Source organism: Tiliqua scincoides, chromosome 14 (assembly GCF_035046505.1).
Source record: "Tiliqua scincoides isolate rTilSci1 chromosome 14, rTilSci1.hap2, whole genome shotgun sequence".
NCBI classification, from domain to species: domain Eukaryota; kingdom Metazoa; phylum Chordata; class Lepidosauria; order Squamata; family Scincidae; genus Tiliqua; species Tiliqua scincoides.
This window is the reverse complement of record NC_089834.1, coordinates 13,995,458-14,051,760: the sequence shown is the minus strand read 5'-3', so window position 1 is coordinate 14,051,760 and position 56,303 is coordinate 13,995,458. Positions and strand designations below refer to the sequence as shown.

Here is a 56,303-nt window from a genome sequence, read left to right as displayed (position 1 = left end):
GCCTCTCTGTCCTATAAGAGAAAAACATGCTTTTCATAACATGATCATGGCATTTGGTTGCCCTAAGGAAGACCTTTTATCAGAATCTATTGGACTGGTTACAGCTTCTCAGGAATAACAGCATCTTCTGGCACTGAGGTGAGTGTGAGGCTCTTGCTGCACGGAAGATTCCTGTCACAAAAAATTGGTTAGTGTGTAAGGTGCCCAGGACTCCTTCTGTGGCAGCGGAATTTTGTTAAGGGATGTATCTCTTCAGGAGTATGTCTTACTAGCTCCCATCTTCAGCATCTTTTTCCTCCCTAGAGGAATCCTCACTCCTTCCATAGCCTGTTCTGCCTCCTCACTTTTCCCTCTGATTCTTTCCAGAGCACATGGGAAACGCTGACGTGATTCAGCCAGGACTCAACCCTCTCCAGCCAAACTGCACCGACACTTTTGAATTTTTTCATGGTAAGAACGCTGCAAAAAACCAAACGCTCCATTTGCCAGCGTAACAGCCTCTTTTGCTGATAGCATTTAAGCAACTGTGTACAAAAAACTGTCATATTGTTGTACAAACTGTCATATTGTCCTGTAAGAGAGAGCAAATCATAATCTGTGACTTTCTTCATCTTTGCTCAGATATTTTCTTGTCCGGCCGTCCCAGCAATTACATCACTACCATGCCTGCCACTCCTTCTGTTGGTTCTCCCATGGTAGACACCTGCAGCCCTTCTTCCCAGGTAAGAAGACCTCCTGCTCTTCAGGTGGTCTGTTGCAGCCTTTTCAGGTGCATTTTTCCACCAGGCAGCAGGGCAAACATGTGTAATTGGGGCCAAACCAGCAGTTGCAGCAGACATTTTACTTTGATCTGAATTTGTAATAAGTCTTAAGTGGAACTTGGAAAAATGTCAGGTTTCTCTTCCTCCAGAACAGTTGTCCCCCCCCCCCCCCAGAAAAACCACCCAGAAAGATTGGGTGTTCCTATTACATTCCATTGGGGGTGGCATTTTTGAATGCACTTTCGTACCGATATGATGCACAATTAAAAAGTCGGCACCTCCAGGGAAGAAGTGCCACCCCAGAGCGTTAAAAAATGGCATACGCAACCCAGTCTGAGGTGATCGTCTCTTCCACATGTGTGAACTGACTTTGCTTATGATTTTATCCCTTCCAAAGAACTTCAAGTGGCACATACAGCATCTTGCCACACCTCCTTTTTATCCTTGCGACAGCGTTGTGTGGTTGATGAGAGACGCTGATTGTCTCAAGGTCTCCCGGCGAGGTTCACGTCTCAGTGGGGCTTGAACCTGCATCTTCCCCAGTCTGTGGTTGACACCCTGTCCACTACATCAGACTGGCTCTGTGTCCCGGTCATCAGTTAAAAAAAAACGTTGGGAGAGAGTAATTTGGGGGGGGGCTGATTTGTGAGGTTTAGCAAAATCCACCACTGAATCCAACATGGGTCTGGTTTTGGGAACCTCTGTACTTTGGAGGTACTTCGGAATTCTTGGCGCCTTGTTTGCTGAACGCTTCTCCCTCTCTTTTCAGGCTTCTGACCTCTCCTTGGGTCCTTTGCCCAACTCTCTTGTCTCCATGAACTTCAGTGAAGGGCTTGTCACCCCTCCAGTTCCTCCCCCCCTCGTTCCCTCCGGAGTGGATGTCAGTGCTGACCAGTGTCTTGACCTGAGGAGTGGGGGCTCCTTCCTGCAGTCACCTGGCTTCAGTTCCGAGTCCTCTTTGAGTGGTCAGCCGCAGTTCCTGCCGCAGTTCCCAGCCCTGATGCCGCTCCTCCAGCCGGATGTTCCGTCCCTGCCTCAGCAACAGGTGCCCTTGCCTCTCAATGCTGGAATGGTGTCCCAGGCATCTGTGTTTGCTCCTCCAGAGAACTCTAAGTTTGGCCTCTGCAAATCTTCCATCATCACTCACACAGCTTCCTCCACTCCGACGCACAACGTTCCTGCCACTACTTTTAGTCATAGCCAGACCAGCCTTCTGCGCACCCAGCTGCCAGTGGGAAGCATGGCTCTCCAGAGCGCTCCAGGGCAGCCTCTACTACAGCCCAGAGCTACTACCTTTGCATCCCCCCAGGCCAGGGCCGGGACAAGGCCTAAAAAGCCACAGAAGATAGTGCCTGCTCCGAAACTGGAAACTGTGTCCTTAGTGTTGAAAAACGCCTTCATTGCCCCAGGTGAGTGTCCTTGGCAGACCTGGGCCCCACTGCCTGATCTAATGAGTACGCATTTCTCTTCTGACAAAACACTCAGCATTCCTGCATAGGTGTCGCATTTGGCTTCTAGAAGTCTCATGTGGTCTCTATGTAGCGGATATGTTTCAGGCTTGAGGTCTGAAGAGCATTTCTCCGGTTCTCAGCTAGCGAAACAAGCTTCTCTCCATAGCTGTTGAGAGCCTGAGGAATGCTCTAAACAAGCATCTCTCTATCAGTAACACGAGGCTACAGACCTGTTTCTGATATATTCCAAAGCCTAATTATTTAATGAGCTTGAAAGCCTGAGATAGGCAGAGAGAGAGAGCAAGAGAGAGAAGTTTAAGGTCAAGGCTTCGTCTCCAGGCTGGCGCAAGCTAATCAGTTGAAGCTATTCCTGTATACTTGTCATTTTCCCATGTTTCTGAAATCAGGGGAGTTAATAAAAAAATTTTCACTTCTGCATTGGAGCTGCTAAGCACAAACATGCCTGTGTTGTTCTGCACATAACACTGATATACTCTACACACTTTATGACTTCTTGGGAGTCCTTCGGCCTGTTTCCCACAACTGGAGCAAGTGGTAGTTTCACGGAACTTGCTTGATGCAGTTTTTATAAACACATTGGTGCACCTTGTGACATGGGCTTGCATGTGGTGTCACTCCGCCTGTATGCTTGGGTGGTGTTACGGTTCAAATTTAGCCATTGGTTTAATTGTGTCCCAGAATGCCTCATGTTTCGTGCTCTATGGAAATCCTGTGTGCCAAGAATAGTGAAAGCCAAGTGATAATCTAGGCTATGATATCTGTGATTTGAGGATGACCGCCTGAGCCTACGTGCCTGGGTAAGCCTGTGTTGAGGTCTTGCACAACCCCAAGCTGTGCAAGAACCAGCACCTTTTGGTGAGCTCTTCTCTCCCCTCCTTCTCTGTTTTTATTTGGCTATTATTATTATTAACAGTATTTATATACCGCTTTTCAACTAAAAGTTCACAAAGCGGTTTACAGAGAAAAATCAAATAACTCAATGGCTCCCTGTCCCAAAAGGGCTCACAATCTAAAAAGATGCAAATGAATACCAGCAGGCAGCCACTAGAACAGACAGTGCTGGGGTGAGGTGGGCCATTTACTCTCCCCCTGCTAAAAAAAAGGAGCACCCACTTGAAAAAGTGCCTCTTACCCAATTAGCAGGGGCCAATTAGCAGGAGCTAACAACATAACTTACTCTAAAACCAGCACTAATTTCTGCTTTCTATGTTTCTTTATGCTTCAAGCAAGCATTCAACTTCCTTTTTTCTTCTTCGATCTCATGGTTAAATGCTTCTTTTACACATTTTAAAAGACAATCTTATGTTTTTTTTTTTAACCTGAAATACTACTGAATGGAGGGGGGCCTTTGTGGTTGTCACACAGCCGGACAGTCAGTGCCCTGCACAGCCATTTGGGAGGGAGGCAGCTTCCTGATCATCAGTTAAGGAGCAGCCAAATCTCCATTTTGCATAGCTGACTTCTACCAAAGCACTCTTCCCCAAGGAAGAAGTTGTGCATCTGACCTAAAGGGGCAGAGTACAGAGCTGCAAGTGGGCTTGCCTCTGCAGCTGGGTTTGTCTAGACGCACCCCAAATTAGCTTGCCCTTCCACCAGCTGACAGGCATCTCTTCCTGGTGTTGTGGATTGAAATCACAGTATTCTGCACTTGCCAGAGAAAGTGCAGAGCCATCTCTCTGTGTGCTGAAAATTGTGTGCGAGCGCATTGGAAGTCTAGCAGTAAGTCACTGCTGCTATAAGGGAGAGGCTGCGTCTTGGAGGTGCAGCACTTTCTCTGCATGCACAAGTTCCCAGGTTCGGTTTCTGGCACCTCCAGGTAGGCCAAATGCTTGTGAGCTGTTTCCAGTCAGTGCCAGTGTTTCCAGATGGACCAGTGTCTGACTTGGAAGGCAGCTGCTGCCACGTTCTTATAGTTCTTTAAAAGCTAAATGAAAAGCACCAGTTTTGTCCTGTCTGAGGATGCTCTTTCTCTAAGTGTTGATTTATTTTTATTTTTATTCTTTTGCCCTGTTCTGGTTCTGGTTCTGGCTCTAACTCCCACTGTGTCTTTCAGCTGCCTTTCAGGGACAGCCCAGAGCTGTGATTGTAGCCCCAGCACCTTTGAAGAGAGATGGGATTCTGGCCCCTGGAATGTCCCAGCCCAATGTGGTGATTGCACCGTCAGGAATGGCCAGGGTAAGAAGCAAGATCTTTCTCTGGTGGGGAGAGGACTGTGGCATGTTGATGGGGATTCCCAACCCAAGACAAATGTTGTGCTTTTCCTTTCTGCGTGTTCTTAGGCACCCAGAACAACAGAATTTCACAGCGGTCTTCTGCTGAGCCCAGGCCAGCAGTCTTCAAGCCCCCAGCCGGTCGCGGCTGCAGTTCCACACCTTTTTTCTCCCAGCACGATCCAGGAAGCATCGCTGAAAGGCGAGCAGGCCTCTTCTCACACAGCCGGCTCACAGATGTCCTTGCCTTCACCGAGTAAGTTGAAGGAAACGCCACTTCTTCATGTCTTTTGGAATTGTGCTTAACTGTGACGTTTTTGTCACCCTTTTGCTGGACCAGGGGACATCCACTAAAATTGAGTGTTGGGCGGGTTAGAACAGACAAAAGAAAATATTTCTTTACTCAGCGTGTGGTCGGTCTGTGGAACTCCTTGCCACAGGATGTGGTGATGGCGTCTAGCCTAGACGCCTTTAAAAGGGGATTGGACAAGTTTCTGGAGGAAAAACCCATTACGGGGTACAAGCCATGATGTGTATGCGCAACCTCCTGATTTTAGAAATGGGTTATGTCAGAATGCCAGATGCAAGGGAGGGCACCAGGATGAGGTCTCTTGTTATCTGGTGTGCTCCCTGGGGCATTTGGTGGGCCGCTGTGAGATACAGGAAGCTGGACTAGATGGGCCTATGGCCTGATCCAGTGGGGCTGTTCTTATGTTCTTAAACTACAATTCCCAGGAGGCCTTGCAGGTCTCTTGTTATCTGGTGTGCTCCCTGGGGCATTTGGTGGGCCGCTGTGAGATACAGGAAGCTGGACTAGATGGGCCTATGGCCTGATCCAGTGGGGCTGTTCTTATGTTCACACTCCAAGCAGCTTATAGCATAGGACAGTGTCTTACAATCCAGGAGACATGATACAAGGGGAAAAGGGAATAGGGAGGGAAGGGACTCCGGTGCTGGCATTTGCAGAGATTCATAGGGCACCATATTGGTTCCAGGTTAAGTGGTGGATCTACTCTGTGACTTTGTTTCAGCTGTGAGCTCTTGTGAATGCAGGGGTGAGGCAAGTAGGCGGAACTTTAACTGTACAGTCATGCCTCGTTATCCGCGGGGTTCCATTCCTGGAACCCCTGTGGATAATGAAATCCGCAGGTGAGGCAAGCCAGACCCTCTGAATGCAACCAGAGCTGTGCTCTGGTCACACCTGAAGGATATTCTGAGGGCTGGGGAGGCCGCGTACGTGTTGAAAACCGGAAGTTGCATTTTATGCCTTTAGAAGGCATTCTTGGGGCTGTATGTGGCCTCCCTGCTCTCAGAACACTCTCCGGACGCAACTGGACTACAGCTCTGGGTCCCAGTCCAGATTATCAAATTCAGATTATTAAATTATTGGAGGGTCCAGGTCCAGATTATTAAATCTGTGAGTTCCAAATCCACAGATAAACAGGCACAACTTGTATGTGCACACGTGGTGGAAGGGGATCTAGATAAGTTGCTGATTCTTTTCTGGAGAAACTACCGTGGCATCTCGGGCTAGGAAACTTCAGTTCCAGAATTGCGTTCAGGGTTCAGCTTCATAGGGAGGCTGTTGCTTGATTGATAATTCCGTTAGCTGCAGAAAGTTTCTCTTGGACCAATTGTTTATCTGGTTTTTTTCCTTCTTTTTCAAAGGTCAGGACTGCCAGCCATCGCCCTGCCCTTCTGAACAAAGCCTCAGTCCTCAGTCTCCCCAGAACAGCTGCTCAGGAAAAGCCTCAACTGATCCTCAGATGGCCGTGTATAAGGTTTGCGTTTTGGTCCTTTCTTCATCTGGGGTCACTTTATTGACCCATCAGAACCATAGAGGCCCAGAAGAATTTACAGGGTGCAGCATGTGGATGCTTGGAATGAGGGATATTACGTCCCTCATGAGGGGTGGATGCTTGGAATGAGGGATATTACGAACATGGAGGCCTCCTGTTGCTCCTCTCTGTGTTGTCTGGCCCCTCTTCTCCCCCCCCTCCCCCGCCGTCGCCTCACTTACAACAACAGCCTGTGGTCTGGCCCTTTATTCGCTGTGCACTAAAGACGTTGTTGTTGGGAGCCGGTAAGGCCTCCTATATGGTCTGGCATTACTCTACTATGCAGGCAAAAGGCCTGCATTCTACTTCATGTTAATTCGGCCCCCCCCCGTTCCCCCACATCCTCATCTTCTGATGTTGAGGTGGAAATGACGAAGGCAACAAAAAGAGCAAGCTTTTCCTTCTTGTTTCCACAGACTCGCAGGATGAAGCATATTTCTGCAGAGCAGAAGAGAAGGTTTAACATCAAGATAGGCTTCAGTACCCTCAACAACTTGGTGTCGGTAAACTCTAAATCGGTGAGTTTTTCTCTCTGCTGCCTACACCCCAAAACAGGATTTCTCGTCCTTGCACACAGGGTGGTGAGCACTAAAGTGCAGTTTTTTCTTGTATTTGCAATCTTTTATTCTACCAGTTTTGCTAATTTCCATTTTATTCTGGTTTAGCTGCTCTTGGAGAGGAGCAAGGAGCTATGCAGGGTGTAGAAGGCGCTCCCATTGGAGTCTTGTCCAGCTGCCCTTCTGGCTTCTAACACACTTTTGCCAAGCACTTTCAAGGGTATCTTTGGAGCCAAGAGGGCTAGAAACTTAATTTTTAAAAGAAGAAAAAACAAGATTCTTAGGAAGAGGAATTCTTGCTGTACCACATTCCATGGCTCTTCTACAGTCCTGCAGAATCAGGACATGCACACATAGATAACTCTCGAGTGACTGGAGGTACTTCTTCCTCTCGTTCTGTGAGCTTTGTAGGGGCAACTGGTCACACATGCTATTCAGTTGTGTTGACTCCCATATTTTTCTGGGCCCAGTTTAAAGGTTTGGTTATATCAAAGCTCTGCGTGGTTTGGATCTGAGCTCCAAAGAGCCACTTCCTGCCATGGAAACCAGTTTGCCAGTTGAGATGATTGGCAGAGGCCCTGCTTCATATCCTTCCACCCTCGAAGGTACAGCAGGCAGGGCCTTTTTAGTCACGGTGTCCAGGCTTTAGAATTCTCCCTCCCCCAGGATTTGGTCCCCACCCTACAGATCTTCTGACTTTTGTTAACAGCCATTTTTTATTACAGCAGGTGTCTAGTCTAGATTGGCATTTTCCCTGAGTTGTGGTTGGTTTTGTTGTGTTGTTGCCACATTGGTTTTTCTGCTGCTTAGATAGCTGACTACTTACTTGTTTTCTTTTCATTTTTGTGTTGTTTGTTTTGTTGTGATGCGTTTGATTTTATGCTGTATGTCACAGGGCGTGGGGGGCGGCTCTCTAGTTGTCAAGGAGCCTAAAAGTAAGGTGATGCAGTAGTCTTCATACCTACTGGTGAGCCTGCAACACTCAGTCTGAGCCCTTCTCCCTCTTCTCCAGGGCAGCCATGCCCTCACGCTCCAGAAGGCTGTGGAATACATCGCGAAGCTACAGCAGGAACGATCCCAGATGCAAGAGGAAACCAAGCGCCTCCGGGAGGAGATTGAGGAGCTAAATGCGACTATCATGTGAGGGTTAACACCCCCAGGATCCCTTTTATGAACCATGTGGGCCACAGGGTGCCTTTCTGATGCCCTGTAAGCCCATGGCACCCTGGATGGAGGCAGAGCATCTGGCGAGGAACAAAGCTCCCAAGCAGAGTCCTGTGAGGAGAAATGAGTCTCACTTTCTGGTTAGCACGAAGAGTGTGTCAGGTGCTGTACAGGGCCCGGAAGTGTCACTGTGCCAGTGCTCAGGGTGGGGAGGAAGAAGGCAGGTTTGCTCAGTTTGGATGAGGTGGGAACACAAAGCAGCTCCCTTGGCATTGCCTTGACTGAGCAGCTGCTGTGCTTTGAGATTTTTTCATTGTGGTTGCTTCAGAACAGGAACGTGAATTTTGTCTGAGTTCCTTTTTCTTCTTCAGTTCTTGTCAGCAGCAGCTGCCTGTGACTGGTGTTCCCATCACACGGCAGAGGTTTGATCAGATGCGGAGTATGTTTGAGGAGTACGTCAAAAACAGGACTCTGCAGAATTGGAAGTTCTGGATTGTATCCTTTCTTGTGAGCGTTATGTGAATTTGGGAGGAAAAGCAGGTGGCGTTCACCTTTGTTCTGCTGGCTGTTGCATTCAGGGCTGCCTCCCTCCTCCAGCGGCTGCAGCATTTCCTACTGATGCAGCGATGAAGAGACAAGAGGTTGCTGAGGTCTGCCTGGAAGCCCTGGTTCCCTAATCCCAGAGGGTTCCTTGACTGTGTTCATTCAGCGGTGCTGGGAATGTACTCTGTAGGTGCTCAAAGATGAACAATTTATTATTATGTATTCCAAAATTTTCTTTCCTTGTGTTATCCAACACCTTCTCTTTGGTGTTTCGACAAATTCCTTTTTATATTTTAACACCTCACGGGTCTGTTGGTGATTGAACACAACCAGTGCTTGGCTCCTGGACTCCTAGCTACACACTATACTGTAGGCTTTGTGTGACTGGGAGGAAGGCTTTTGAGTATGGTCTCTCTCTACCTAGCTTTGTCCTCATGGTGGCAGTAGAGACCATAGTGTTTGATCCTGGTTAAAGGGACTGAGGGGGAAAGAGGAAAAGCATCAGCATCAGGGCTCCCTGCCCCCCTCTCACCCCATCACCACAGCTATCCAGAAATTACCCTACGAACAAATAGGGTAAGTCTAGGGTTTCTAAGTCTAGGGTTTCCTGGAAAGTCAAGAGGAATTTTTTGCATCAGTGGCAGAGACTACTCATTGGAAGCCTTGATTTTCTAAGATAGGGGAGAGATGGGAGGGGATTCTCCAAGCTTCAGTTGAAACAGCCACTCATACTACAGGAAATGAGTAATGTCGGAGGTGCTTGTAGGAAAGGAGCATTTTTTGTTGATGTTTCAAGACCTTGTTTGTAGTACATTCCACATATTGTTAAACTTGGGGAAATTGGAGGGACTGGGCACTCCAAAGCCTTGAAGGTGTGCTGTTTGCAGAGCCACCTCGAGTTGCTTTGGTGAGTTGATGCCTTTGGTGTTCTCTTACCCCAGGATGCCTCTTGACTGGCCCATTTGCAAATGCCTTGCCAGCAGGGTTGTGCTTGTCGCAGAAGGACATTACTTCTGAATGTGGGGATTCTGTTGAGCTATTGTGGCAAATAATTTATTCGATCCGTTCCTTGTGAATTTGCTTAGTGCCCCTTAAAAGCTGTCTCTAGTCACCATCATCACATCACACCCTGGAATGCACAGTGCGCTTCAGAGAGTTACAGTGCCTGACATGCCTTTTTTCGTGGGAACATGAGTGTGTTTTTAAGATCCTTAACTCGTATTGCAGTTCAGCATTATCATTAATCCCTTGTTTGAAACCTTCAACGGGATGGTGTCTACAACCAGCCTGGAGGAGCTCAACCAGACGGCGTTGTCCTGGGTAGAGCAGCATTGCTCCCTTCCCATTTTGAGACCGAGTAAGTAGAAGTTTGCTCTCGGGAGTCAGAAATGCCCATTCAGAATGTCTGTGTGGTTTCTTAAGCCTAAAAGGAGTCTAGGCCAAGACTCTGTATTCTCTGCATTTTTTAGAAATCTCAACTTAATGTAAATGTATGCAGATCGACCTTTCTTCCTTTTTGCGGCCATAATATATTCTGCTTGCTGGGTATGGAACAGCTATCTAGAGCAGGGGTGTCCAAAGTTTTTGGCAGGAGGGCCACATCATCTCTCTGACACTGCGCTGGGGGCCGGGGGAAAAAAAGAATTAATTTACTTTTGAAATTTGAATAAATTTACATAAATGAATATATGAAAGATGAACCTATATGAATGAATGAAGGTCTTGCAAAAGATCAAGGCCTATAAAAGGCCTTGTACAAAGCAAGACTGGCCTTTCCTTCACTGCCACTGCTGCATCACAGATGTAAAACAGCAAGCAGTGGAGGGAGCTCTCATCCCACAGCTCATGCAAGGCATCAGACAGTTGCTCTCACACTGAGCGCAGTTGCGTCGGGCCAGTGTAGGCTCCAACAAATCTCCGGAGGGCCAGAGGCTCATTGGAGACTGGGCGCTCCCTGAGGGCCGCATTGAGAGGCCTCGAGGGCCGCAAGTGGCCTCAGGGCCGGGTTTTGGGCACCCCTGATCTAGAGCACCAGTAGCTGACCCCAGGAAACCCTGCTTAAAACCCACTCTGCCTTTTGCGAGGCCTTGCCCACACATTTTCCAGCCTGGGTTATGTGTCACAGCAGCTATTCAGAACTTAACAGATAAGGTACACCGAGAACACTTGATAAGCAGAAAAATTTATTTTTAAAATTGATATGAGTGTTTAATAGTAAACAGTATAGTAAGTTGCCTTGGATTTTTTTTTTTTAATGGAATGGCAAAGTGCAAGTATTCTTAATAAGCAAACCTACAAGGGTGCGTAAAGCAAGCTATTATTTGCTTTTCAGCAACTGTTGTGCAGTCATATACTGCCCCTGGAACATGGACTTTCAGCTGTTGATAGACACCTCCTAAATTCTTCTCCAAATGTATCTAATCCCCTTTTGAAGCCCATGAAGCCATTGTCCATTCTCACACCTTTGTGCAGAGAATTTTGTACGTTTGTGACGCACTGTATGGAGTACTTCCTTCTGTTCTTCTCCTGCCAACTAATTTCATTGGCTGGCCCCCAAGTATAATGCCGCTTTATGTAAGAAAATACAGGGGGTGGGGGGGTGAAAGTATTTTTTTATTAGCAGGTTGGGTTCCGTTTGTTTAATATTGTCACAGGAGTTTTCGTATCAATGGAGGCGGCTTATATTTTAGCCTCCGAAGTAGGTCAGCAACATTCTGTGTAGACATGTGGTATTGGTTGGTATTGTTGTGTGTTGCATGGCATTTTTTGCAAGTACTTAACAAATCTGTTTTTTGTCATTTTGCTAATTGATTCTGAGCTTTGGTGTGCCTGGTGCAACAGGGCTTGCCCTGACCTACATATTTCCTGAGGCTTCGTTGGAGTCCTGTTGCAAGCAGATTCTACTCCTTTGGCAATCAGACTCTTAATTTTGGGTTTGTTCTTCATTTTTGCCTCTCTTCTCTCTATTCCAGTGGTGTTGAATACTCTTCGGCACTTGAGCATAACCACCTCTATTCTCTCCGACCCAGCACGGTTGCCAGAACAGGCCACCGAGGCAGTTATTAAGAACAGCAACGCAGCTGGAGAAGCCTTACCAAAGATGGCAGCATGACTTCCTTTAAGCCACAGCGAAAATCCAAGTTTCACAGGACCGAGTGACGCCCTTGTGGTTGATTCAGCTTCCAGCATGTGTGGGACCCCTTGACACTGGGCTGCACATTGTAGTGGGGGAGGGGCCAAGGGATAATCCTTTGATGCCGGACTTGGGTTCACTCCAGTGGGAAAGCCAACTCAGGTAAACAAGCAGGGTGCAAGGCCTGCGCCCAGCAATGTATTGAGATGTATGCAGCACTAATAATTTGCATATCCTGACCTCAAGCATGGAAGCTCTGAGAGAGCGGAGACACCACAAGAGGTGTAGTGTTAAAAGGGAAACACGCTTCCAGCTTCTTGAAATGTAACCTGCTTTTTATTTTGTGTTGTAGTTGGTCTCCTTCTGTGTAGTCAGGAAAAGGCCCAGTGTTATACAAAGCAGAGTTTAGACATGTGGTTTGAAGAGTGGATCTGCTTTGCCCAGCCACCGTTGAAACTGGCAGTCGGGGGGGGGGGGAGAGATCCTCAACAGTTTTGTGAGACAGCCTTGGGAGGTAGTGGGCAGGAAAGGTGCTGGTTTAAAGGAAAAGGTGAGGCATCGCATGAGGTGTCCAGAAGCCTTTAGGCATAGCAGAAGCAGCTCCTTGGATTCCGTCCAGTGACTAGAATGGGAGATGGGTTCCTAACGCAAGGAGAAGCAAGGAATTCCTCTGCGGTACAAAAGCTTGCTATAAGCATTGAGGCTGCAATTCTAGGCAGACTTACCTGGGACTAAGCCCCGTTGATCAAGGGGACTTGTTGACTTGTTTCTAAGTATGATGCCTAGGACTACACTGTGAATGAACTAGTCCTGGGCTAGCTCTTTTTATTTTTCCTTTTAATTCTGAGATGTATTTTATTAGTACAGGATCACCTTGAGATTTATAGCATTTGTCTAGCCAGTGTACTGTTTCCTTTCCCCTCCTGCTGTTGATTTCTGGTGGTTAGGTCAGGACAGCATGGCAGAGGAGTGAAGGGTGTTTTGTTTTGTTTTTAAAAACTGTGTGCACTCAGTCCTTTTCAAATAGTGATTTCTTAACTGTCAAGAAACTTTGGACTGTAGGCTTACTGAATCTCTACAGGTAACAAAACAGCCTTGTGGACAAGTCCATGAAAACAACCAGCTCATGTTGTGTAATATGAATAAATCAACCCAGAAATATGTTCTCGTCACCCATAATAGCAGCTTCTCTTTGCAATGACCCTCTGTGGGCTGGCATAATGTGCTTAGTCCTTTGACCCCTGATATAATTTTGTGTTATTTATTTCCCCTTTTAACAGTAATGGAGGTTAAGAGCAGTGCCAACATAAACCTTAAGCCCAGTTAAGTGAATTTGTGCAGTAGACAGGCAGGCTTGGGACAATTCCCAAAGCTTGATCGTAGACCCTTAATCATGTTTCAGGAATCGGAAACAGTATGCCTCCCTCGTCCTTCTATGCCTTGAATGTTCACACCACAACAATCAAGATAGCTAATAATGCAATTGTTAAGTTTATAATGGCTAAATATACAATGCAGGCATCGTACCTCTTACTTCTGAATTAGTGTTTTCCACTCCATATTGATTCAACTGGGTTTGGATGGGCAAGGTGTGCATGCATGTGAGTAGGTATTAATGTGTGTTTCAAGAGCATATTGATGTCGTAAGAGGTTGTCCTAATACTGTGAATCAATTTTGTTTCCTAACTTTAATTACCACAACTATTTGTGCACTTCATGCTTGCTTTGCTCTAATTTTAAAAGCCTGGAGTGTTGTGAACTTAACCTACGAGATGCTCAGGGGGCTGAAGAATCCAGGGTTACTCCTTCTTTCTCCTTGGAGCTCAGCAGTTTCTTGATGTTCCTCAATGGGCTGCGTTTGCAGAAGGGACCAAATTCCTTCCCTCTGCACTCGGCCTCCTTGGTTGTAGCAGGTGTTCTATGGACTTGCTCAATGGTTTGTGCTATTTTCCCTGCTCCCCCTCTGAAAATTCAACTTTCTCAGGTCTTGGGCTGATGAACTTCCTCTTTTGCCCCAGTTATGCACATAACAATGCAAACTTTGTCAAGAGAAGACGTGGTAAAGGGCAGCAAATCAGGCTGATTGAAAATCAACTAAAAATGCAGCAATAATTTTGGCTCATTCCCAACTGAGAATCAAAACCAATGTTGGGTTAGAGCTGCAGTGGTCATTGTCTTGGGCCCAGACCTTCCTTGGCCAAATAATGCCCCTAATTAGGGACTGAATGTATTTTCTGTTCTAGATCTGAACAAGAGCAGCATTTACCATCTGACTTCAGAAGTGGATTTAACCAAGAAGTATTTTTATTCTCAGTGAAATAGGCCTGAAATTTCTGCTTATGCGATCTGATCTTATACATGATAACTTAAAAGCAAGACTCACTGTGTCCTATCGGTAGACATGTTTGGAAAAGGTGTTATTTGCCTTACTCAGAAGTAAGCTCATTGTGTTCAGTAAGATTTAGGCTCTAATCCTCTTATTCACTGGAAACAAACACCTCTAGATTTTAGCCTTAGACATTTGTTTTGAATGCACTTGGAATTGGCCTGTCATGAAAAGTACTAGCTGCATTTCTAAGTCATGTAAGATATAAGTTGTTTCTGGTTTGAAAACTTTTTAAGATTCTCTGTTGGGTTGTTCAGGGCCCTTTTCACACAACCTACATAACTAGCTGCTTACAGCACCCAAGAGCACAGCTGGTTCACACATTACATTCTTGATAGAGCTAAAATAAGAGCTCCCTTCAGGGAAATGGTTTGACTTTGTATTCCATGTTTTGGTGATTTGTGAAAAAATGTCCTTGTGCTTAAGAACATTTTGTTTGACCCACAAAGTTGTTTGCTACTTACCGGTAAAAGGGTATCCACTTCTATGAACTTGTGATCCAAGATCTTGGGATACTTTGCAGCTTGAAGATGCAAGAAGAGAAAAGTTTTCATAACAAAGCAGAACTACCCAGTGCACCTCAGACACATCACATGACACGTCCTGCTCTCTAGGTCACTCAGGATCTGCAGAATTTCATTTTGGGGTGTCATACAGTGCAGCTAAACATTCAGTGAGAAAATATAACTGCCTGAAGTGAGCCTTAATCTTGCAGTATCTGAAGTACTCTCATTTGGAGGTATCCACCCTTACTCTTGTGACATTTCTTGGACCCAAGAGCGTTGTTCCTCCTGGACTCTAAAGCACACACTATTTGTCTCCTACTGGTCCCCCCAGCTCACTTTTTTTGTACAAGACACAGGCACAGGTCTGTAGCTTTTTACTTCTTTCTGATATTGAGGCTCTGGTTGTGTTCCCATCACCCGTTGCTTCACTTGTGTTCCACAGTTGGTGCTGAAGAAGGAGTTGAGTATACTCTTCCAGGAGGAGCAAACCTCTCTACTCCTGCACTGTTGGCAACTACAGTATGATCTTCCCAGGGTGCCTCTGACGGCCATAAAATAGTTGAATTCTTTAGGAAACTGGCAATTTCAGTGCAAAAACAGACCAGTTTTTATGAGGGCTCACAAGATATTATTTGGGAACGCAATTGAAGAGGGCTGTGAAGTATTATTTGGGAACGCAATTGAAGAGGGCTGTGAAGTATTATTTGGGAACGCAATTGAAGAGGGCTGTGAAGTGTACACGCACACAACATATTTGAGCCTTGTGTGTAAAAAGATAAAGTTCATTTACATAGTATTGTGAGGAATGGTGGAAGGACAACTTTTCTGTACCTTTAAATCATTTCAGTTGCATATCCGTGAAGCAAGGAAATTCCTCTTCTGCGTCCATTGTTAAAGGTATAGGAACATTGTCCTTTGCATCTAGTTTTGTGAGTACTGTACAGATCTAATGGGCCCTTGTGCCTACGGTGTGTGATGATGTTTGTTCAAATGAATCCAACCCATGCTTCCATTCTTCTTGTCTAAAACCTCCATAAGATTGTATCCACCAAGCAGAGAAAGTGGCAAGCAAGCAGGTCAGGGTTTTGAGCGGCTTTGTAAAGTTCTTTGTGTGGTACAAAAGTAGTTTCAATATGATTGTTCAGCGTGATTTGCTTTTGGGCAAAGCTTCAGTCTGAGATGCACCCTTACAACATTTTTAAAGGGGAATGAAATTGGAGTTACAAGCAATATATATGTGTGTGTTTATATAAATTTCTTCAGTCATTATTTGGGTGACATTTGCTTCCCTTGCAGCTGCGTTGATAAAAATTCTTTTATAATGGATGGATTTTATTTCATGTTTAAAATTTCAGTCAGCTTGGGCAGATAGCAATTTCAAACATGTCCTTGTTTCGGCCTTGTCTTAAGGGCTATTTTTTTTCCTCTGTTGCATGAAAACGTCTCCTGTGCTACGGTTCTGTGGCACCCTCTTGAGTTGGTCTCTTTGACAATGCAATTGCATTAAAAAAATTTTTTTTTTACCAATTACAACCAAAATAAATACTATTTTTTGGAAGAAATGCTGACCTGTATCTTGTCTGCTTTCAGTTAGAGGGGCAGAGCATTCAAAGCTTAGACCAGGACGTGCCATTTTTGAACATATGAAGCTGCGTTCTCAGGTCCTTCTCCCAAGGTGTTAAGTTTGGGCAGGGACATTATGTCTGGAGAGAATTTCCTCTTCCCCACTGGCAGAGCTAGATAGCTAAGATGCCGAAAGAAGAGGCTGTCCAACATTAGAGGAACACGCATACAGGCAGGATTCCTGCTGCAGCTGACATTCGTGTTTATTCGCGTTTGCATTGGGTTTCTCAATAAACGCAGCTTACAAGATGGTGTTGGTCCCAGGTTGCAGGGGAGTGGACAAAGCCCTGCCTACCTCCTTTGGCACTTGGGCGCTACTGCTGCAATTGGTAATGAGGGCCTTATCATAAGTGTTGGTTTTAAAACCTTTTCATATATAGTTGAGAAGACTCGATTCTGTGATCAGATGCAAAATGCACTGGGCACATCCACAAAAGGGAAACTGGGAGCAGCGCCCATGCGAGTGGGGCATAGGGGATAAATTGTGACTGGGGTCAAAAAGGGGGGCCTAGGAGCCAAAGTTGGAGGCCCAAACATTTCCTGGGATCCTATATTTTCCAATCTCACCAGAACCCATGAGAATGGGGGGGCGAGGGGGGGGAATACATCCTACCAGGAAAGGGGGTCAGGGAGCCAGAAATTTCCAGTGTCTCAGAAAATGTTGGCATATGTTGTGTGAAGACTGGCATTTGCATTTAGTGTAAACCAATGTAGTTTTACATATTCATCGAAATTATGATTGGATGGCTGCATGTATCCAATGGAGAAGGGAAGGGGTCCAAAAGAAACTCTGTAACCCCTGATAAAATTCCTCTCAGAGGCCCTGGCTAGGGAAGGCCCATTCCTGAGGCACGAGCCCAGAAATGGCCAGGTGGCTTCCTCTTCCCCCAGCAGGTGGGGCGCGCATGGGCCCCCCTTCCTTCGGCTGTGCTGAGCAGGCAGTCGGTCGGCCCTTGTTCCTTCCGCAGTCAGAACCTGACACCTGGTGACAAAAACCCACTTCCCAAAATGGGTTCCACGAGGCCACTCCTGGTTCCGGCCTTTTTTCTTGTTACCTCAACACTGTGGGGGGCGGGGGGGGAGGAAGGTGCTGACTTTCACCTGCCTTTCCCCCCTTGGTGCCTTCAAGCAGGCACACTGCTATGGAGAAAGGGGGCAGCCCTTGACCAGCTCCCCTTGCCCTCCATGAGGCGCAGGGCTGGTGCCTGGCAAATGGCCGCTCTGAGGCCTGGCCCTTGGGGGCAAACGGCAGTGCCCACTTGCCTCCCTGCTTGTTTTCCACACTTTGTACTGCCCTTTCCTCCAGGGAGCTCAGGGCTTCACGCCCCACTCTTCCACACCTTTTATCCTCTCAACAACCCTGTGAAGTTGGTTTGAACCCTGGGCTTTCCTCATGCCCTTAATGGACACGTCGCTTGGCATCTCCACAGGGTTGTGGTGAGGCAAATGGTGGCTCTGAGGCCTGGCCCTTGAGGTGCAGGCAGGGAAGGCAGTTCTCGTTTTCTCTCCTCCCTTGAGCAACTTGCCCACTTTTCCCCTTGCAAGAGGCAAGCAACGGCGCTGCCTCCGCTTTGGAACTGAAGATACGCTGAAAAGATTGAGCCACTTCGGGGTGCTGACTCGCGCCATTCAGGTGTGTGAGGGCCGTTCCTTCCAGGTACAGGGGCTTCCCCTCCCTTCTGAGCTTCTTGAATGGATGCTTCATTTAGAATAGAAATAGCTTCCCCATAGATTTGGGCAGCCTTGTCCTCCTTCGCTGAAGACTGGCTAGTCTGTTAGTCACGAATCGATTGAGGAATTTGCCGGTTAATATAGAATTATATGCTGTGCTTGTGTGGAACCTTTTTTAAAAAAAAAATTCCTCTTTCTGATAATTGTGAAAGAGCAAAGGACGCTTCTTAAGATGTTCTCTAATGGACCAACGAATTTGGAAATGGAGCAGCCAGTCACCAAGGGAGGAAGAATCACAAAATTGCCCTGGAAGACTTTCAAGACACGAATGAGCCTGCATCAACAAGTATATGATAACAAGGTAAGATGGTCCCCCTCAGCAGTACCCAGTACTAATTGTCAGTTTGGCTAGGTGATGGTGATGGTTAGGTCTGACATCTGGTTTAAGAAACTACAGTGTTTGGTCGATGAATTGATGAATACATTAAATTTGCATGAGTAAAAACAATCATTCTGAAGCAGAAAGCATGTTTTCTTTAGGTCATGGGCGCTTGTGTGGGGTACTGTCTGAGAAGAGGCATTCCCTCCTGTGTGGAAAGAAAAGGAAGAATGCCTCTTCCAAAATGGTGGCCTCCCGCTGCTGTTCTCCTAATTGCTTGTATTAAAAATAATTCTTTTTTTTTAGTTGTCTCCCAATTAATTGGGACATCTGTTTAGCCAATCACTTAACTAAAAAAAAAAAAAGCCATTTTAACTATCATTAATCCATTAATCAGTTATTAACTGATCAATTATTAACTCAGTTATTAACTGATTTGCCAGTTTTTAACTCAGTTATTAGTTAATTAATTAGTTAACTAACTAACTAACAAATTAGTTAACTAATTAATTAGTTAATCCATTAATCAGTTAAAATTGCAGACTTAATATTTTTACTATTATGACCAAGGAGTAATATTTGTTTCCACCTCAGGTTGCAAAAATCATAAAACAAAACACACACACACAAATCCTCAGGCTGTCTCCTAATCTTTTTAGGAGATGGGGGAGAGGAGTGTAAGCAAGATGATCCACAAGACATATGCCAACTCAATCCTTGAAAGAAGCCATCTTGTGACTACACCACTTTGAAAAGCATGTGAAGGTTCATGTAATCAAATGCTCTTTCTCCCTGTCCAAATGCCTTCCTTGTGGAAAGCTAGCATGTCAGGGAAAAAGTTTCTAGCCAAGCTTTGGTCCTAATGTGGTGGCGGTGCTTTCTAAAACGATAATTTCATGCACAGTCTCCATCCAGCATCCTGAAGTGGTACGGTTCCCAAAAGCCAATGCCACGTGCAATTTTTTTTTTCATATACATTTGTTCCTTTTTTACATGAACTGGTTTCATATAAATTGGCTGCCTGGTCAAAAACCCATTGGCAAATTCCTTCACTGCCCTTTAGCCTCCTTTTTATTTTTTTCTAAGTTTCTGATTTACTGCAGTCTGTTCTGATAATAAATCCCTTCAATCTTCAAGGTATCTGAGGGCAACCACAGTTTCCTCTGAAAATCAAATTGCGTCAACAATTCTTTGTAACAAACAAGAGAGTCGGAATAATCAAGTCAGCCCCCACTCTTTGCAGTCACCATGCAATGTTCCTGTGTAAAAAAAACAAACCAAAAAACCCAATTTCCCTTATATTTGTACTTAATTTTTGACCTTTCTATCCCCTCTTTGGGATCTCGTCATCACTGTGTCATCTAAAGGCAAATAGCCATTATCCCTCATTTGGAGTTTTCTCTTTCTCAGGCATCTCCTCTTGACCCAGTACCTAAAGAAACTTCAGTCAGCTGCTTAGACCCTGAAGCCCACCTGACACCTAGGACCAGGAAATTTAAAGAGACCAGGATTTGCATCCACTGGCTATAAAACCCAGGAGAGACTCCCCCCCCCCCGTTCAGTTGCCCTGCCCTAGTGTTGGAGCATCAGATGCTCAGCATGGGCTATGCCCATCCCTTGGGACTGTTGGGTTTGAGAGGACTTGGAAGCCTGGATAGTGGGAATAAAATGAGGTAAAGAATGTATCTAGTTTAACTGCATCAGGATTTGCTCCTTTTTCAGTTTGCTTGGTAATAATAATAATAATAATAATAATAATAATAATAATAATAATACAGGTATTTACCGCCTTTCATGGTCGTCAGATTTCTTCTCAGACTTTATTTCAAGGCGGTTTACACAGGCAGGCTATACTAAATCCCTATAGGTATTTTTGCAGTTGGAGAAGGTTCTGTCTTTCAAGAACTACAACATTTCAGATGGATCCTTTTATGATCTGGTGTCACATTCTGGCCTCCAGTTTCCTCCCACGCAAGCTGACAATCCTTCATATCTCACTTGAAGGGCGGCCAAAGAGCAGCAGAAAAAACTCGGCTCTGCTTGTCAGCTGCTTCAAGGTCTTGCCGTTCACGGTGCCGGTGGCCTCGAACTGGTGACCTTCAGCTGTTATCTTCAGGCAAACGGAGGCTCTACCCTCTAGACCAGACCTCCTGCCCTCCTGGTAATCTCCTTGCCCCTTAAACCTTCCCCTACACCTTTTTTCATCTTGCCAAGAGATTCATGGTTGTTTTTTTTTTCTTGCCTGCAGTTCTCTTCCCTATACTTCCAAGATCTTGTAACCCCTTTTAATAAACTACTTATATTTTTACTGATTCTTCAGCTTGGTCCAAGTTCGCTCAAGAGAATGTGGGTTTGCCATGTCTCTCAAATTGCTCTCTAGTATATTTGGATGGTGCAGTGATTTTACTGAGTTCCTATAGCTTGCCTAGTAAAAGGGGAGAGTGGAAAACAGAGGGGGCAGCATGCAAGATATTACCCACACATAATTGCTGTCAGCTTTCTGCAGCTTTACTGTTCCCAAAAGTTTTCCTTTCTTCTGAGTACCACTGAGACAGTTTATAAGGCTCCTTTCGCATATCTGCTAACCAGTCAAAATAGAAAGTGAAAACCTTCAGTACCCCCACTGTTCCTTGTCCTCCCTCCCTCTGGATTTAGAAAGGAAGAGGGCAACAGAGCAGAAGAAGTGTGGAGGAGGGTGGTGGGCTAGAATATCTGAGGAATTGCAATGGCAGTGACAGGCAGGCTGTGTGGAAAGGGGAGATGGCATCTGGCAACCTGCTTCAACCACCAGGAAGACTGGCGCTGACCCTGAAGCATAAACATAAATGCATGTTGTATCAAGAATAATAAGCCTCAATAACTTCCCAAACCATAGCTGTTTTAGCCTGTTGCTGCAAAAATAAATAAATAAATAGATCTGAGAAGTTTTATTAATAGTTTTATTTACTAAAATGTTGTTGTTGTTGTTGTTGTTATTAAACAGTATTTATATACCGCTTTTCAACTAAAAGTTCACAAAGCAGTTTACAGAGAAAAATCAAATAACTAAATGGCTCCCTGTCCCAAAAGGGCTCACAATCTAAAAAGATGCAAATGAATACCAGCAGACAGCCACTAGAACAGACAGTGCTGGGGTGAGGTGGGCCAGTTACTCTCCCCCTGCTAAAAAAAGGAGCACCCACTTGAAAAAGTGCCTCTTACCCAATTAGCAGGAGTAATTTATCTCATACTTTTACATTCTGAGAAGCCTTTGAGGTAGTTACCAACAACAGCAGCAAAAAAAGAAATTCAACCTCATCAATACAGGAGAAAAAGGCATCATTTTCAAAATTGCTGGAGAGCATCAGTGAAATGACAAGGCACCTTGACGACCCAACAGATTTACTGTGGCAAAATAATTCAGGGATTCTAGCAATATCTGATGAAGAGAGCATTATCTGCCCCCCCCCCAAAGTCTGCCACAACAAATCTGCTTGTCTTGATAAATAATAATGATGATATGATGATAAACTAAAATGCCTAGCCTTCTGGCCCTTTTGTACTGCATATCTGGATATGTAGAGCGATCTCTTGGGGCCCTCCAGTTAAGACTGCGTCTAGGATTAGATTGCATTTAGAAGGCAATAAGGCAGGAACGCTAAGTAGGCTTACTTGGGAGTATGTTCCATTGGGAATCAGTGGGACTTACTCATGAGTAAACATGTGCAGGATTGTGCTGGAGGGCTATTCAAATATCAGGAGACCACCCAATAGGATGCACAGTGAGCGAGACATTGCTAAGAGTTCAATGACAGGTGGGATTACCAATGAAACGCTGGGTAGTTGATGGCCTGCTGTGGTCTCAGGTGCTGTGGAGGGTGGGAGATAGTTTAGGGAAGCCACCGCAAATGTTTGGCTCTTTGAATGATGCACTCAGTCTAAATTTAAAATGTATCTTAGAAAGTATTTTCATTTATTATTTGTTAAAAGGTCCTGAGCCCCTCAGCCCCACATCAACAAGGCATCTTACAACTCCGAAAGTACTAAGAAGAACCGCATACAGTTAGTAATCCAAAATGTTAAATAGTTTTAAATATTTTAAGATACACAAGTTTCTTCCTGAGATGAAACAAACACACATTTGTAAAATGCTGAATTGCCTTTAAAAAAAATAAATATGTATATATATATGTATCAAAATATTAATTATAAAAATAAGTTTAATAGAATAAATATCTGTTCAAAAAGAAAACACACTAATACATTTTTGCTTTTAACAAACTATCAATTCTTAATGTTTCCACAAGCAAAGCTAAAAGCTGTAATTTGAATTTCTTGTATTTATGAGTCAGATGAAGGAACCACTTTGGGCAGAAGAGACTTCCCTGACCAGAATGCATCCCTTTCCCTTCTAGTGATGTTCACAGCTCTTAGCCTCACCTGTGGAAATGTTCTCTCCTAACATATCTCCTAATTATTATGTAGCAACCCATAATAACATGTTCAAGTGAAATAAATGTGTATGATTCAACAAAATCAGAGAGAAGTTCCTGTAAGCTGATCCATGCAAGTCTTGAAGCTTTTAAAAATGTGAAAATAAATTACATTTCTTTCAAAATAATTAGAAGGCGTTTTGAAGGGAATAATCAGATTATCAGTCTCAGACTTTGTGTGATTCTGTAGACATGCAGCCTGTTGACCAATGACAACCAGTAGTCTGGTTGCCACAGGCTCCTTCATGCTTGGATCGGAGTACTTCGGCATGTTTCTGAATAGAGTGTTGAAAGCCGCTACAAAGGCAAGGTCCGTATGCGTGTTTTGCGAGCAGCTGGGTAGTCCTTTTGGAAAGGTGGTATTGACAGTCATGTTCTTTATCATCATTAATTTTTCGTTGACTTCTGTACAATTTTTCTACAGAAGTTGAAACAAAGACATTAGTGTTGGTCTCTCATGCTGCATGATACATATCTACAAACCGCTGTTGGCCAGCACCAAGTGCAGCTCTAATACACATTTCAAATATCTCAGGTGAACTTTCCAATTATATATCAGGGAGCAAAGTGGAGGAGTCTTGAGGTATAAAATTAATGGGCATGAAACACTGAGAAACCCCACATTTCTTCAAAGGTGTTTCATCAACACAGAGCCAATGACTGGGATTCCCCACTGATGCAATCAAAAAAATGCGCAAGTAAAGCACATTCTAAACTGTGCACTGGGCATGCTAGCATGATACGGTCCTCCTACTATACTGTGAGTGGAGAAAAAGAAATATTCAGAAGTTCTGAGCATGCCTCTGAGTCATTGTGATGTGTATCTGCACTGGAAGGGACTGAATGATTCAATCTCTGCTGAGCTGGAGCAGTAACTCACACAGAGGAGTAGGGACCTCCTCTATGCCAGCCTAGTCATCGTGGTCTTCAAAATGGGCACATTTAAAACCAGATTTCTAAAGCTGTTTCAGGGGTTTAAATAAGAGAGCGCAGCATTAGAAATTGAGACTAATCTCTTTACTGTCTGAAAAAGGAAGGGAATGAGGTGAGCACCTAAATATGGAGTTTAGAGGGTTAAACGTTCCCAGATCTTATTATTAAGACACAGTTCAGCATACTTACATAGGTTTCTAAAAGCTCATTTGCATTTTTCTGAATCAATTTGAGACACGGTACTTTGTTGTCCAAGGGAGTGGTCAGTGCCACAAAGTAGCCAAGCATGAAGGCAAGCCTACAGCTTTCTGTTCGCCAAGGTAAGCAGGAAAAAAAAATGATTTAGCGTTATGACAAACTTCTCACCACATGCATGCTATTGTTTATCTTCCTTGGCAATGTGCAGCCGCACATTGTTGCAACTCCTTGGGGTGAGTTTTGGTCATGCTCAGTTCAGCTGGGAGCCTGTGTGGCCCAACAAACTTGGCTGGTAAATCGGATGAACTGAACAGGCACCAAAAAGACGCCTTGGCGTTCTCTGCGACCCACTGCCAGCGGCTCTTTGGCAAATCTGCAAAGGGTTCCCTACAGGTGGGAAGTCCTTAAAACCACTGCTCTTCTGAGAGAAATTTCAAAACCCATATTGATCATGAAACCTTTTTTTATTATTGTCACCTGTCATTACTGTCAACAATTGCTTCAGCTGAAATCAAGCCCCCGTACAAATAACAGCGTAAACTCTCTGCTTATTCTATACTCCACCCCGTCACTGTTGTTCTTGATTTAATTATCATTAAACTACACATCCTAGAATGGCACCCACCATTATGACTCAATATGACTCACATAACACCAGAACCAGGGGACATCCACTAAAATTGAGTGTTGGGCGGGTTAGGACAGACAAAAGAAAATATTTCTTTACTCAGCGTGTGGTTGGTCTGTGGAACTCCTTGCCACAGGATGTGGTGCTGGTGTCTAGCTTAGACGCCTTTAAAAGGGGATTGGACGAGTTTCTGGAGAAAAAATCCATTATGGGGTACAAGCCATGATGTGTATGCGCAACCTCCTGATTTTAGAAATGGGTTAAGTCAGAATGCCAGATGTAGGGGAGGGCACCAGGATGAGGTTATCTGGTGTGCTCCCTGGGGCATTTGGTGGGCCGCTGTGAGATACAGGAAGCTGGACTAGATGGGCCTATGGCCTGATCCAGTGGGGCTGTTCTTATGTTCTTATGACCCACTAGGAGGAAGTAGGAAATCAAAATTTAGAGTCAAATGTGTTCAGTTGCCTGTAGTGAAACTACACTGGCAGAAATCCAGCCCTTGAGTATGATTTTGTTATAATCCCTTATTACAGTGGTTCTCAAACTTTTTAGCATCAGGACCCACTTTTTAGAATGACAATCTGTCAGGACCCACCAGAAGTGATGTCATAGCCATAAGACACATCATCAAACAGGACAATTTGAAACACCCAGATGCTACAAAATAAAGTAAGCAAGTAAATTAAATGTATAGTTTATTTATAATAAAGAAGAACCCTCCTAACCTTCTCAAGCAGTTTCGGATCTGTTTTAAAAAAAAAATAATTCCAAACTTCCCTAAAGTTGCAATCCTATTCACACTTACCCAGGAGTAAGCCCCATTGGCTATCATCATTAAAAGCATATACAGAGTAGCCTATTAAAAGTACGATCTGCAACATTCCCTCAAATGCAGTCACATATCATGGGAGCATCAAGTCTAACATATAAAAAATAAAATACACATTGAAATGAATGGGGACCCACCTTTTGCAAACACTGTCTTATATATTCAAAAACACAATATAATGTACTCGCCTTTCAGACCCAACATGGCTAATGGGAACTGCAAGAGGAATATCGTCTTCATGTTTCTGTTGATTTGCTCAGTGTCTTTTGGATGGATCTCGGAGCCGTATTTAAGTGCTCGAGCTTGGCTGGTAATGGTCATATCAAGATTTGGGTGGAAGGAAGTGGGCACTATACCCAGAATGATTGCACTTGTGGAAATAGTAGGAGGTGGGGAATCCTTTTGATTTGGGGAGTTTTCTCTTTGTGGGAGAAAAACATGCACCATGGATAATGCCCAAATGCGCAGCTAGGAAATCAAACCGATTGTGATCATTTCCTTTTTGCAGTCATGACCACAGAGTGTTCTTTTTTTTTTTCCTCCTTCAAGATGCTCATGAGTGAGAGTCCTGCTTGACGTGAAGGACCAGCTGGCATTGCTTGCTGAAGTCAAAGGAGTCGGGATCAGCAGCAAAACCTTCCTGCATGCATATGGGCCTAGGTATTTATTGTATTGGCAACCTTCAGTCTCGAAAGACTATGGTATCGCGCTCTGAAAGGTGGTTCTGGCACAGCGTCTAGTGTGGCTGAAAAGGCCAATCCGGGAGTGACAATCTCTTCCACACCGGGAGCAAGTGCAATCTGTCCCTGGTCTGTCTCCCTGGCTATGGGCCTTCCTTCTTTGCCTCTTAGCCTCAGACTGTTGGCAAAGTGTCTCTTCAAACTGGGAAAGGCCATGCTGCACAGCCTGCCTCCAAGCGGGCCGCTCAGAGGCCAGGGTTTCCCACTTGTTGAGGTCCATCCCTAAGGCCTTCAGATCCCTCTTGCAGATGTCGTTGTATCGCAGCTGTGGTCTACCTGTAGGGCGCTTTCCTTGCACGAGTTCTCCATAGAGGAGATCCTTTGGGATCCGGCCATCATCCATTCTCACGACATGACCGAGCCAACGCAGGCGTCTCTGTTTCAGCAGTGCATACATGCTAGGGATTCCAGCACGTTCCAGGACTGTGTTGTTTGGAACTTTGTCCTGCCAGGTGATGCCGAGGATGCGTCGGAGGCAGCGCATGTGGAAAGCGCTCAATTTCCTCTCCTGTTGTGAGCGAAGAGTCCATGACTCGCTGCAGTACAGAAGTGTACTCAGGTATTTATATACCTAGGTATTTATATACCTAAAATATATTTCTATTTTACTTATTTAAAGCATTTCTATCCCACCTTTATTAAACAACCTCAAGGCCAGCTTATAATATTAAAAAAGTAAATACAGTACAGATAAGCAAAACAATTCAAACAGGAGAAGGTTCCATTGGGGTGAGTAGTTGCACAGTGAAAGGGTGTATAAAGCAGACCCCACAGCAACAGCCACAGTTATGGCGTCACTTGGCTTCTCCATAAGGCCAGCTGGGCCATAAGGCTGACTGTGGCAGTCATTTCAGGTTGCCACACTCAGATTGATACAGGGAACCTGCCTCAATGTTCTCTCCTATCATGGCCACCTCTCCTCCTCCTCCCTTTCCTGGATTTGAAAAAGAAGAGGGGAATGAACTGGAAGTGGAAGTGCAAAGGAGAGGGGAGTTGTGGGCTAGAGTGCTGGAGATGCTGTAGGCCATCCTCCTCCTCTACATTTCCCCTTCTACTCAATTGCCCTTTTCTTCTGTCCAGGAGAAGTGGCAAAGGCAGTAACTTGTATGGAAAGGAGGGATGGAATTTGCCATTTGGTGCCCTGCCTCAACCATGAGAAGGACTTGGGTTAACGCTAGGGCAGGGGCGGACAAACTTTCAACTTTAGGATCCTGGACCTTTAACAATTGTGCAGGAGTGCGAATTTCAGCAGGTGCAGCTTGTCAGCTCACAGGTGCAGCTTGTCAGCTCCGAGGCAGTTCATGGCTGAACACAGTCACGTTCTGGCAACTCCTGCGATGTCGCTGGAACCAACCATATTGGCCTCTGCCTTTCCATTGGAACATTTCAGCGACGTGGAGAGGGGGGATTTGCTGCCTATCCTCCATACCTACTTTACCCAGGCTTCGCGCACTGGAGAGGACACTCTGTTCCAGAACCACCATTCAGAGCGTGACACCATAGTCTTCCGAGACTGAGCTTGTTGGCAACCTTCAGTCTCGAAAGACTATGGTATCGCACTCTGAATGGTGGTTCTGGAACAGTATCTAGTGTGGCTGAAAAGGCCGATTCAGGAGTGACAATCCCTTCCACACTGGGAGCAAATGCAGTCTGTCCCTCAGACTGTTGGCCAAGTGTCTCTTCAAACTGGGAAAGGCCATGCTGCACAGCCTGCCTCCAAGCGGGCCGCTCAGAGGCCAGGGTTTCCTACTTGAGGTCCACTCCTAAGGCCTTCAGATCCCTCTTGCAGATGTCCTTGTATCGCAGCTGTGGTCTACCTGTTCCAAGACTGAAGGATGCCAACAACTCAGCATCTATGACTTCCCAAGTTAAACTGGGTTTTTCACAGCCTAAAGGCAAGCGATCCAGAAACTTATTTGATATCTTTATTTATTAAAATATTTTTATTCCATACCATTCTATTGCAAGGACCCTTTGAGGCAGTGACAAGTGCGCACATTCAGAAAGGGGGATAAATTGCAGGCAGACTAATAGAGTAAACCAAACCTTTCCATTCATTTCTTAGGGCTGATACTGCCTTAATCTTTTGATCAGCACCCCTTGTTCACTCTCCTGAAGAAATTACTGTTCCCAGGGGCTGATCCTCCTTTCCTAATCTACATTCCGTTAGCATTCATTTGAGACTGGTTGGGTTGCATCCCCTTCCTTTTACACAACTCCTCCTATTCTTGATGGAGGAGCTAGCTTGTGAGGGAACCAACTCCACAAGCAAGAGCCCCCCCCCCCCAAAAAAGCATTGGGATAAACAAGCAGGTTAATTTCGTGTGTGAGGGGAGAAGCAGGGTAAGTTTGCCACAGCACCAACATCCCCCCCCCATCAAAACCAAGCTAAAGTACAGCAATTAAGCACAAAGGAAGACTTAGCATCTATTTTTATTCACATTTTTATACCACCCTTCCTCCAAGTAGCTCATGGTTCCTTCCCCGTATTGTCTTCGCAATAGTGACTGAGAGAGTGACTGGCTCAAGGCCACCCAGGAAGCTTCATGGCTGAGCAGAGATTTGAACCTGGATCTTCCAGGTCTAAGTCCAACTCCCACACTGTTTCACCATCCTGGCTCTTGTATGCACAAGCAATAAACACCCCGAAAGGAAAACAAAACAAACAAAATCTGGTGTGAAGGTGGAAGACCAGCTGGGGAGAGGGTGCTTCCTAATGGTTTACATGAAGTGCCTTATAGATAACTCCTGCAATGAACTCCTGGCTCTCAAGGAAAAAGTTGATTCCCTCCTTGGAGCCAAAGTAGCTGACCTGGAGAAGCTGAGAAAGGTGGAATTCAAGAACTAGCCCCCCAAACTACTTCATTCATTCCAGGGTACCTAGAAAGCTGAACTGGAGAGCAATATGTGCAGTTATGAACCTCCAGGCCAGACAAAAGGCTGAAACTGTCCTTTTATTTGTGATCCATGGCATGCCGATTACAAGAGAAAATCAGAAAATGTGACATTTTAATTTGGGGCTATGAAGATTACATCATACCACAGGTTTCCATTCCAACTAATGATTTTTCTTTGGCAAACTGGGTAAGTGTGCTTGCAAAGTTTTTTTCCATATTTCAAAAACTTGGCCCCCAGACCCACTGGTGGGTCCTGACCCACAGTTTGGGAAACAGTGGTAAGGTGGAGGGATGGCAAGAAGCTTTTCTCTCTCTTTCACAATACAGTACAAGAACCTGGAGTCATTCATTGAAGCTGATTGGCTAGAGATTCAGAGCGGTATAAAGGCGGTACTAATCCACTCAATTTATAATTAGTTTATGGAGTTTATTGCCACAAAATGTGATGACAGCCACCACTTGGATGGTTTTAAAAGGGTATCAGGCAAGTTCATGAGGAGCAAAGGCCTATCAATAGCTACTAGTCCAGCGTTAGTGGCAGTCTGCCTCTCTCAAGAGCCATTGCAGGGGAGTAATGGTGAGAAAGAAACCTGCCTTCCTCTCCTGCTTGGAGGTTTCTCAGAGGCAGCTGATGGGCCACTGGCTCAGGAAAGCCACCACAAACGTTTGGCTCCTTGAATGATGCACTCAGTTTAAAACATATCTCAAAAAGCATTTTCACTTTATTATTTGTCAAAAGGTTCTGAGCCCCTCGGCCCCACATCGAGACGGCATCTTACAACATTCAAAGCATCAACAAGAAATGCATACAGTTAGTAATACAAAATATTAAATAGTTTTAAATATTTTAAGATACATAACAAGCTTCTTCCTGAGAAAACAAATGAACATTTGTAAAATGCTAAATTACCTTTAAGAAAATAAATATGTACATCTTGAAATATTAATTATATAAATAGATTTTAAAGAAAATCTGATCAAAAGAAAACACACTAATACATTTTTGCTTGTAACAAACTATCAATTCCTAATGTTTCCACAAGCAAAGCTAAAAGCTGTAATTTGAATTTCTTGTGTTTATAAGTCAAATAAAGGAGCCATTTTGGGCAGAAGAGAATTCCCTGACCAGAATGTATCCCTTCTAGTGATGTTCACAGCTCTTAGCTTCACCTGTGGAAATGGTCTCTCCTAACACAGATGTACTCAGCTTGCCGAATTATTCTGTAACAACCTATAATAACATGTTCAAGTGAAATAAATGTGTATGATTCAACAAAATCAGACAGAAGGAAATTGACCCATGCAAGTCTTAAAGTGGTCAAAAATCTGATAATAAAATACTTTCCTAGCAAAGTCATTACAAGATTTTGAATATAAATTGTAAGAAATAGTCTGATTATTAGACTCTGTGTGATTCTGTAGACATACAGACTGTTGACCAATGACAGCCAGTAGTTCGGTTTCCACAGGCTTCAACCATCTATCTGTGTGGTTGCTGGCAATGTTTATGAACACAGTATTGAAATCTGCTACAAAGCTGAGGACTGTAAATGTATTTTTTGAACAGTTTGGTAGTTCTCGACGGTCACAAGATTTGCTGTGTTTATTCACGTCCGTATCAGTGAGTTTTGTCATGGTTTTCTACAGAGGTTGAAAAAAGACATTATTGTTAGTCTTTCATGCTTCATGATATCGGTGGCCAGCACTGAGCGCAGCCCCCTGTCCATGAAAACAAGGCTCACTGCACTGGAAAGTCACTTTCTTCCTTAATGGCTGTAGCATAGCAGCAAACTGAGCACTAACTGCTCTTTTGAAACCACGGCTGCTTTCTCCCACTGGGGAAGAAGGCGCTCTGTAAAGGAGTGCTCTGAGCTAGTAAGGAATCCTGCCACAACCATCTCAGGCACTTGGGTGTGGAGTGCTCCTTTTCCTGCAGGAGAAGACTGCAGGAGTAGCAAGGGAAGCAATGAAAGCCGACAGCCAAGTGCAGGAGGATGTGGCAGCATGGAAGGGCCAGCGGCTGGGGCATAGCCTACACCAGCATTGGATGTTCTGCTGCGCTACAGCCATGTGTGCATTACAAAAGGGTTCTTTCATAAACACTGTGAAAGTTTACATCCCATTGCAATCTCTACCACAGGGTTGTTCAAACGTCTGAGAGCTGATGCACATTTCAAATATCTCAGGCAAACTTTCCAATTTTATATCGCGGGAGCAAAGTGAAGCAGTTCCTGAGGTGTAAAATTAATGAGCGTGTGTGCTCGAAACACTGGGAAGCCCCATAATTCTTCAAAGCTTTCATCAACACATTTGCTTTACTTGCACATTTCTAAACTTGCACTGGGCATTCTAGCATGATACGGTCCTCCCAATAGGCTGTGAGTGGGGACAAAGAAATGTTTAGAAGTTCTGAGTATGCCTCTGAGTAATTGAGTCTCTGCTCCAGGACGGAATGATCCAGTCATTCTGCCAGAGCAGAATGATTTACCAGAGCAGCAACTCACACAGAGATGCAGTGACCTCTTCTGTGCCAGCCTAATCTTCAAAAACTAGCTTTCTAAAGCTATTTCAGAGATTTAATTAGGAGTGCATTGCAGAAATCCGAGACTAATCACTTTACCGCCTTAAAAAATGAAGGAATGAATGAGGATCCTAAATATCGTTTGTGCGTTAAATGTTCACAGATCTTAATATTAAGAAGAAACAGTTCAGCATACTTACATAGGCTTTGAAAAGATCCTCTGCTCGATTTTTCAACTTTGAGAGACATATCTTGTCATGTTTGAAGGTATTGGAGTGTTTTGAAGGTATTGGATTGGCCAGTGCCACAGAGAGCCCCCCAAAGAGAAAGGCAAGTCCACAGATTTCTGTTCACAAAAGCAAGCGGGGAAAAAATATGATTCAACATTATGACAAACTTCTCCTCCCCGCCCCCGCGGTTTATCCTCCTCGGCAATGTGCAGCTGCAAGAGAATACCCTTGAAGTGAGTTTTGGTCATGCTCAATTCAACTGGGAGCCTGTGTGGCCCAACAAACTTGGCTGGTAAATCGGATGAACTGAACAGGCACCAAAAAGATGCCTTGGCATTCTCTGCGACCCACTGGCAGAGGCTCCTTGGCAAATCTGCAAAGGGTTCCCTACAGGTGGGAAGTCTGAGAAACCACTGCTCTAAATCCTCTTCTGAGAGAAATTCCAAAGTCCATATCAATTGTGAAACTTCTAAAAATTATTTTCACCAGTTTTTATTGTCAATAACAATTGCTTCAACTGAAATCAAGTCCCATACAAATACCAGCGTAAACTCTCTGCTTATACCACAGTCTGGCCTGTTGCTGGCAATTTTTGATGTAATTATCATTACACTACACATACTAGAACAGCACCCGCCGTTACGGAGTAATGGAGAGGAATTAAAAAGTCAAAATTTAGACTCAGATGCGTTCAATTGCCTGTAGTGAAACTGAGAGAAATCTAGCCCTTGAGTACGATTTTGCTAAAATCCCTTATTTATTATTTTTATTTTATATATATATATATATATATATATATATATATATATATATATATATATATATATATATATAATTTAATATTATTATTTATTATATATTCAAAACATGATATAATGTACTCACCTTTCATACCCAACATGGTGAATGGAGCTTCAAAATGAATTTTGGTCATCAACCTTGCTCAGATTCTGTGCCGTTTTGATGGACCGTGCAGCTGTATTTAAGTGCTTGAACTCGGCTGGTCATATCAAGATTTGGGTGGAAGGAAGTGAGCACCGTACCCAGCATGATTGCGCATGTGGAAATTGTAAGAGGGGGTGTCATTTTGATGTGAGGAGATTTCTCTTTGGGGATGGGTGTGTATCCATGGGAAGACAAAGTCATTTCCCCCACAATCCGTGCTATCAGTGATGTGCTTCCATCTTGAGCAAGGTGCATTTGGAAAATCAAACTGATTGGGATCATTTCCTTTTGCAATTGTGACAACAGAGGTGTGTGTGTGTGTGTGTGTGTGTTTATGCTACAAGGAGATGTTCATGCACTAAAGCCTGAGAAGTCCTGCTTGATCTGAAGTACCAGCTGGCACTGTCTGGTAGACTTGGGGTACATAGTTGGCAACCTTCAGTCAAAAGACTATAGTATCACGCTCTGAATGGTGGTTCTGGAACAGCGTCTAGTGTGGCTGAAAAGGCCAATTCGGGAGTGACAATCCCTTCCACACTGGGAGCAAGTGCAGTCTGTCCCTGGTCTGTCTCCCTGGCTATGGGCCTTCCTTCTTTGCCTCTCAGCCTCAGACTGTTGGCCAAGTGTCTCTTCAAACTGGGAAAGGCCATGCTGCACAGCCTGCCTCCAAGCGGGCCGCTCAGAGGCCAGGGTTTCCCACCTGTTTAGGTCCACTCCTAAGGCTTTTATTACCCCATTACTTGGGGTAATGGGACTTGAAACAAAACCTTTCTGCTGCTTATGGGCCTGGATATTATGTTTTTTATGTTTTATTGATTTAAAACATTTCTTTCCCACCTTTACTAAGGCAGCTGATAATATTTAAAAAAACTAAAATGAAATACAGAAACCGAAAAATTGAAATGGTGTTAAGCGCAGAAGAGCTGCTGTTAAAAGAGGCCACAGCTAAACAGAGATGGGATAATAATGGTTTTCAGTTCCTGAGTGTGTAAAGAGCTTCACATTTATTATCTTGTTGTCCTCACAAGCACCCTCTAAGATGAATATGTACTATTATCCCCATATTGTAGATGGGGAAGACTGAGGCTGTGAGGGAGTGACTTGCCAATGGCCACATAATGAGTTCATGGCAGAGGCAAGATGCAAACCAGGGAGGTTCTGATTTGCTGTCTGTTGTTGTTGTTGTTGTTGTTGTTAACAGTATTTATATACCACTTTTCAACAAAAAGTTCACAAAGCGGTTTACAGAGAAAAATCAAATAACTAATGGCTCCCTGTCCCAAAAGGGCTCACAATCTAAAAAGACGCAAAAGAACACCAGCAGGCAGCCACTAAAAAAGACACTGCTGGGGTTAGCCACAACACTACACCAACTTTCAGAATCTGCAATATATATTTGACACATTTATATTCTGCCTTTCCTTCCTCAAGGTAACATTTGGCCCCTTCCCTGAGCATGCAGTGAGTACAAAAGATTCCACCGTTGCTGTATTTGTTACATTTTTATACTGTCCTTCCTCTAGGACGTTCAAGGAGGCACACACAGTTAGTCTCTATGACATTTCCTGTATTATCTTAGCAATAACTGTGAGAGGTAGGTTAACCTCAGAAATGGTAATTAAGTTCAGCCATTGAACTTCATGACTAAGTGGGGATCTGGGGTCTCCTAGTCCTGTGGTCTTCAACCTTTTTCATGCCACAACCCCAATAAATAGATAAATAAACACAGTATGAGACTGAAGACCCACCACTGATCTTTCCCCCCTCCTGGGACCCAATCCACCTAATTTTGATAAGGCAGTACCATTATTGGACTGGATCCAAGCCTCTCTTGCTCAGGCTTAAAAAGGTTGCCGTGACCCCTCAAGAGAGGTTTCATGACCCACATGTTGTTCTAGTCAAACACTAGCCATTATACGACCCTGGTCTCTCCATTTTAAAGCTTCTCAGGCAGCAGAACATCTGCCTGGCATCTTGGAGAGATGCTGCAACTGTAGAAGACAATATGAAGCTAGATCTACTATTGGTCAGTTTCAGACTCAGGCACTTTCATGTGTTTATGAATAATTGTTCACTGAGACTGGAGAAAATCAAAGTTAAGGGACACCAATGAAGGTACTGAAGGACACCAATAGAGAAGGGATTAAATCTACCCTGGTTACTTCAGTTTCAGGGGGCACAGGTTTTGCACAAGAGTGAGCCCGCAGGTGGTGCAAATTCTATGTGATCCATCTCAATTCACAATATGGCTCCTGTAAAGTGTACTTTTTGCCAATGCGTGATAAACTCTTAAACACGCAAGCCTGCTATTTATTTATTTGATTCCATGAGAGCCAGTAGTGCTGGTAGACCGACAGCTTGGAGGAAGATGTGTTGGGTATTCAAGGAATTAGTCAGAAGTGCTTATGCTACTATTACAGTAAAGGGCACCAGACCATTCTTAAATCTTTGATTTTCTTATTCCCTTTTTCCAGTGAACAAAAGTGGCGGTGACGTGAGTACATGTGGACTGTTCCTTCCACAGATAAGCACAGATTGCAGCGCCTCCCACGATCTGAAATACTCTTCGTAGAAATTAATCCCATCTTCTGAAGGCTCACGCGTGATAGAAAGAAAAAATGACACCCACGCACAGAGATTAGATCTATGAAAGGCATGGAAAAAAGATCAAAAATGAAAACAAGTGAAATAGTTTTATTCCAAATCAGGACTTTCTAGAAAATGTTTCTTAGAGTCCTGTCAATGTCAGTGATTATGCTGTTTTGATTATAGATTCATTTGTGTGTGTGTCTCATTAGCCTTACTCAGGCCCCCATTTAAGAACCAGTTGCCCCCTCAGTTGAGGTGACCCCAGAAACCCTGGAGGGTAAACACCGATCTGCCAGCACCATTAATTTTAATTATTTAATAAGTGGATCGGGGATTCAGGATGGCTTCTGGCTAACAGCTCTTTTGTTGGAGTGCTCCTAAAACAACATCTGTGTGCCAGTTTTTGGTCCACTTTCTCAGCATACCTAATTTTCTTTTATTGACAAGGATCCCTCTTGTGGCTCTGCTATTTTTTACTTGAATTATTTAATAAGTGTAGATCCACCTCATCAAATAAGCTTTTAGGGAAAGCATGCAAATTGGGATAGGGCAACACTGAAACATCAAAATAAACAAAAGTAATAAATTACAATAAAACCTTTATTGTCCTAAACCTGAAATTTAATATACTTTTAAACTCCTTAATGGTTAGGACCAGGATACCTCATTGATTATCTCCCCTGTGTGAATCTTTCGTAAGCCTTCCCGTCAGATGCATCTGCCATACCTAGTGGTGTCAGTCACTACTGCTCCTCCTCCCACATCCTGATTTGTAAAGGAGTGGAAGAGGAAGTGTGAATGAGAGGAGAGGGGTGGGCTGTTGTGGGCATTCTAGCCCACAACTCTCCTCTCATCCACACTTCCTCTTCAGTCTTTTTCCCTTCTTCCTTTTCATATCTCCAAAGCTGGGCTGGAGGCAGGCAGGCTGTGGAGACAACTGCCTCCGTTGACCTCAGAGACAGTATGGCTCTGTCTGCCTGTCTTCTTGTGCCATCTCTTTGCCTTCTGTGGCATGCTTAATGGGGCACAGGAGAAGGCCTTTTCTGTTGTGGCACCCAGACTATAGGATTCTCTGCCCCCAGGAGATTCACTTGGCTCCTTTCTTGCTAATGTTCTATTAGCTCCTGAAAAAGTCTCTCTTCTCGCAAAACTTTAATTTGCCTGCTGTGTTGGTCATGTCGTGAGAATGGATGATGGCCAGATCCCAAAGGATCTCCTCTACGGAGAACTCGTGCAAGGAAAGCGCCCTACAGGTAGACCACAGCTGCGATACAAGGATGTCTGCAAGAGGGATCTGAAGACCTTAGGAGTGGAACTCAACAAGTGGGAAACCCTGGCCTCTGAGCGGCCCGCTCGGAGACAGGCTGTGCAGCATGGCCTTTCCCAGTTTGAAGAGACACTTGGCCAACAGTCTGAGGCTAAGAGGCAAAGAAGGAAGGCCCATAGCCAGGGAGACAGACCAGGGACAGACTGCACTTGCTCCCAGTGTGGAAGGGATAGTCACTCCCGAATCGGCCTTTTCAGCTACACTAGATGCTGTTCCAGAACCACCTTTCAGAGCACAATACCATAGTCTTTCGAGACTGAAGGTTGCCAACATGGGGTAGGGCTAACATTTTTGGTGTAGTTTCAGATGGTTTTTAGTGTTTAATCACTGTCTTTTTTAAAAAATGGAATTGTAGATTAATTGTTCTTTATATTATTTATTGCTGGTTCTCTACCAGGAGGTCTGGTCTAGAGGGTAGAGCCTTCATTTGCCTGAAGATAACATCCTCAGGTCGCCAGTTTGAGGCCACCGGCACCGTGAATGGTGAGACCTTGAAGCAGCTGACAAACCTAGCCGAATTATTCCACCTGCTCTTTGGTGTGAGCGAAGAAGTGTCTTGGCTGCCCTCCATGTGAGAGATGAAGGAGCTGCTTGTCAGCTTGCGTGGGAGGAAACTGGAGGCCAGAATGTGATACCAGATCAGAAAGATCCATCTGGAATGTTGTTCTTGAAAGATAGAACCTTTCAATTGTAAAAAATCCCTACGGGGATTTAGAACAGCCTGCCCATGTAAACCGCCTTGAATAAAGTCTGAGGAGAAATCTGACGACCAAGAAAAGCGGTATATAAATACCTTTATTATTATTATTATTATTATTATTATTATTATTATTATTATTATTATTATTATTATTACCTTGAGTGCTTCCATTTGTGAAGATGGAAAGTGGGGTGCAGGTCTCTAATAAATAAATGCATAAACTGGCAGTAAAATATTAAAAAACTACAGCTGTAGAGACAAACATCTCAGCAGGGTCAGCCGAAGACATGCTCTGACCCAGCAAATGTCACCACTCCCTTATTTGGTGGTGAGCTGGCTCCCAGTCCACTTCTTCCCCACCTCCTGGATTCTAGAGTGGAAGTGTGGAGGAGAGCAGGGTGGGGGTTAGCGTGTCAGAGATGAGGTCAGGACTGCAAGTTATCACATGGAATCCACTGGTTCATGCTCTTTGCCTTTTGCCCAACTACTAGGTTGTGTCACGTCAAGATTTCACAGATGAACCAATGGGGAGGAAGAGGCATTTCATGCACTGTCATAAATGTAGATTTTGCAGAATGACAAAGGTTAAAAATAGGCCCTTTGATGGTGGTGGTGCTTTGTTTTTTTTAAAATGTAAAGGGCATAGTGGAGAAGGAAGAGATAAGAGTTCTTCCTCAAGATCATTCGTGATTAAGCCCTTTTGCAAGCTGAGTTAGATAGATCAGTGGCTCCCAAGTTGTGGGTTGTGAAACTGGCAAGTTGATAGCTGACAAGAAAAATATATTGAGCCCTATGAAAACGAATTGCTGCATGGGGGGGGGGGAGAAGAGTGGAAGTTGCTTTGGAGTAAACGTGCAGAGAGCGGTGGCTACACAGCTGCAACTGACGCAGGCTGTGAGCTGGGAGTGAGTGAGTGCCAGGGCGTGTAATGGGACTCCTTGCAAGTAAACCTTCGCAGCATCACGCTGCAGCTTTGCTTCAGTCCCATCTCTGGCCTCCAGGTGCGTCCACTGCTGCTTTCCCACATTCCCGGCATATTTAAAGCCATTTCTGCCCAACGTTGCGTATACGCAACAGGGGCCGGTGGGCAGGGCAGAAATGTTAATCTGCCTTGATTAAGCAATTAAGGAACAGCAACTGAATGACATGCGGCTCCCCCTGGGGGCGAGGAAGGGCCATTGGCTCCCCTCTCAGCCAGTGAGCAGGTCCCAGGTCAATGGGTGTCGCTGGCTCTTCTCTGGCCAATTGAATCAGCCCTGGATTGGATTGGATGGCTTTGGCCAATCCATCACTCCTAGCCTTCCGCGTCGCCTTGGCGTCGCCCAGCAACCGTCTCCTAGCAACGAGAGACGCTCTGCTGGTACCCAAGGAGTTCCCTGGACCACCAAGAGGAGGCACGTGCCTCAGCTGCAGCTCAGGGGCTATGGCTGAGCTCAGCGCCTCTGCTGCCTTCTGGGAACACCTGCGGAGGCTCTGCCTGCACCAGTTTCCCTGCGGGATCGGGAGCTGGGTAAGAAAGCCCTCCCCCTTCATCACTCTGCAGTGGCACAGGAGGCTCTAGAAGCCCCCCCCCCCCACATGCAGCTCTTGTCTTCCCTCCCTCCCTTGCTGGATATCAAAATAAGGCTGTGGTCCCCATCATGCCAACCTTCAAGCAAACCCTTTCAAAACCACTAGGACAGTGGTTCCCAAGCTGTGGGCTGGGACCCACTGGTGGGTCACGACCTGATTTTTGGTGAGTCGCCAAAGGGTGATAGAAAGATCACTAATTGCTGTATGCCCTGAGGCTATAAAAATCAGGGTTTTTAGCTGCCTGCAAAGAATTAGTAGCTACTGTAATTACCCTACAAAGAGCTCAGCTCCTGCAGTTTGCATGATAGCTGCAAATTTTCCCTGCAAGGAGCTGATCTCCTGAAGTTTGCAAGCATGTGTAAATATAGGGAGATAAATGTTTGAGAGTCTTTTTTCTGGTCATTATTTCTTATAAATAAAATATTATTTCTTTGTAGACCTCCTTTATTTTAAAGTATGATAAACCTAGTGTTGTTTAAAAAAGTGGGTCCTGGTGCTAAACATTTTGGGAACCACTATACTAGGACCTTCCTTCAGAGAAAGCATGTTTAGGATGGGAGCGTTCATGCAGAAGGAAGCTGTTACTTCTCTTTCAGAAATTTAATGTGCAGAAGAGTGATCATCTCTGACTTCTTGGGGCACCTCTCTTGGATTTCACATCTCATACAGAAATTTTTACACTCTCTTTCCTGTTTTCTGTCCTACACAGAATAAATCCCGTTTCTCAGCAAGGAAGACCAAAGTTCCCTGTGGCTTTGTCAAGCAACAGATACGCACATCTGCCCGCAATGGAACTGTGCCTCCCAATGAAGAAACTGCAGAGTCTCTAACAGAATTTTTGAGAAATCTTGGCTCCCCGTGGGCCATGCCACCCGATTACAGCCCTGAGGATCAGCACCTGAAGGAACTGGCGATTCAGTCTCCAAAGATCATTCAGGACAGTTTCATCTTCTCCTATTTCAAGTCACTCAGAATAGTAAACAAAAATGTGAGTGGCCAAGAGGTATAGTGATCATTTGTGGTGGTGGGGAGTGTCAGGGGAGAAGATGCTTATGGTATTAGAGCAGGGGTGGGCAAACTTTCAACTTTAGGGATCCTGGACCTTTAGTGATTGTATAGAAGAGGGAATTTCAGCAGGTGCAGCTTGTCATCTCACAGATGACAAGCTGCACCTGCTGAAATTCTATCTCCTGTACAATTGTTAAAGGTCCAGGATCCCTAAAGTTTGAATGTTGCCCACCCCTGTATTAGAGGGATGTCTAGGGAACTGCCTTGGTCTTTGTGATCTTTTTGGTGTCACTTTGCCTCAAAGTTTTAGTGTTCTCTATGTGCAGACGAGATCCAGCGCTCACCTTCTTGTCTTAGGTCTTTAGGACCTTTAGGATATGTTCAGATGGGACCAGACAGCAACAGGTTCTTTAAAATACCTGATTGATTTGCACATTTATCTTACTCTTTGAGGAAAATGCATATACATTTGGACTGCCATGGTGTAGAATTTTTGGGTCTGGAATGTGCACAGTCCTGGCCGTTGCAAACCATATGCTTTTAATTAAACATATGTTATACTATATTTTTATTGTTTTACTGGCTTGATTTTTTAAATTATTGTACTGTGTGTTTTATTGTGAGATGCCTCAAATCTTCCAAGAGTAAGACAGGGTATACATCTTAAAATAAACCAAGAAATTGTGTAGTTTTACCTGCCTTGTGCACTGGTTCACTTCTTTGAGTCAGCTGCAGATAATTATTCTGCTAGTGGATTTGCATCAGGAGAGGGTGATTGGGTGGCCCTTGGGTGCACACTGACTATTTAATATATCTTTTGTTTACTCTCTCAGGTAAATGAAATTGATGCTGATTTGTTAAAATTTCCCAACCTGGAAGAGCTCATACTGAGTGCAAATCACATCAGCAAAATCAACTCCACCAATCTCCCTCCAACACTAAAGGTAAATATAAGAAAAAAAGGCAACTAAGGCTGCAATCCTAACCACACTTTCCTGAGAGTAAGCCCCATAGAACAAAATAGGACTTACTTCTGAGTAGACCTGGTTAGGATTGTGCCCTAAGGTTGTAATATTATGCATGCTTTCTTGTGAATAATGTTCATATTGAACAGCAGGTTGCACTTCACCTCTTCGGTACATCTTTGTGCCAGGATCACTCGCATCAATTGAATTTCTCTGTGTGTAAGAAGGTGGCAACCATAGGAGGAGGAGGCGGGTTTAAATTCCATCTAATACATCCCATCAAGTACATGCCTTGAACACATCAGTGTCTCTCTCTTGACTTCAAGTGGTGGTTTCCCCCCCCTTCCTTTTTAGGTGCTGGAACTTTGTGGCAATGAAATAGACAGCTTGGATGACCTCTGCACTCTCCCTCCTCCCGAACTCCAACATCTGGGCCTGGGCCACAATTCTCAGCTTGGCTCATCTGAGGAAAATTATCTCACAGACACTTTCTGGTAACTGTTGTGCAGAGACATGGTCACCCTGGTGTTTTGAACCCTAGTTTTTTCTAGGGAACCTGAAAACGTTTGCTACTCCGTCTTGCTCCTCTGTTTTCTGAAATCACTTTTATTGTTAACTAGGGAAAGTCCTATGAAACTTCCTGGCAGGCAGTGTTGTACATTAAAGTGCAGGCCTGGTGCTTGCTCTCTTGATTTCCCTTTGCTTCTTGGACTGCCGACCCCAAATAACACCATGTTTCAAAATAACACAGCTGCAGTGTGTGAAATGGCAGGTCATGCGCTGTGTGTTGCCTGTGTGTTCATATGGCTGCATTGATAAGCATTTGATACATCCACTTGCTCATTTTGAGGGTGCTAGAGACTTGGGGTAGGGAAGGTGGCAAGTCGAACCCTGAGAAATGACCAGCCAAGCTCCCTGTAAGAAAAAAAATGCAATGAGGTACATATAGGGGCAATGATTTTGCAAGGGCAGAGACCAGGAGTTGAGGCAGGTTCAGCCCAAGCTGAACTCCAATTTTACCCTCCTGTGGAGGGCAACTCCATTGCCTCCTCCCTCCTTTACCTCCTCTGCTTTCTGTTCTGTGTAATTAGGGGCAACTAGAGGGTATGGGAACCCTCTATGGTCTCACTAAATATTGTTTTTTAAACATTTTATTGACTTGTTGCTTTTTAGGCCAAACCTCGTCTCTCTTGACTTGAGTTATAATAATTTTACCAACTTGCTAAGCCTTCTGTCCAAGCTACTGACATTGAAGAAGCTCCGCGTCCTTGTGCTTCAGGGTAACCCGTTAGCTCTGCTTCCTGGCTACCGAGGATTTACCATAGACAGCCTGCCAAAACTGTGCGCCCTTGATGATGTGCTCATAACGCCTGACGAAAGGCACAATTTCTTAGGTCTGGTTAGAAATCCAGGTGAGGCTTCCTCGTTAAAAGAATCTTGCAGCCACAATAAGTTCTAATGACCAAAATACCCCAAATACAAGAGGGAACGAATCCTTTTGCAGGACCAACTAATATTCAAAATGCTGCAGAAAAGGCTGTTTTGAAACTAAGCCTGTGTGTATTCTGCAATTTCTCTTTCACTTTGGATGGTTCCTCTGACTGTCTATGCCCTAAAAAGAGTCCTTTTTCAGATCTTACAAGTCAGCAAGGTGTGTTGGACTGTATGCACCCCAAAATTTCAACCTTCTATATGTTTTGGAAGTATCCGTGATATTGATATTCCCTTCCCTGAAGCTTGGGCATTGTGTAGGGAGTTTGCTATATGTTCACTGAGGAATATTGGGGGATAAAGCCTATGTGGCGATGAGAGGGAAACAGGAAAAGGTGAAGACCAAGGTGAAAAGCTGAGCACCTATTCTAGAGTATATAGACAAATCTTGGCAATATAAGAACATGAGAATAGCCCCACTGGATCAGGCCATAGGTCCATCTAGTCCAGCTTCCTGTATCTCACAGCAGCCCACCAAATGCCCCAGGGAGCACACCAGATAACAAGAGACCTCATCCTGGTGCCCTCCCTTGCATCTTGCATTCTGACATAGCCCATTTCTAAAATCAATATACATATTTAAAAGATATGTATTTTGAGGCATGATCCAGGTTCCTGGACGTTGCACAGAGTACCACAGAAGACGTGGATTGAGTGACCTCTTGTGGTCAAGTTGCAAAAGTCCCCTTTAGTAACGGTCTAGATAAGAACATGGAATTCAGGCTGAGACTAAAAGTTCACAGGGTGAATGAAATGCCTGTTTTTTAGAGGGCCAGTCCAAGAAGCTGTTCAGGCACCTCAGACTGTGCACCCCACAGGGCCAAATGCTGCTCACCCTGACCTGGCAGATGACAAGCTATCCTTTTTGCCTATCCTGCTCCCTGGAGGGGATATCAAGATCAAGAGAGGAACTGTGGGCAGTGGGAACTCCCTCCCACTAGTCTTCCACCTGAAGCAGCCTTGCGGATGGTCTGGCCCTGGGTCTGGTTGGCTGGCTGGTCCTCACTGTTTTTGCTACCCTGGGGCCAATTAAAATGTTGTCCTTCTTCCCAATAGCCTAAAAATAGCATATGAAAGGGTAAAAGATACATGCTATTTTTACGCTTAATTTCAGTAACTTAAATATATGATTGTGGTCCATGTCAGCTTATGTAGGCTAAATACACTCTGAACCCTGCTTACCATCACTAGCTTAAGTGAGAGCTTCCATTTCACCCTTCCCCTCCCAAGACCTTTACAGAACCAGGTTAGGGGATCCTTGTTTGATTGAGTGACTTCTGTTTTGCTAAACCTATTAAAGCCAACAGTAAATTCTGTCCACAGGGCTAGCGATTCACTTTAAAATGGACCGTTATAATGCCATGTTTTGTATCATCCTTTTTCAGAGCTTGTAGGGCACAAAACCAATCTCTTAGTCACCATTGGCAAAATCAGAGGTGTCCCAAATCCTATTGGCCCAGAGGAACCGGAGAGTGGCCCTGAGTCTCCTATAATCACCTACAGCTACTACGTGACGTATGAATTTGCCAGAGGCGAAACAATTGAAGAACTGGAAACGGACAAGGTACACTTTAAAAAAAAAAAAAAGAAAGACATAAGCTGCCATATTAAAATCCTAGTTATCAGTAATGACTGAATTTGGCAAAGAACATTAGGAGACTTTTGTTTCAGGTTGTGGTACCCCAGCAAAGTCCAGTTTCAACTGTAACAAATGCTGAAAGTCCATCAGCAGGCACAGAAGAAGGAGGAGGAAGCAAAGAGCCCTCACCTGTGGATGACGCACTGCTTAAACCAGAGTCACCTTCAGAGACAGGTAGGTAATCTATTTTCATATAGGCTCGATGCTGACCAAGTGGTGACATGAACAAGGGAGAATGTGCTGACCTCAGGCTGCCACGCTGTTCTTTCCCACTTCCTCATTCTGGTCCCTGCTGTCACTACTTTACCTTTCTAAACGGTTGAGCACTGGAAGTGGGGCACTTGGCTTAGGGAGAGGAGTGGTGGTGACGACATGGGTAACAAGGGGGTAGTAAGGTGCTGTGAACAGACATGCGCCCTCTGCTCGCAACAGCACATTGGCAGAGTGGCCCTGACAAATTTAACATCCCAATAGCGTCAAGTGAAATCCAGATTTGCCCCGTCTGCTATAAGACCTCCTCCTACTGACCACATCCTTCTGCCAACTGAATTAGGTGGAATTTTTGTCTGCTTCAGGAGCCCTCTTTGTTTGTTCTTATGGAGGGCTCCCAAATCACTGGACCTTCTGGATGAAATTAATCTAGGCTGTTTTGTTCTGAAGATGTGCTTTCTTTAAACCCGCCTCCCTTTCTCCCACTTAGCAAATGTTCACTCCACCCTCCGAAAGCCCTGGGCTGAGACCATAGAGTGTGATTACAGAAAGAAACATGTAACTGAGGACCTGGTTGCACTGAAAGCGTATCTTCTCGCTGGAACAACAGTGGCAGTTGTGGAGGAGAAGGTAGTGTATTCTGTGACACTGTGTATGGTGTTCTCTCTTTGTGGGACAGAAATACCTAGGCTGAGATTTGGGTAAAGTCTTGGAAGTGTTGCAAGAACAGGTCTGCCCAAGTCTCTCGCTTTAGGCTGTGAGTTGGCAACCTTCAGTCTAGAAATACTATGGTATCACGCTCTGAATGGTGGTTCTGGAACAGCATCTAGTGTGGCTGAAAAGGCCAATTCGGGAGTGACAATCCCTTCCACACTGGGAGCAAGTGCAGTCTGTCCCTGGTCTGTCTCCCTGGCTATGGGCCTTCCTTCTTTGCCTCTTTGCCTCAGTCTGTTGGCCAAGTGTCTTTTCAAACTGGGAAAGGCCATGCTGCACAGCCTGCCTCCAAGTGGAGGCAAGAATCTTTAGGCAAGAATTTAACGCTTTAGGCAAGAATCTTAATATTAATGTCACTTTTTCACCTTTTTATTTTTTAAATACTGATCTCCCAACATCACTTTTTTTGCCTGCTACATTCTTCTGTGTTACCTAGGCCGTGATTGGTAATTAAGTTGAGGTGAGTTGCCTCAAGGAATAAACATCACCTTCTAAACAGAAACAATATTATTGGCAATAAAAGTGAATTGCCCCCATTGCTAGGCTGAACCTCCTGGATCAAAACTTAAAAAATAGCTGAGCTCCTCTTCAAGGTTTAATATTTGCTTGAAGGGTAACTGTTAAATAGCTCATCTGTAAAGTCTTGGAAGTGCAGTTCGTAAAACTGTAGATGTGAACTATCTAGCTGTTCAGGTTTAACAAAAGTTCATAAGGAATACTTATTAAAATCCTTTACTAGCAACAACTAGAATTTATAGAGATTTCAGGATCATGATTCAACTTTAAAACCATGGCAATACAAAGAGTTTGCTTTTAGATTCCATGGAGGAATATTGTACATCCAAAGAATGTCTCTGTTGGCAAGCTTCAGTCTCGAAAGACTCTGGTATAGCGCTCTGAATGGTGGTTCTGGAACAGTGTCTAGTGTGGCTGAAAAGGCCAATTCGGGAGTGACAATCCCTTCCACACTGGGAGCAAGTGCAGTCTGTCCCTGGTCTGTCTCCCTGGCTATGGGCCTCCCTACTTTGCCTGTTTGCCTCAGTCTGTTGGCCAAGTGTCTCTTCAAACTGGGAAAGGCCATGCTGCACAGCCTGCCTCCAAGCGGGCCGCTCAGAGGCCAGGGTTTCCCACCTGTTGAGGTCCACTCCTAAGGCCTTCAGATCCCTCTTGCAGATGTCCTTGTATCGCAGCTGTGGTCTACCTGTAGGGCGCTTTCCTTGCACGAGTTCTCCATAGAGGAGATCCTTTGGGATCCGGCCATCATCCTTTCTCACGGCAAGACCGAGCCAACGCATGTCTCTGTTTCAGCAGTGCATACGTGCTAGGGATTCCAGCACGTTCCAGGACTGTGTTTAGCATATCCAAAGAATATGCAAGTACTAAAATGGCTGTCTTGGAATTTTGTTTTTATTTGTGTGAGTAAACTGAGAAGAATGAGAGTGGAGATTTCAAATTCATGGGGAAGACTGAGATTTTTAAATGTTGGCAGATACAAAGCAACATGAAAAACGCCTCCCTTTTTGTATTCTTAAATTCCAGCTTAACCAGGATTCTGGCCTTTCACAGCTCTGCTCTCAATCTCTCTCTCTCTCTCTCTCTCTCTCTCTCTCTCTCTCTCTCTCTCTTTTGCCAGGTCGTATCTTGGCCCATAATAGACACCCCAGTTGAAAGCCCAGGCAAAAAAGGAAAGGGAAAGGGGGACAAAGGAAAAGCAGACAAAGGAAAGACAGACAAAGGGAAAAAAGATAAAGAAGAGAAGGGGAAAGCAGAGAAAGGGAAAACAAAAGATGGTGGAAAGGTAACTTTGTTTTTCTCCATTTGTAAACGTTAAGGAAAATATTTATAAATTTCTATAGCAATGGTATTTAACATTAACCTCAACAACTAAGGCCTGAATCCTAACCCACTTTCCAGCACTGTTATAGCTGTGCCAATGGAACATGTGTTGCATCCTGCAGTTGGATGGCACCCAATGGATTGTGTGTGTGTGTGGGGGGGGGGAGAGGAATGACATGATCCTAGCCCCTTCTCTCTAAAGGCATTTGGAAGTTGGCAGAAAATGTCTGAATTTATAGAAATAATTCAATTAAATGGAAAAGAGTACTTTTTAAATTAGAAATTCTAGGCTATGTGTATAAGGGGTATATGAAACATAAATGAATTTTGTGTTTAGACCTGGACCCCCATCCCCAAGATCTCTAAGAACATAAGAACAGCCCCACTGGATCAGGCCATAGGTCCATCTAGTCCAGCTTCCTGTATCTCACAGCAGCCCACCAAATGCCCCAGGGAGCACACCAGATAACAAGAGACCTCATCCTGGTGCCCTCCCTTGCATCTGGCCTTCTGACTTAACCCATTTCCAAAATCAGGAGGTTGAGCATACACATCATGGCTTGTACCCCGTAATGGATTTTTCCTCCAGAAACTTGCCCAATCCCTTTTTAAAGGCGTCCAGGCCAGATGCCGTCACCACATCCTGTGGCAAGGAGTTCCACAGACCAACCACATGCTGTGTAAAGAAATATTTTCTCTTGTCTGTTCTAACTCTCCCAACACTCAATTTTAGTGGATGTCCCCTGGTTCTGGTGTTATGTGAGAGTGTAAAGAGCATCTCCCTATCCACTCTGTCCATCCCCTGCATAATTTCTCATTATGTATATGCAAATACTCTGAAATATGGAAAAAACCGATATCCAAAACGCTTCTAATCCCAAGCACTTCTGATAAAGGATGCCCAACCTGTAAAGATTGCACTGGGTGACCTTCTTAAAGATTAGGGGTCCCCCCATGTTTCATAAATAACAAATGAAATCAAGAATTACAAATTGAAACCGTGAAATCGATTAGCAGTTCTGCTGCATTCATGATTAAAAGTGTTGGGTGTCTGAGTTCGAACTATGTTTTCAGGCTGGTGCCATTGTTGAGAGAACTTGGTGAATGACAAATAGACCAGGATGTTCTCTGATACTTCAATGTCTCCATAAAGGGTGGCAATAAGAAGAAGAAAAAGTCCCCCTCGCCTGAGCTCCGAAGTGACCCCCCAATCTTGACCACTCTGGGTTCTGTCCATGTGAACCTAGAAAGCTTTCTAGCTGGGGCGCAGCTGCTGGAGACCGTGTGCAACTTTGGTGTCCTGATCACAGAGATGAGCGCTCCACCCCCGTCTCCAAAAGAGAAGGTACCTAAGTGTGTTGAAGAGTTTGTGTCGAACACCACCAAGCACCCACTCACACTTCCCATCTAGACACAAAGGCAAAAGAGGGCAGTCGTATGGAGACCATTCACACCTGGAGGGGCTTTAAAAGCAACAATTGATGGACTTGGCGCTGATGCCATGTTGTGTCATAACTTGGCCACCTTTGGACAGGAATCACTGTCAGACCTAAGTTTACCAAGGCTATTCACCCTGAACTATTAGCCAATCCTTTTTAAACTTAATGGGGCTTACTTCTGAGTAGACATGCCTAGGATTGTACTCTATAAGAACCATAAAGGAAGGTGGGCTGAGACTGCTGCCTTCCACTAATAAAAAAAATTGAATATATGACTCATGCCCCCTGAGCGCTCCGTGGGTTGCTGGGTGCTCCGTGGCCTGCATTGGAAGCCCCATGACATCTCCTTCCAGCTCTCTGGTGGTGCATTGGGTGCTCCCATTATGACAGATACTGGGGGTTCCAGGGTCAGTCCAGCCAAGCAGGTTCTTGACCAATCCTCAACCCCTGCTGGAGAGCACGAAAGTCTGCCATAAGCCAGCAATAAAATCCTCATTTTTATGACTCTGTCAACTTGTCCAAATGGTTTAACAGGCTATGGAGGAGTACCTAATCTGTGAAAAGCTTGTGCAGTTTAGTTCTGACTTTTCCACATATTTGCCCACTTCCTGTGAAAAGCGCAAACTTTTTATCTCTCTGCAGGATGGCAAAAAGGGTGCGAAAAAGGACAAAAAATCCAGAGCTGGGAGTGAGACGAGTACGATAGCCAGGAAAAGCACATCTCCTGCCAAAGGTAGTAGTAAGAGAGTCTGCGGTGACTGTGTGTCCTGCGTGACTGCATTTGAGGCTTGTCAGGTTGGCTGCATCCAAAGCCGTGAAATTTCTGAGGCAGGAACCTTGTGACATAAGCCTTTATATCACTTGAAAAATGGGGGGGGGGATCTGGTACTAGGGAACAACAGTAAAAGGGGAATTCCAGTGGGAACCTCTGAGAGGGCTGGAGGTCAGCCATTGCTGCTTGTCTGCCTGAGAAAAAAAGCAAAAACCAGGAGAAACAGGCTTGTTTTTGTCACACCTCATGGACGTGTGCCCCCATCAACATCCAACCATCTTCTCTGAGCTGTGCAAAACAGTGGAATTTTTCATACCTAAAAGGGCAGAAGCCCCCTTACCTGACGCTGCCTGCCCTTGTGCAAGTATTTCACTTCTCTCTCGGGGGCCAGGAATCGGTTTTTGTTTTGTCAAGATATTGGCAAATCCATCAGGCTGCCATTTATGCGCTCTTGTTGGTTTGGGTTTCTTATTTTATGTTTTTCAACTTGTGAACCAGTTTGCATCAATGGTGTGTGTTTTTTAAATGTGGTATATAAATACCTTCAGTGAATTAACAGGCTATACTAGCTAACCAGATTTTATCTCAGTGGGTGGAGTTCCTTGTCCAGGAGAACAGGCTCTTGTTGCTTCAAGGATGTGTCCTCCTGCTCTCAGTCTGCACTAATGAGGTTTACCTGTGAGAACTTCTGAGTGAACTGGGGGCCTTTATTGGTTAATTAGCTGCGGCCAGATCACTGCAACATTCTGCTGCCTTTAATGACTCCCTAGAACTGCTGCCTGAGGCATAGGGCTTGCCTGCCAATGGCTTGGCAAGGACCGTTCGTTGTTGGCAACCTTCAGTCTCGAAAGACTCTGGTATCGCGCTCTGAAAGGTGGTTCTGGAACAGTGTCTAGTGTGGCTGAAAAGGCCAATGCGGGAGTGGCAATCCCTTCCACACTGGGAGCAAGTGCAGTCTGTCCCTGGTCTGTCTCCCTGGCTACGGGCCTTCCTTCTTTGCCTCTTAGCCTCAGACTGTTGGCCAAGTGTCTCTTCAAACTGGGAAAGGCCATGCTGCACAGCCTGCCTCCAAGCGGGCTGCTCAGAGGCCAGGGTTTCCCACTTGTTGAGGTCCACTCCTAAGGCCTTCAGATCCCTCTTGCAGATGTCCTTGTATCGCAGCTGTGGTCTACCTGTAGGGCGCTTTCCTTGCACGAGTTCTCCATAGAGGAGATCCTTTGGGATCCGGCCATCATCCATTCTCACGACATGACCGAGCCAACGCAGGCGTCTCTGTTTCAGCAGTGCATACATGCAGGGGATTCTTACCTATTCATCACCCCCAGCAAGTCCACTTGCTTGATTCTTGGGCTGAGAGTAGTGGCTCTTATCTCAAGAGATGTTTGCCCTTAGCTTGGCTGGCTCTTGGCCAAGCTGAGGGTGGTTGCTGGTGACTTATTCCCTCTGGGCCCCCTTGCGCCTGGGGACCACAGCACAGGAACATGTGTGAGTGACTGGAAAATTGGCTGGCACACAGGCCACATTCAGACAAGAATCATCCAACTTCTATCTCTTCCCACCAAGCCTTCAGGCTGGTAGAGCTTCAGGATCCAGTGAGAAAAGGCAGCATGCCCTTTTGATGTGGGGGGGAGGATGCATGTACCCTACCTCCAGGCAGCAAGCAGATATGCTAGCTTAGTCATGCTGGAGGGTTGGGCTGGGGCTGCTGAGGCAGCTACCTCACCAGCCTCATGGGGGGGGGGGGTGGTCAGCCTAAGTCTTCTCCTTCCTGCACACCAGAACATCCCATGTCTTGTTCCATCATTCTTGTAAGTCACTAGCAGTCATCATCCCCCAAGGCTGATCCCGACACCGGGTGGTGCCACCAAACGCCAAAACACATTTACTCCGTTTAGTGACGCCAGCCTGGTGACAAATATTTGCTTGCCAGTCCACGCGGGCAGACGTAATATATTTTTAATCAATGCTTTCTTGCTTCTGGCTTTCCACAGAGCTGATTACAATATTTACCTGGGAGGAAAGTATTTGTTTCTTATCAGCAATAGCAGACCCTTTTCATCTGGAGCATTGCTGAGTCAGGGCAGGGTTGACTTTGCGATAAATATCTGAATTAATCAGAGAGGGTGTGTGTGTGTACACAGTGGAGAGAAAAATGTTAATACTTTGCCATTAATTAAATCAGAGATATTTTCATATGGAGACGTTTCATTCATCAGCTTGCAGAAGGGAGATGGTTTTGTTCACAGTCATTCAGAAAAAAAGCTAAAAAGTTGTAGCTATAACTGCTGTTCCTGAAACGACTATCTTTACCCTGAACCACTTGGGGATGTTTAAATATAACTGTGCACTGCTCACTCACTGCATCAAAGCGACCCAAAATCATGTGACTGAGTAGACTCGGGTGACGCACACACTGCAAAAATAAAAATATTTGAGGGCTATCCTGGGTTTATCTAAATCTGTACCATACTCTGCATTATGTTTGGAGACCGGACAATCGCTCTTAGTATCAAGAGCATGGCTTTTAACCTTACGCTATTGGCTCCAATTACATTATAACGTGAAACCAGGCAGTCTCCTATCCAGGATGCTATCTGAGTCTGGTTCTTCTAAATGGTATAGCCAAATTAAATCAAAAATCGAATCAATTGGTTTTTCATTGGACTTTTTAAGTTTCTATCCAGTCCCTGAAGTTTATCAAAGGGTAAAGCAAAGAATGCTAGACATTGAGGCACAAAACCTCTTTGAACTTGCTTCTAGAATTTGCTCCCCTCTTAATTTCTCTATCCCGCTAAAGTATGGGCAAATGGCTCCTTATCTGAGTAATAATAATAATAATATACAGTATTTATATACCGCCTTTCTTGGTCTTTATTCAAGACTTTATTCAAGGCGGTTTACATAGGCGGGCTTATTAAATCCACACAGGGATTTTTACAAATTGAAAGAAGGTTCTTTCTTTCAAGAACCACTACATTCAAGGTGTTACACTCCGATCTGGTTTAACATTCTGGCCTCCATCCTCCCACGCTCCGAGCAGATGGAACAGCTCAGCTGCAGCTTGCCAGCTGCTTCAAGGTCGCACAGTGCTGGTGGCCTCGAACTGGCAACCTTGTGGATGTTAATCTTCAGGCAATGGAGGCTCTACCCTCTAGACCAGACCTCCTGCCCATGTATTCTGATCAACCCCTCTGAACGTCGTGCAAGATTCAATGTGTTTCCATCCAAGGTCACAGAAGGCAGATATAGGCAAATACCATATAAAGAACGCCTCTTCCCTTGTAATTTGGGAAATGTTGAATCAATCATACACATTCTTTTTTTATTGTCCTCGGCACACTAGATCCCGCCACACTTACATGACTCCACTTCTCGGCAAAATGACTGGGCTTTCGGATGAGGCAAAACTGAAGTGTCTCCTAAATGACTGCTCACCAGATGTGCTAGAGGGAATTTCTAAATTTTTACTTTTGGTGATTTCCAAGCCTTCTTAATGTAATTTGTCAAAAATGTTGATATTTTATGTTGAACTGTAAATGTTTTATTAGTAATTTAGTATCTTAACTCCGTTTTTGATAAACGGGATTAGGACTAATTATGTTTGCTTTTATGATTTCTCTATCTATGCATAATAAAGGTTTATTCATTCATTCATAAAAATATTTGAGGAAAGTGGAGCTTGTGGTTGAAAACAAAAGAAGCGAAACCTGACAAATCCTGCTTCTCAGTCAGCAGTGATGTTTGCAAAAAGCACCTTCCTCTGGTGCTGGGGTCAGAAAGACCCAACTGAAGCCATACATTTAATCTGAAGACAATCAGATGTGTTTCACTCCAATTTAGTATGGAAATATGAAATTATGTCAGGGTATTATTTGTGCAGGGATCCAACTATGCATTGATGGTATCCGGAGTGTATGACAACTCTCTCAGCCCAATCCTAACTGAAGGAAGCACCAGTGGAACCCAGATTTCCACCGCTGGGATGGCTGCTGCAAAAACACCATAAAGCAGTTTGTGGACGTGCAAGCAGCTGGCACATCACCAGAAAGGCTAGAATCTTCCTGTGTGTGCCAGCAGATTGATGGACACCTGCTGGTGGAGATCAACCTGTGCAGGGGGTAGGCAGATTGGACCCAGGAGGGGGGGGCGAGTTTGGCAGTAATGCACACCAAATCCTGACCCTCTTCCCAGATCAGCGCAGACTTGCATCAGTGATATCGCTGGTGCAGGTCCAGGTTGACCTGTTGTGGCTGCTGGGTTTACTCAGGGGCAAGGGAACAAATGTCCCTTCACCCTGTGGAGACTTCCAGCAGCCAAAAATCCCATGCAGGATGCAGCAGATGCCACACCAGTGCTGCTGCAGCATCACGCAGGGATTCCGGTAGGGTTGAGCTGTCAGTGATCATTCTTAGCAGTTGCTTTGTGCATCTTAGTTACACATAGAATTGTCATGGACAGGAACTCCTTGCATTTCATGGCTGTTTGGCCACACTGTTTTTAGCTCCAGCTGAGGATGATTTTACCTCTCACATCTGCGCTGGAGCAAATGAAAGTTGCTGCCGCAAGAAATCTGTTACGTCTTCAAGATGCTAGAAGACTCTTTGTTGTTTTGCTGTGACGCACCCCTTCCTGTCTATGTAGCCTCCTGATAATGTACTTGTCCAGCCCCCAGTTGCTGTGGAGGATTCAGGGCATATGGGATGACACAGGTTAGGGAAAAGGGGCTTACAAAGGGTTTAAATGCACTTTTGGGGTGAGTTATGCCCTGTGGTGCACAGGAGGGTGAATACACGCAACTGAAAAATGTTTCTCTCTTCGTGCAGGCAAAGGGAAAAAGACGGACTTTGTCGGGCCAGAACTCCTACAGAGCCAGCCCATCCCTTTGACAGTGGAATTCCAAGTGCAGCGATTCATGTGGAAGTCGGCCTCACAAATCCTAATAAAGCGGAATGCCTCTGATTAAGCTCTCTGTGAGTAGCCTAGGCTTTGCTTCCTTAAAAAGCGCATCAGAAGTACCGGGTGCAAATTGTGTTGTAGGCCGAACGGAGGCTTAAATGCAGGAGGGTTGTCATGTCTTCAGCACCTGCCCATCCTTGGTCTGGCATTGCGGAGGTCTGCTGTTTTGCTCCTCCTGTGGATGGGTGAGAAGCTTGGGGTAGCTTCACAGCACGAGGCTATGGAGGACGTCCAGTGTGTAGAAAACCACAACTTCACCAGATGGTGCTGCCTTGGGACATTTGACCCAGTGCTCACACTGGGTCCGATCCTACCCAGTTTTCCAGTGCCGGTGCAGCTGGGTCAATGGGGTGTGCACTGCATCCTGTGGTGGGAGGCAGTCACAGAGGTCTCCTCAAGGTATGGGAACATGTGTTCCCTTACTCTGGGGCTGCGTTGTGGCTGCACCGGTGCTTGAAAGTTGGATAGGATTGGGCCCAGGCAGAACACACCTGGGCTGCTGCCTTTCATGCATACTTCACTTTCCACCACTGAGGTAGGTGGGGGGAAGAAGAGCTTCTCCCCCTCCTTGGCTGGGGCGATGAGAAGCCCTCCAAGTACCACAAGAGACACCCCTCACCCAGGGTGACCAGATACAAGAGAGGGCAGACAGTGCCTCTGCTGTACCTCAGAGAAGGTGCAGGTGCAGCTCCACAGGGAAGGCTTTTTGAAGCTGTACCTGCAGAAAACTCCCTCTTCTCTGCAATGGTTAGAGCAGAGATTTTCAACCTTTTTCATCTCACGGCACACTGGCACTGAAATGGTCAAGGCACACGACACCGTCAGGTTTTTGACAATTGCCAAGGCACGCAGTGCTGCCAGTGGGGGGCTCACATCCCCCCTTGGCCCTACTAACGAATGACCTTCTCCCAAAATCCTGCGGCACACCTGTGGACTACTCGCGGCACACCAGTGTGCCACAAGGGCTGGGTTAGAGGTAGAGGCCCTTTGCCTGGGTGCAGTGCAGGCAGGAGGGGCGTGTGTGTGTGTGTGTGTGTGGCTGGGATGCAGGCTGCGCCCCCCGTTGCCATGGCGACCCCGGCCGGGGCTCCCCGGAGCGGCGCGCGCCTGGTCCCTCCAGCTGAGCCGCCTCTCCCGTGAAGCCGGCGGGGCGCGGAAGGCGAGAGGCGGAGGGCCGGGGAGGGCGGCAGGGAACCCTCGGGGCTGCCAGGAACGCAGCGGCGGGAGGAGGAGGAGGAGGCGCTGCTGCTGCTCCTGCAGGGAAGGTGAGGATGGGCTTGCCCGGCTGGGGCACTGCCCCCCCCGGGTGGGGGAGGATGCCTTGGAGGCGGGGGGGGGCGCAGCAGGAGACCAGCCTGGCAGGCACGCTGGCAGTTCTCTTCCACCGCCCTTTGGCTGCTGCAGCCTGTCCCTTGTGCACCTTCCCGGGCTGCTTTCAGCCCTTCCAGGTGCACCTGCACCACAGGGATCTGCACAACGTGGGCTGGGCAGAAATGGGCTCTAATGTCTTTGGGGCAAAAAAAGGAGGATAGGAAGGAAAGGTGCAATTCAGAGCCCAGTTCTGCAGGCGCATTCTGGGGGACGGAGACCTGCTGGGGTCCCCCCCACCCCAGGGTGCAGTCCAAGACGCCCTGAATGCCTCTTGCACCAGACAAAGCAGATCTGGGTTGCAGCTGTGTGCACAGGTGCCTGAGAATAAGACCCATGAAACTGAAGCTGTGAGAAGGACAGGCAAGTTGCAGCAGAAAGGCTGTGGGCTTGGCTGGCCCGGTGGTCACAGCCTCCCTTTTCCCTTTGTGTAGCTCTCTGCTGACCAGTCTGGAGAGTTGGGTGTAAAATCCCTGATCTTCCCTCGGGGTTGGAGATTTCAAGGAGCTCGGGTGTAGATTCGCACTGGTGCCTGCCATCTGCGGCTGGTGGGGTGCAGAGGCGACTGGCTCTGTCTCCGTGCACTTGAGACAACACTTTGCGCCTGACTCCATCTGGTGAATGTTGAAGTTGTGCTGTAAAGAGCAGAGCAGGTCCCGCAAGCCTGAAGTCTGTCCACGGTGACCACATCCTAATTTTGGCACCCAGAGCTTGCACGCTAGCTCAGAGCCGGGACGCAAGTCGAGTGAGTGTTTGTGGGGGTGTTTTTGAGTGGCTTGGGGGTTACTTTAATCTTCCAAGGACCATGTCTCCTCTCATAGTGCTTCCTTACCCCACAGAGATCAATAGCATGGGGCACAGATTTCTCTGGCCTTACCCTAGTGTTGATCTATTAGTGTTGACCCTCAAGGTGGTGCAGTTGTGAGACTGTTTAGAACAGAACCAGGGATTCCACTGTAAAGCTCCCTGGGTGATTCCTCCCAGTCTAATATAAATATACCTTTCAGGATTGTTGGGAAGATAAGACAGGGAAGGACAGAATCCTGTTTGCTGTTAGAGGCTTCTTGGGGGAAGGTGGGAT

General features: G+C 45.4%; 2 protein-coding genes across 2 annotated transcripts in view; both read left to right on the top strand.

Annotated features, from left to right (window-relative positions):
• MLXIP (MLX interacting protein) overlaps positions 1 to 16,115 on the top strand; it is a 39,967-nt gene extending 23,852 nt beyond the window's left edge. Inside the window, exons 7-17 of the mRNA XM_066609997.1 lie at positions 367 to 450; positions 622 to 722; positions 1,531 to 2,170; positions 4,287 to 4,408; positions 4,513 to 4,699; positions 6,112 to 6,224; positions 6,698 to 6,799; positions 7,851 to 7,978; positions 8,374 to 8,497; positions 9,773 to 9,902; positions 11,518 to 16,115. Of these exons, the coding sequence (XP_066466094.1) occupies positions 367 to 450; positions 622 to 722; positions 1,531 to 2,170; positions 4,287 to 4,408; positions 4,513 to 4,699; positions 6,112 to 6,224; positions 6,698 to 6,799; positions 7,851 to 7,978; positions 8,374 to 8,497; positions 9,773 to 9,902; positions 11,518 to 11,657 (1,871 nt within the window). The 3' untranslated portion in view covers positions 11,658 to 16,115. The remainder of the gene's footprint in view (positions 1 to 366; positions 451 to 621; positions 723 to 1,530; positions 2,171 to 4,286; positions 4,409 to 4,512; positions 4,700 to 6,111; positions 6,225 to 6,697; positions 6,800 to 7,850; positions 7,979 to 8,373; positions 8,498 to 9,772; positions 9,903 to 11,517) is intronic.
• Positions 16,116 to 38,522: 22,407 nt separating this feature from the next.
• Positions 38,523 to 53,861, top strand: LRRC43 (leucine rich repeat containing 43). The gene is made up of 12 exons (XM_066609996.1): positions 38,523 to 38,762; positions 39,534 to 39,812; positions 40,666 to 40,776; positions 41,152 to 41,291; positions 41,971 to 42,209; positions 43,674 to 43,852; positions 43,960 to 44,101; positions 44,628 to 44,779; positions 46,485 to 46,649; positions 47,841 to 48,032; positions 48,769 to 48,859; positions 53,722 to 53,861. Exons 1-12 carry the CDS (start codon positions 38,523 to 38,525, stop codon positions 53,859 to 53,861), a joined length of 2,070 nt encoding a protein of 689 aa, XP_066466093.1.
• Positions 53,862 to 56,303: the final 2,442 nt, after the last annotated feature.

Excerpts from the sequence above, each read along its gene's own strand:
- LRRC43 (XM_066609996.1), top strand. The coding sequence starts at position 38,523 with ATGGCTTTGGCCAATCCATCACTCCTAGCCTTCCGCGTCGCCTTGGCG. Across the intron at positions 41,292-41,970 it reads TATCTCACAGACACTTTCTG|GCCAAACCTCGTCTCTCTTG; the intron begins GTAACTGTTGTG and ends GTTGCTTTTTAG. Across the intron at positions 46,650-47,840 it reads AAACAAAAGATGGTGGAAAG|GGTGGCAATAAGAAGAAGAA; the intron begins GTAACTTTGTTT and ends GTCTCCATAAAG.